The sequence below is a fragment of the Castanea sativa genome, chromosome 4 (assembly GCF_040712315.1).
Source record: "Castanea sativa cultivar Marrone di Chiusa Pesio chromosome 4, ASM4071231v1".
Taxonomy (NCBI): domain Eukaryota; kingdom Viridiplantae; phylum Streptophyta; class Magnoliopsida; order Fagales; family Fagaceae; genus Castanea; species Castanea sativa.
In genome coordinates this window covers 42,486,852-42,558,606 of record NC_134016.1, presented here as the reverse complement: position 1 = coordinate 42,558,606, position 71,755 = coordinate 42,486,852, and the positions used below count along the sequence as shown (strand labels likewise).

The following is a 71,755-nucleotide window of genomic DNA, read 5'->3' as shown; positions in this document are numbered from 1 at the left end:
AGTGGTATTAGAGTGGACACACTCTGATTATGGTTAATCTTTGCTGTGTGATCCATTAATTCCTATTGTTATGGCTGCAACCGGCTTGAAGAGATCTTTGTTTTCAAATACATCTTGTTTTTCTAATCTCTACTTGTTTGAGTGTATCAGAAAATGCAAGTCTAAAAGTTATTTGAATACTATTATGATGACTATTGGAAAAGATCTCAGGTTGATAAAGAAGAAACTAGATTGTCTCAAAATAAAAATGTGCAAAGGAGTTCGTCTGAAAAGAGTGAAGGTTAAAGGTTTAGTTCATAAAAGGCAGATGAGAGAAAACACCATTCCTACTGATTTGTTGTCTAAGCATGAAGTGTGCTTCATGATGAAGTCCGCATTTAAAGTTATGGACACATGTTTATGGTACCTTAACATTGGCTGCTCAAGACACATGACTGGAGACCGATCTCTCTTCAAGGTTTTCGAGTCTAAGAAAGGTGGAAATGCCACTTTTGGTGATGGGAGCAAATCACAGATTTAAGGAAAGGGAATCATCTCTCTACCTGGACTGTCGGACATTGCAAATGTTCTATATGTTAAGGGTCTAAAAGTGAACGTATTGAGCATAAGTTGGATATGTGATCAAGATTTCATGGTACTATTCTTGAAAGGAAAGTGCCTTGTCATGGATGAGTCTGGAAAGAAACTCATAAGTGGTGTTCGCACTCTAGACAATTGTTATGGATTGGTTCTTGATGCTGATATTGTGTGCAATAGCATTCGTTTACCAAATGAAGATCTATGGCCCCAAAGGATGGGACATGCTAGTTACAAACGTCTTTCAATTGTATCTAAGCATGACTCAGTCTTGGGGATACCAAAACTTAGTAGAATGAGTAATATGGTGTGTGGACCATGTCAGCTTGGAAAACAGACAAAAGCTAAACATCCGGGTACCCAGACATCTGCTACATCTAGACCATTAGAGCTTCTACATCTGGATCTTATGGGTCCAACTAGAACCGAGTCTCTTGGTGGTAAGAGATACATCATGGTTGTGGTAGACGACTTCACTAGGTACACTTGGGTTATCCTCCTATGATCTAAGTCTGATGCTCCCGAGCACATTGAAGTCTTGTGTACAAGATTGCAGAATGAAAAGAACCTGAAGATTGATCGAATTCGAAGTGACCATGGTAAAGAATTCAAGAACTCATATATGGAGTCCTTTTGCACAAGATCACGTATATTTCAAGAATTCTATGCTCCTATTACTCCTCAGCAAAATGATGTAATAGAAAGAAAGAACAGGGTTATTCAAGAGATGGCTAGAGCCATGTTGCACAATAAGGATGTGGCTAGAAATTTGTGGGGAAAAGCCGTTAACACTGCATGTCATACGGTCAATAGGGTATACTTTAGACCCAGTTCCAAGAAGACTCCATATGAGTTATGGAAAGGAAGAAAGCCAAATGTGAAGTATTTTAGAATCTTTGGAAGTACTTGTTTCATTCTTAAGGATAGGGAGAATATGGGACAATTTGACTCCCGAAGCAATGAAGAAATATTTTTGGGATACTCCTCTACAAGCAAGGCTTATCGGGTATACAACAAAAGAACCATGAAGGTAATGGAAACTGTGAATGTTGTTATTGATGAATCTTCAGATTCTAGTTCTGAGAAAGGTAGTGAGGAATTCCCCAAAGAAATTTTTCCTCCTGAGCCAAAGGAAGTTCAAGAAATTGTTGAACAAGAGCCCAAATCTCTAAGTACTCCTGATACTTCAAGTGTTGTGGAAGATTTTGCAGATATATCCATTTCACCAGATTTTGAATCCCATGAAGAGAAAGGACCTTTTTCCAGGATTAAATTAAATCATCCCCCTGAAGTTATTGTGGGAAACATGAATCAACTCACATTTAAGAAAGCGTACAGTTGATAAATGTGTTGCTAACTTTGTGTCTTATTCTTGTTATTTGTCACAGGTCGAACCCACGAAAGTGGAGGAAGCTCTTCAGGATGAAAGCTGGGTTGAAGCAATGCATGATGAACTGCTTCAGTTTCAGAGGAATAATGTCTGGACTCTAGTACCTAGATCGGAGGGTGAGCACATCATCGGCACAAAGTGGATATTCCATAATAAGACTGATGAGGAGGGTAATGTGATCCGCAACAAGGCTCGTCTTGTAGCTCAATGATACTCACAAATGGAAGGAGTTGACTATGATGAGACATTTGCCCCAGTTGTCCGTATGGAGTCCATTAGAATTCTCCTAGCCCTAGCATGTCACTTAAAGTTCAAGCTTTATCAAATGGACGTAAAAACTGCTTTCTTGAATGAGCTCCTTAAAGAAGATGTCTATGTGGCTCAACCAAAAGGATTCATTGATCCACACTTTCCAGATCATGTGTTGTACCTCAAGAAGACACTTTAGGATTTAAAGCAAGCGCCTAAAGCTTGATATGATCGACTTACACAATACTTGGTGTCACATGGGTTCTAAGAGGAAAAGCTGATCAGACTCTCTTTATCAAAAGGGAAGATGACTAGTTGGCAGTTGCTCAAGTCTATGTTGATGATATTATCTTTGGGTCGACTAAGGATGAACTTGCTCATAGCTTCTCAAAACTCATGCAAGCTGAGTTCGAGATGAGCATGATTGGAGAGCTAACTCACTTCCTTGGATTGCAGATTCACCACCAAGACTCAGGTATATTCCTATCTCAATCTAAATATGCTAAAAATCTTGTGAAGAAATTTGGTTTGGAATCTGCTAATTCTGTTAGAACCCCTATAAGCCCAAATGTTAAACTCACTGTTAACTTGTTAGGTAAAAGTGTTGACTCTTCTTTCTATAGAAGCATGATAGGTAGTCTTCTTTACCTTATTGCTAGTATACCTGACATTAGTCACAGTGTGGGAGTGTGTGCTAGATATCAGGTTAATCCCAAAGAGTCTCATATAATTGCTTTAAAAAGAATCATAAAGTATGTCAAAACCATTGCCGACTTTGGTGTGTGGTACAGTAAGGACACAAATGATGTCTTAGCTGGGTATTTTGATGCTGATTGGGCTGGGAATGCTGATGAAAAGAGTACATCAGGGGGTTGTTTCTATGTGGGTTATAATCTTGTCTCCTAGATGAGCAAAAAGCATAATTCCATTTCTTTATCCACTGTAGAAGCTGAGTATATCGCTGTTGGTAGTTGTTGCACCCAACTTTTATGGATGCAAAAACTCCTTCATGATTACGGTATTTGTCAAGAACATCTCTCCATCTACTGTGACAATACCAGTGCCATCAACATCTCTAAGAATCCGGTTCAACATTCTCAAACTAAACACATAGAGATTCGACATTACTTCATTGGGGAGCTTGTCGAAGATGGTACTCTTACTCTTGAGTTTATTCACACCGATGATCAAAACACTGATTTGTTTACCAAACCTCTTGATAGCAAACAGTTTGAATTCCTTCGCCAAAACATTGGTGTCATCTCCATGGATTGATCTTTTTTCTCCTCCTTCTTCATGCATTTGCATCTAGTTTTATGCTTTGCATTACTTTGTTTTACATATTTTTGTTTGTTTTTCAGTTTTTTTTTTCATTCATAAATAATAATAAAAATTGAAAAATCAGAAAAATACAAAAACAGTGTGTTTATGTACATTGGTACTTGTGTACCTTCAATGGCCATTGAAACAAAGTTTCCTAAACTTTGTATCTTTTGTAGCTTAGATTAGCATCTTTATGCACAACTAAGCAAGTGAACTTTATGACTCGTGTTCGTAATGAGTAAGGTTAAGTAATCTCTTATACTTAACACTTGTATCACTCTTTTTGACGAGAAAGACTAGAAAATCTTAAGAGAAAGACATAAATAACCATCTCACCACTATTCGATAGCTACTTCTATCAACCTCTTTAAAGCTTGATAGATCCTCGACACAGCTCGACCTGTTGAGAATTACTGAGGTGCTATATAAGGAGCACTCGCAATCTCAGACTCATTCTATTCAATCTCTCTCGATTACTCTCAACCGTTTCACCTCCCAAACACATTTTTCTCTCTCTAAACCTTTTCCTCAAGGTTTCTTCAACCTTAATCAAGGTTTCTTCACTTGGTAAGTGTCTAAATCCCTCATATACATGCATTTCATGGTTTTTACCCTAAGTTTTTGGGATTATCGAAAATTTTGGGGTTTTTCAAAATCAAAGAGGTTTTTGCAAAATTTTTGGGATGAGTTTTGAAGATTTGATCTTAAAAACTTAATGCATTGCATCTCATGTGCATTATAACTATATTTTCATGCATTTAAAGGTGTGCTATATATGTTATCTGATTGTATGTTGGTAGGATTGGATTAGGTTGAGCCCATGATGCTTTCTATTTTGCATGTCACATGTTCATGCATTCCTATGCATACGTTCCTTCTTTTCAATATATTTGAACTGCTTGGGACTTTTCTGATTGTCTCTCTCTCCCTCACTCTCTCTTCTGTTTGCATTAGTCTACTCCTATGGCACCTAAACGTAAATCTCTTCCGTCCCGGAACCCTCTATGTTCCAGGGCATCCACTTCTGCAGATCCTACTCCCTCACACATTCGGTTTCGTGATGAGAAGGCCAAATCGGACTTCTTGAGAACTTTTCCCGACGAGGCATTAATTTGAAAAGCCAAGTCATTCTATCAGATTTCTCCAACACTAACCTTCCCACTGTCATCCACAGTAGGGAATGAGAGTCACTGTATGATGTCCCGGTTACATGTCCATCCGTGCTAATCCAGGAGTTTTACTCTAACATGCATGGATTCGATTATTCAATACCTCAATTTTCCACTCGTGTTTGAGGTACGCGCATCGTGGTCACCTTGGATATTGTATCCAACGTGCTCCATGTCCCTAGGGTAGCACATCCTAACTATCCCGATTGTGATCGTCTTAAGATTGTGTCTAAAGATGAGCTTATATCCTTTTTTTGTGAGCGATCTTCTTATTGAGGTAAGCATCGGTTCACTTACTATTCTAGCTTTGCTAAAGGCCCTCAGTATTTGAACATGGTTATGACTTTTGTTCTTCATCCCTATCTCACTATAACTCTATTACAAATCCCTATGCTCGGTTTTTGCTTTCCCTTCTTGAGCATCTTAGTATAGATTTTTCCTCTCATTTCATTTTTTCTATCATAGATGTGTATAGGGATACGACGACCCATGATAAGCTCATCTTTCTTTTTGCTATCACAAGGATCTTACACCATTTTTCTGTTCCCTTTCCCATGTCCAACCACTTTTCTGTTATGGGTGCTATAGATGCCGCTACAGTTAAACGGAGCAAGGCACAGTTTCGGTTGTGATGGTCTAGGTCAGCAGCTCTTCCCACTCCTTCGGCTCCATCCACATCCGCTTTTTCTTCTTCTACGAGTAGTGTGACTCTCGAGGACATCATGGTGCAACTTTAGCGCATGGATGCTCGCCTTAACACTCTCAGTGATGAGTTATGTCAAGTGAACACCCGTGTTGGTTGTATTGCACGACAGTAGGCGGTGGCTTCGTTGCTTCTCCTTCATCTACTCTAGTGGCTTTTAAGGATATGGACGATGATGGTGATACTAATGCCTCTGATGCTGATAAGGATGATGCTAGCTCTTCTAATGTTGACGAGATGTCTACTTGATACTTTTACCCTTTGTCACTCGTGACAAAAAGGGGGAGTAGTTTTGGCTATGAGAGTAGTCATAGTTAGGAGGAGGGTTAATATAGGAGATTTTTGTTATGGGGAGTGTTTATATTTTTGAGAGATGTAGTGAGGACTTATGTATCTTTTTCTTTTCTTTCTCTTTTAGATACATTGTTCATGTACCTTAGATCTTGTGATCACTTTGTGATAGCAAATCTTTTACTTGTTGATGATATATTTACATTTTAGGTTGTTATTATAGTTCTTTCACCTACTCTTACATGTGTTGTTTCTTTTCTTTCTTTATGCACATGCTTCTTATATATTGTATGCAATCTTTTATTTCCACTTCACACAAAGATGTCTTGATGAGTTTTGTTTAAGTGTTTCAGAAATACAGGTTGTCAAAGTCTTCATTGCCATGAACTCTCTTCTTACAAAGTTTTTCAAGAGTTTGTGTTATGATAGATTTTATTGTACTTAACAAGTGAGTATAAGTTGAGTGATTTATGACTTCTCTCATATGTTCATTTGTTTGTTGCAGTTTTGTCATGGATTGCCAAAGAGAGAGATTGTTAGGATATATGTGATTCAATATTAGGAACATATGTCACTATTTTATATAATTGGCTAATCTTTTAACAAAATGCACTTTATTTGTATTTGGATTGATCTAGGATGTGTTTAATATTTCAAGAAACCTTGTTTCAAGTCCAAGTATTGAAACCATGTAAGTCTGTCTAAGATTTAAGTGTAAAAAATACTGTTCATTAAAGCTTAATAGCTAGCATCTATCAAGCCTTAAAGAGCTGTTCTAGCCCATGGCTTGACAGTAGCTCGACAGATAGGGTATCTGTCTAGGTTTATGAAACTAAAAAATTCTGGTCTATTTTTCATTCAATCTGTGATTGTATATTTGGGCTTTCTTTTCTCACAACCCTAGACATATAAAAGGATTATTTTAAGGGCCCTAAAAGGTGGCACAGCTAAGACACAAGTTGCACAAGTGTTGAGCAAAATTTGTTCAAGTAAAGTTTGTTCAAGCAAATTGTGACCAGAGACCTAGTTTTGCACTAGTTCATCTTTCTTGTGAAGAAGCTGCTGTGTTTGTGCACCGTAAGGCTTTGTGACCAAGGATCTTCTCAATCTTCATCGTGTGATGAACTGAAGAACTTTGTAGCCAACAATCTTCTCTAATTGGTGATTGAAGTTGCGTACGAGGATCCGCGCAATTGGTTAGTCACATACTAGGAGCTGTGCATTACATTGAGAGATTGTCACTACAGAGCAAGTCCATTTGGGTATTGGGGTAAGGGTTCAACTGTAAGTTGGTATAAGGTATTGGGATTCCTTTACTTGTAATCGCTTGTTGTAATAATAATGAATTATCAGGAGTGGTGACCTTAAAATTACCCGGTGGGGTTTTTGCTTCAGAGGTTTTCCCCATTCGTAAATAAATCCCTGTGTCAATTTATTTTTCGCTGCATACTTTAGTTAATTGGTGATTTGTTTGTGCTACCACGCATTTGCATGTTAATTTGATTAATTAATAAACTTGGCTAATTAATCAATTAATTCATCATAAGGGGTCAATACATTCTTGGCCTATCAGGTTTGTGTACCCCAAGATACAACAGGTCAACAAATGTCGTATGGCTAGGCTAGCAGGTAGTTGAATCCAAGGTGCCAATTTACTTCCAAAATTTGACACCTCCTCCCTTCACCTTCCCTTACGTACGTATCTAGCCCAATATCTATTCCAATACATTTTAGCCCAATAATCACCACATTTAAAAATAATAAAATAGTCTCTCTCATTTTTAATGTGAGATTACACATTTTACTAATTCTTTATCTTCTATATAAATTTCCACATATTTACATTTAAGTTTCCAGTTTTATTCATTTTAATTATTTAATATTAAAATGCCATAACATACATAATAATAATAATAATAATAATAATAATAATAATAATAATAATAATAATAATAATAATAATAATAATAATTATTATTATTATTATTATTATTATTATTATTAACTAAAAATTGATAGGAGAAAATGAGAAATGCTCAATCTTGTTTTGAACAAACCAAACTCGTTTTTGATTTTGGAAAAATAAAAATATCTGATTTTTTTATTTTAATTCTCAATTTTGAAAACAAAAAATAAAAGTAGTTACCAAACATGGACTAAGATTTTGTTTTGAGGTGAAGATGTAAAGTTGTGATTTACAACTATGTTTTATGTTAACTTTATTCCATGACAAAAAGTGTTGTAATTTCTTTAATTTTGTTCCTTGTATTTTGTGGGATTTTATTGTATTGGGTTTAGTATTAAGTTGGTGAAGAATCGAGCATGAATTGAAGAACAAGTGGATTTCGCGAGAAGCTCGTGAGAAGCTTGCGAGAATCTAACCCACAAAAGAGCCACGTGAAAAGCACATACTGGAAGCTGAAGAGTCATGCCAGCGTGAAGGATTTCGCGAGTGTCTTGCAGGTAAGGCATTCTCGCGAGATACCCGTAAAACTCTCTGCTTGGAGGATTTTAAGTGTGACTTTCTTACCCTTCACTCATACTATATATACTCTCATTACCCACAAATGTATGAGAGGCCATTCAGAGAAAAAAACCCTGGATAGGTTTTCTACAACACACACACCCATCTTTTAGAAAGAGAGCTACACATCCTTAGTGAGAAATCATTGTAGCCTCTTCTCATTCCCTCTCCCATTGTCATACCTTAAGAGGAGATTTGTATCCAAACACAACCTATATCTATTCAGAGTATAGAGAGTGTTTTAGAGTTTGGGAAGCTTTGGGGATTTGCCAAAAGAAGCCAATGAGGCTTGGCGGATGCAATCGGGCGAATTGTGAGATTCGAAAAGTTAGAGAAGACATGACTCCGAGAAATCCGTTGGCAGCAGTAGCTTGGAGGGCTCAAGTACATTGCGTAGATTAGGCTTGGAGGGTCTTTTGTTATTCGTGTACTCTAAATTATTCTCTAGTGGATCGATTTTGACTTGGAGGGTCACGGAGAGATTTTTCGCTGAGTTCTTCGGTTTCCTCTTCGATAACACGTCTTGATGTTATCTTGTGTTTGCATCTCTCTTCCCTTACTCTTGTGCTTTACTTTTATTGTTTGTTGTTCATGTTTATGCACTAGAGTAGTTATCGGTTTATTGCGCTTCATTTACTCTTGTTCCACACTTTAATTAAGTAAGAGTAAAAACAATTTAGCCGTAATTTTTATTTGGGGGTCTAAACAAGCTCTTATATTTTCACACAAATTGAGCTTTTTGAAGACAAACGAGATAAAGGTATTTTGGTCTCATTGGAAAAAAATTACTTGTTATGAATGTTTCCCTTATCCATATAAACATGATAGATTCTTTTGAGTATAAATTTGAAAAAGCTTGTGCTAAATGCTCTTTAAATGTTAGTCCAATTCTTAAAAAGAAGAGAAGTGTTACATCTACAACATTTTTACAACAAATATTAGATGGTAAGCTATTGCTAATTTTAATTTATAATGCACTGCTAAAATTATTTTTGTCCATCAGTAATGGCCAATAACAATTTGCCACTTAATATTTATTGTGAAAGTGTTATAGACATAACATATTTCTTGAATTAATTAAGATAATATACAACATTTCTCTTGAATTAATCTATCTATCTATCTATATGTGTGTGTGTGTGTGTGTGTGTGTGTGTGTGTGTGTGTATAAAATCGAAACCTCTGAAACTCTCACAATTTTCCACGTCAACACAATATTTAAAAAATAAAAAATAAATCATTATCATTTTTTTTCAAATAAAATTATTTTTGTTTAGTCCAAACTTAACAAGGAGTGAAACTCTAAAACCGAAGCCTCTGAAGCTTTCACACTTTTTCACGTCAGCTCAATATTTAAAAAATAAAAAATAAATCATTATCATTTTTTTAAATAAAATTATTTTTGTTTAGTCAAAACTTAACAAAGAATGAAACTCTATCTCTCTAACAAGTCCAATTTAAACTCAAATTCATCATTCTCATTTTTTTAAACAAAATTATTTTTGTTTAGTTCAAACTTAATGTAAGTGCACAATTGCACCTGGACCCAAAGAAATTTATGGGCTCAGGCCCAATGAGCCTTAAACAATAAAATTTGTAGAGCATGGGCTTGAAATCTAGATTAAAGGTACTGAGAACTTGATAATAGGCCTTGGTGTGCAAACACTTATAAATAACGAATGATAACTAACAAACTGCCCACGTGACTGTAACATAACGGACTCGTTGCACGTGTGACTCGTGTGCCAAAACTCCCCGTTTCATTAATCCTTCTTTCCTCTATTTCTTGCCTTTGTCGTTTTGCCTTTTAGTCTTTCTTCATTCCTATCGTTTTTAGTTCCAGACTCCTCTCCCTTTTTCTTTAACCTTCACCCCCCTTAAATACTTCATTTTCTGATGCTTTATCCACGTATTGCTCAAACCCCCTCCCCCTAGATATTTCTTCCCTTAGTGCCTTTGAATAGTGACCAAAAGTTTCAGCCCTATTGTTCAGGGGTCACTTCCCCATTAATGCGGCCAGGGAGGTAGGTGCAGAGTCTTTAATGTGGAGGTGGCAGCCTTGGCTCATGATACTTTTCTAACATCGGTGTATCTAGTAGGTTCGGGGCTTAATAAAAGACCGATTTGCTGCAATATTTAATGCAGCCTGATTGTCACAAAATAGCATGGCTGGCCTTGTATGTTCACTCCTTAAATCCTTCAATACCTACAACACCCAAGTAATTTCACAGGCTACGCTAGCCATGGCTCGATACTCTGCCTCAGCAAAAGACCTGGAAACAACTCCCTGCTTCTTTGATCTCCAAGAAATCAAAGAATCCCTCAAGTACACTGCATAACCTGTGAGAGATCTTCTTGTGTCTAGGCAGCCAGCCCAGTCTGCATCACAAAATGATTTAATGTGCAATTCTATGTTGCTTGGAAAGAAAATACCTTTTCCAGGTGATCCTTTTAGAAATTGAAGCACCCTGTGAGCTGCCTACAGATGCGGTTCACTTGGTTGTGATACAAATTAACTTAACCTATGCACTGCATAAGTCAAGTCTGGTCTAGTTAAAGTAAGGTATAAAAGTCTTCCAATTAGCCTTCTATACTGGCCTGGTTCTTCTAATAACTTGCCTTCATATTTGGACAATTTTAAGTTTTGTTCCATGGGGAACTTGACTGGTTTACTACCAATGAAACTAGTGTCTCTGAGTATTTCTAGGGCATACTTCCTTTGATTGAGGCTGATTCCTTCTTCAGTCCTAGCTACCTCTAAACCCAGAAAGTATCTCAATGAACCTGTCCTTTTACTCCCCACACTTAACAAGGAGTGAAACTCTATCTCTTTAATAAGTTCAACTTAAACTTAAACTCAACTCATCATTCTCATTTTTTTAAACAAAATTATTTTTGTTTAATCCAAACTTAACAAGGAGTGAATCTCTAAAACCGAAGCCTCTGAGGCTCTCAAACTTTTCCACGTCAACGCAATATTTAAAAAATAAAAAATAAATCATTATCATTTTTTCTAAATAAAATTATTTTTGTTTAGTCCAAACTTAACAAGAAGTGAAGCTCTATCTCTCTAACCTTTAATGCCAGGGGGGTAACCAAGAAACACACAATTTCTGGCCCTAGGTGCAAACTTGTGCCTATTGTGAGCTAAAGTGGAAATGAAACATAGGCAGCCAAAAGTCCTTAAATGATTATAATTTGGAGAGGAATGCAAAAGCATTTCATAGGGACTTTATTATCTAAGGTTTTGGAAGGTATTCTGTTAATGAGATGCACAGCAGTCAAGATGCAGTCACCCCAAAAACATAAAGGAATGTGAGATTAAAACTTTAAAGCCCTTGCAACATTAAGGATGTGCTAATGCTTCCTTTCAGCAATACCATTTTGCTGAGGAGTGTCAACACATGAAAGTTGATGCAAAATGCCATTAGAATGGAAAAACTCTTTCAAGAAAAACTCAGTCCCATTATCACTTCTAATGGTTTGGATTTTACAATTAAACTGAGTTAAAACCATGGATGCAAATTTAGGAAACAAAACCTTAGTTTTAGATTTATGCTTAAGTAAATAAACCCATGTGTACCTAGTAAAATCATCCACAATAGTCAAAAAATAGTTGTAACCATCTATAGTGCTAACAGAAAAAGGACACCATAGGTCACAATGGATCAATTCAAAAGGTTTAGTGGTTACATGAGAACTAGAAGGAAATGAAAGCCTTTTTTGTTTTGAAAAATGGCATACATCACAACAAGCAGCCTTATTTGGAACATCAATATCTACAAAAGACTTCAACAATTGAAGTTTTGACAAAGAAATGTGTCCTAATCTAGAATGCCACAAGTCTGAAGAAGAAATGTGACTGACATTGGTGGCAAGAGCAGCTGATCTTGATGAAGAAGTAGAAGCTTGAAGCAAATACAAGCCATTGCATTGCTTACCCAGACCAATCATGCTCCATTGAGCAAGGTCCTGGATGAAACACTAATTACCAAGAAATACAAGACAGCAAAAGTTATGTTTAGTGAGTTTGCTAACTGAAATGAGATTAAAACTAAAGGATGGAACACATAAAACAGCTGTGAGTATGAGTGTAGCAGAAATTTGCACAATGCCAATGTGTGTTACTACAACCTTTTCTCCATTTGGCAGGTAAACACAAGAATGAACAATGGAGGTAATTGTAGTTAATTGGGATATTGAGTGTACCATGTGATCAGTGGCACCAATATCAAGAATCCAAAAATCAAATTTAAAGTAGTGTCTATCAATGACTTGAGCTAAAAAGATAGAATGAGATAAATTGGGGGCAATCCAAAAGGGATTACCTGAGAAGTTAGAAGAGGATGATGAAGCAGAACCAGCCGTGGGAGATGAAGTAGTTAAAAAAGGAAGGATGGTGCCATTATAAACCAACGTGAGTTCTCATGCAATTGCAGCCGTGCCACATGTAACCACATAGAAAACCTAATCAGTAGCTCTTTCCAAATACCACAAACAATCCTATTCCTTTCCTTTCTCAAATTCAATTCTCCTCCGCAATCTTAATTCCCTCTATATATATATATATATATATATATATATATATATATATATATATATATCACACACATTGTACCCTTTTCTTCAATATCTCTATTCCTCTTCTAACTCTTCCATCACCAAGTAGAACTCAATGTGTCTCTTACATTTGGGTATTTTAGAATTGTTTTCAAATGATTGTACCAATAAAAGTGAATGTGTATAAATTTTGTTTAAGGTTGCTGCTATTGCATATGTTTTTTCTTCACCTCAACATATGAAAGCTTATATATGATATATTAAGAGGATATATATACAATATATTAAGAGGAGATATGGCTTTCATTATTTCAACGTGTCTCTTACTCAACATTTTTTAGCGTGAGCCATATGCTGATAAGGTTCTTTTAAAGTTTAGACTTGTTAAAATTTAAAACTTATTACTTTATGGGTTTGTGTACTTTTTCCTTTTTCTTATATTTTTCATTTGAATAGTCATATATTTTTTGAATTATTTCAATAACTTATTCTTTGATTATATATCTTTTTTGGCATTTTGGAAATTTTAACATCTAAATTTGTGTAGTCACACACACTCGCGCGCACGCGCGCACACACACACACATGTATTATTTATAATTTGTGGGCTCTAAATCATTTAATTCCTTCCAATAGTTATAATCATGGATTATTCTTTTCAATGTAACTCATCTTTCTCTTATATTTATTTATTGTTTAGTCATATATATTTTGTTTTGTTTTAATAATTTCTAAGCAATGAATTATCTTATTTTTAATATTTTTTAGTCTTTCAAAAGTTTTAATATCTAAATTTTTGAGTTATTTTTTTACAGATCTAAAAATGTCTGACAAATTTTTTGTAAGTCATTACACGTTCAAGCATACAAGAGCAAATTGTAACACAAATTAAAGTCATATAAGAGCAAATCATGCAATGATGTAACTTCTTAATCAATTTAAGATACCTCACAAATAGATAAGTTCTCAAACATAACATGGGTTAGCTACTAGTTAAGATAATAAACATTAGGATGGTGGAGCAAGGAAAAAAGTGTAGACTTTGATTTTTTTACCGCCTGTCACTTTATCACCCTTGAAAGTCAAGACCTTGGCCATTAAAGTCAAAAAGACCTTGTTCTCGAAGAAACAGACGTTAACGTGGAACTATATAAAAAAGAAAGAAAAAAAAAAAAGAAGACTTTTTGATGAAATTTGAGTCAAGATATAAATTTTGGAAAAATTGCCTTAAATTTCTATCTTGACTTAGAAAGCTAAATGAGTTTCTATTTTTTTTAAGAAAAATTAGTTTGGCAATATTTTAGATTTATTTGGTGTGAAAGAAAAAACTACTATTTCTTAGAGTAATCATTGTAAAAAAAAGTAACATGCTCTTTGTTAACTAATAAATATGAATTGAAGTCTTATAAATTAATAGTATTATAAAGAATGTGATGGCTTTGGCCTAGGGGTTCTCCCTTATGGGAAGATGAAAAAACTTGTAAAATTGAGAGTGAAAGGAAGAGAGTAAAAAATAATTTTTCACTTAAGAGGTAGCGTAAAGAAAGAGACTACAATGTTTGGATTTTCTTTACAAATTTTTTTTTTTGTTTTTTTTTTTTTGCAAAACACACCAACCAAAGAGAATTTGTAAGGTTTTAAATTGTTGTTGCAAAGTCAAGAAAAAGAAAAGGGTATTGACACAGTGTGAGCATAATAGGAACAAAAAAAGTGTTGGTGAGAGAAAAGAAAACATTAAGACTTTTTTAGTTTCAAGACATACAAGGGAATGAAAAATAAGATTTTCTCTAGGGAGATGCCTTTTGGAGTGCTACAACCACTGAAAGTTGTTGTATTCAAAATAAGTGAATATCTCATATAAGTTCACATAAATTTCTTAAAAGATATATTATTATATTTGGGGTGGTCTCAAGTTAGGCAAAAATTAAGAAGGGCTATTGTAATTGAGGAATGATTTAGAATTGGTCTAATGGTTTTTCTTTTCAAGGAGAAATAGTTTTCCATGTGAATCTCTGTGTTCTTGCATGTAATTAATACTATTTTGATTCTTACATTTTGGGATTACTTTCAATTTAGTTCATACTTTTTCTTAGCATTGAACTTGGTCCATGTCTTTCTCAAAAAAAAAAAAAAAAAAATTGGTCCATGTTATTTTTAACTTGTTGTCAAGTTAGTCCCTACAGTCAACTCATGTGTCAAACAATGTGTATTGTCGACACATTATACTTACGTAGTTAATAAAATAATAAATTTTAAAAAATATATTAAAAAATGCGGCTCATCATTTGAATAAAAAAATTTGAATAACAAAACTAATTAAAAAGAAAAAATCTTAGGGTATGTTTGGTAACTATTTTTTCCTCAGTTTTCTGTTTTAAAAAACAATTTTCTGTTTCCTAAGGCAAAAAACTTGTTTGGGTAACTTATTTTAGGCAAAAATAAAAAACTATTTTTTAATTTTCATATTGTGAAGGAAAAAACTGGTCTTAAGCTGTTTTTATTTTTCAATTTTCCCTCTCCTCTGAAAACACCCTAAAACACACGCTGAAACACAACCAATTAATGAACCAGCGCATTGGTTCAACTCACATAACTGACAAAAAGCTTCGCGCATGCAGATTGGCTCTACGAGCCAGCATAGCATAGCAGCAGCAGCAAAGCAATAATAGTAGCAGAGAAAGCAATACTGTGGACTCATTCATGTATATACACATACATGCTCAGTCCTCTCATCAGCTCTCAAACTTCAAAGCAAAACCCAAACCCATACCCATCCCAATCCTTTATTACTTCACCAGTATCTAACATGTGAATGCCAGACCAAATTCAATTTTGAATTAAAAAAAAAAACACAGTCAAAGAAAGAGAGAGAGAGAAGAGAAACACCAAAAAAAAAAAAAAACTTTGATTTTGACCCATGAAAGCTATCCGTCATTAAAGAATGACAGATTACTAGCTCATGACTTTTTTTTTTCCACACAATGTGAATATCTGAAGTCTAAACCCATTTCTTCTTCTTCTTCTTCTTTTTTTAATAAATAATTTTTTTTTTAAAAACCCATTATTTAAATTTCCCAAAATCATTCAACACGATAAACTAATTAGTATTATGATTTATGAGGATTTTAAGGGTCCGTTTGGATAGAACTTATTGATGAAAATTGAAAATTAAAAACACTGTAACAGAATAATTTTTAAATCTGTGAATAGTGTTGTGGGACCCATTTTTAATTTTTTTTTTAATAAAGTGTTTGTGGGTCCCATAAACAGTGCATAAATAGTGAAATAACGTGCATAAACAGTACCGGTTACTGTTCATGTACATTGAGAAAAAAAAAAAAAAAAAAGAGGTGAAAACGCAAAACGCAACAATTATCATCCGGATCCAGACGGTCACCAAATACTTTGGAGCAAACATGTTTTTGAATTAGAATAAATATAATTTTTAAAAAAATTTAACCAAAGAAAACAAAATTCAACTTTTTCAAAAACAACTACCAAACAAATTTCCTGAATTTTGTTTTTGAAAAATGTGTTTTTCAAAACAACTAACCAAACGTGTTTTTTATTTTGAAAATAGAAAAAATTTGTTTTTTTCTTTTTCCCTTGAAAACCAAAAAACGAAAATAAAAAAATAAAAAAAAATAGTTACCAAACATGCCCTTATTTTCTTATATTCCGCTTTTTTAGCCACTAAACACCGCAGTAAACACAAAGAAAATGGGGATGTATAGAAAAACATTTCTCTTCTATCTCCATGAAAATATCATACGAAATTGAAGTGTGTATCAAAGATTTGGTGTGATTCAATAACTCAACCCGTCACTTTAGCTTCATAAGATCTTCTTCCGCCTTGGTGTGCATTTGGGTTCCAATTGAAACTGGATTTTTGCTTAATTTTATTCTGTTTGCAGGTTTCATGTGGGTCCCATAACTAAGAAGCTTATTTTCTGATAGCTTATTTCTTTACCTGATCATGTATTGTTTTTGGTAAAAAAGTAATGCCGAGATACTGTTTGCTGGGCTTACTCTATGTTTTTCTGTTTATCAATAATGTTAGAAATACAAATTTTTTTACATAAAATTTTATAAACTAATAATGTGGTAAGTAGTTATTGGTAAATGAAAAATAATGTTAACGATAAGTTTAGATAAAAACTAGTAAGAAATTGGTCACATCAACAATTTATAAAAATGTTATAAAATAGTTTGTGGCTGTAGTATTATTATTTGTTTATTGTGGGTTCACTCCACTCTTTTTTTTTTGTTTTGCTAGAATATTTTCATTAACAAAATTAGTTTATTTTATTTAACTTTTATCTACAGCACTTTAATCAAAAATAAAAATAATAAAAATAAATATAAATTGTTTTCAAACGGACACATAAGTGACCCTTGTCTAGGCGAAGCCACATTCATTACATCTAAAGAGCAAGGTAGAGAAATTTGTTGAGGATAGATTTTTATAATGGGTAAAATCTATTACTCACACTATTCGTAACAAACCACCCTTGTAATAATTGACTGCTGTGAGACTCAAGAAAAATGGGAATAGAAAAACGAAAGTTTCTTAAGTAAGCTAAATTAATGTCTTGACTCTTGACTAACAAGGGTAGGTAGGGATTTTCAACGTGAAAAAGGCTGTATAGTGAGTTTTGAGTAGGTAGAGGTGTGAATTCACATGTCCTCACCATTTTTCCAAATTATACTCATAGCAAAGAGATTTGTTTGGCAAGGCAGGTGGGGTGGGGCTCTTACGGCTGGAATTCCCAATTTGATATAATATAAATGACTAGAAATGGACAAAGTTTCTTCAAATTTCTCTATATTTTTCTATTGAATATGAATTTTGAAAATCTAACTGATAGATTGCATTTTCTTATTTATACTTCATGCTTGCAAAATATCAACAATATCAAAAATCAATTGCTATATTATCAAACAAATGTTAAAATTTTATATTTTTATGATCTAAAATTGGGTATAAAAAATAAGTTTATTAATTGAATAGTAATTAATATCTGATTTGAACGAAATTTGATATGCATATTAAGAACCTAAAGAACATGAAATTCAATTGTTAGATTTTCAAATTTATACCCAAAAAAAGAGTTAAATAAGAAGTTTGAAACTTTGTTCGCTATAAATAGCAGGGAGAGTCGGAGAGATTGCCTTGCTGCAACTTCATTTGCCTTCGCTTCCTTTCCTTTCTTTTACTTCTCTTTTTCCCGCTTAAAATTTAAAACCCGCTACCTATCTATTTATTCCTAGCATGCCAAATTGCCCAGCTTATGATTGCCCTTAAATCGAGCTCGTGTTAATTACTAGCATTCAATTGACACCCTCTGAAACAGGACAAAAAAATTCCTGTCCTCCAATAGCCATTTCTGAAATTTTCCTTTCACCAGGACCCAAACATTCCTAGACAAAGAACAACTCCAAAGTGCATGTATCATTGACTCGTCAGTCTGTTCGCAAATCCCACACCTGGCCACATCTACTCTTCAGTTCCGTAGGTTTTGAAGTGTTCCACATCAACTCGGACCTCCCAACCTCCCTTCACCCAGTACCCATTACCCAACTTTCACGCATCAAATACCAGGACTTCAACCTTATCTACGCAGCCTCTTTTTCTAGTAAGCAAAAAGACATACGCACAATCTTACTCGTCATGATCATGTACTTTACGAAGGGGTTTCTCCTTCTACACACATTGCTTGTATTCCTAATTCCCCAGTTTGACACTTTACAAGACATCTTAACCATCAGCAATCCCATCAGAGATGGTGGTGACCCTCTAGTCTCTAACGGAGAAACCTTTGCACTTGGTTTCTTTAGTCCCGGAGAGTCCACCAACCGCTATGTTGGCATTTGGTTTTATAAAGCTCCTGAACAACCCGTGGTATGGGTTGCAAACAGAGACAATCCTATCAATGATAATTCCGGGGTTTTCTCAATTAATCTTCATGGAAACCTAGTGCTCTATGGCGAGGACCAAAAACAACCCATTTGGTCCACAAATATTGTCACAAAATCAAACAACAATACTACTTTTGCTCGGCTCATTCATTCAGGAAATCTAATGTTGTTGATTAATGAAACAAGTGAGGTGCTATGGGAAAGCTTTAACAATCCAACTGATACATTACTTCCAGGCATGAAACTTGGGTTAGATCGAATGAAGGGTCTAAATCGAATTCTAACATCTTGGAAGGCCAAAGATGATCCAGGAATTGGCAATTGCTCCTTCATTCTCAATACCAATAGCTCCTACCCAGAGTTGTTTTTGTATAAAGGTAATATTTTGTGGTGGCGTTCTGGTCATTGGAATGGTATTGGATGGAGTGGAATACCGACATCGTCAAGTAATGATTCGGTCATGAATTTTAATTTATTTGACAACCAGCATGAGACTTCTACAATTTGGGGTTTACGTTACCCAGACGTTTCATTATTGTCAAGATTAGTGGTGAATGGATCTGGATCAATTCAACGCTTTGTGAGTGAAATTTCAGATCAAGAATGGGACATTCTTGGGACAGTTCCATTGGACCGGTGTGACAATTATGGGAGGTGTGGTGCATTTGGTAAGTGTCAAGTTCAAAATGGTACTGAATTTGAATGCACATGTCTACCTGGGTTTGAACCAAGATCACCAAGTGAATGGTCTGCGAGAAATGCGACGAGTGGGTGTGTGAAGAAGCATGGGAGGGCATCCATTTGCAAGAGTGGTGAAGAGTTTGTGAAGGTGGAAAATGTGAAGCTTCCGGATAGTTCATTTGCACGAGTCGATGAGAAGCTGAGTTTGAAGGAGTGTGAGCAAAAATGCTTGGAGAATTGTTCTTGCACGGCGTATGGGGGAGTAGATGTGAAAGAGGAAGTTGGTTGCATGAGATGGTATGGTGAATTGATGGATACAAGAGTATTGGATGGGGGCCAAAATTTGTATGTACGTGTTGATGCATTTGAGCTAGGTACTTGACAATTTACCGAGACAAATTATTTGAGGCAATTTTTTTTTATACCATACATGCACACAACAATATCACTCTTATATTTTTAATATGTGATTTCAAAATTGATGCATGATAAAAATAATATTGGGAGTATGCCTATTTGCAGGTGATGTTATTATAATTACAATTTATCATCTTAATTGTAAAAATAGTTTTCAAAAATTGTGCACCAATCTTGTTGCTTAAATGGAGAAATTTTCTTGCTGTTTCCAGATCATTTCAAGGGATTCTTTGCCAACAAGAGGAGGCAGGCAATTATGATACTGGCTCTGGTTGTTACTTCATTACTAATTTTCCTCTGTGCGCATTGTTTAATAAAGAGGAAAAGAAAAGGTATGTGCAATTGGTTAATAAATCAAGAAGTGCATGTGAATTATAAGAGTGATACTACACTTATTATAGACTAGAAAAAGGCCCGTGTGATACGATTATAAACTGCCATGTGAAAAAATTATATAAAATATTCAAAATATGTTGAAGTAATAGCAAGAAGCAATGTCGTGATAACAGGAAGAGGTTTCTGTTCAATTAAAGTAATAAGAAATTAATGGGATAATTTTTTTATTTTTAATCTCAAAGGTATGAAGAATTTAGGCTATAGCATAATTGTCATAGAAATTAGTTGAATTAACCAATTCATCATGAAAAGAGAAATTTTAAAATTGCACATAAATGTTCATTACATTTTTTCACTTAAAGTAAAGAGTAGGGGGTTTATTTGGAATTCGCTTATTTTATTAAAATCGAAAAAATTTTTGCTAAAAATACTGTAGATAAAGGCAAAAGTTAACTGAAATAGTACAGTGAGACCCATGAATAATACCAAAAAATGTAATTGGACCTATAAATAATAGTAAAAATAAACTGACTTTTTAATCTGGAGGCAATCGCACACATGATATATAAAAGAATTTTAATCCATTCCATATCATTGATGTTTATTATGTAGTATAATAAGTTGTTTGTTTGCTTAATTATAGTTTTTGTTTATTTAGTGCTTTGGAGTTAGCATCAGATATTTATGATATCATTTTAATATTTGGTTGGCTGATAGAAATATCATAGAATTTTTATGATGTCATGTTTATGTTATTAGAGTATGATAATAGTCCATTAAATGAAATATCAATTTTAATATGATATTTACGTATTTTTCCCTGAAATATGCATATATTTTGAAATATTAAAATATTTCTATTAAAATATATTTTATTTCTCAACTTGGGATCATACTGTGAAGTATGCTGAACACATCCAGCGTTTTTAAAGACAAGTATGTTCTACTGCGCCTGTGCTTTAGGCTAGTGTGTCTCCATAAAAAAATCAGTTTGTTTTAACTTTTGAAAGCTTAATGGGCTTCGACTTTATGTAGGCCAATCTTTCACCAAAACTAATTTAAATAAGACTCACACGACCTTAACCTCTTTTTTTTTTTTTTCCCTGTTTTTTTGGAGGCAGAAGAGTGCCAAAGAAGCTAGGTAAAAGGCTAAATAAGAAATTACCCTCGTAAAGTACCATATGAACGAACCTCGTGGTCTCTCACATGAGATTTCTTCATTCTTATATAATTTCTTTTATAAAAAAAAAAAACTAAAAAAAGCTATATATATATATATATTACACTGTATCAGTTTGCTTGTTGAAGCCAATTTGCTAAACCTGCTCGCCGGAATCATAATATTTCACAAATAATGAATTAATAATCTACAAGGAATAAATCTATATTTGGTTGGAATTTTTTTTATTTTTAAAAAAAGGTAAGAAAACAAAATTTGGATGGGTATATAGTCTAGGTGTCTAAATGCAATAGGAAAGTGAGACAACCACTTAAGGCTCTTAAATTTTAACCAATAGAACCCGAAAAATTAGCCATCACTAAAAAGTATAGTAATTTCCATTATCAAAGAAAAACTAGGAAACAAAATCCGCAGAATATAGAACTCATTAATCTCCCACACATATAAGCTGAAAAATCTATCTCTTAATAAAATAAAATCAAAATCAAAACACAAAACATTTAATCTCAAACCTCAAAAAAAAAAAAAATTTGTACGTTACTGGAAAGTGATTTTCGTAAAGTTTCTTCGATGGGCTTCAGATTTTCTTCTTCAGGGAATTGAGTCCGCTTCTTCCGGTTTGGAACTCCTCTAAAACCCTTGTTTCTTGCTTTACTTTCTCATTGTGTTTTAGGGAAAAATTTTAGGTATTTCTAGAGTACATAGAAGTAGTATTATCTCATCTTACATTAATGGTGAACTCCACTATGAATTTAATTAATAAATCCTACTATAAATGTGAGAGAATCAAACATTATTCTCTAAACTCCAAAAATACCCAAAAATAACGTCTTTTAAGGCTTTTATCTTTACATGGAACTTGCTTTATTGTATAGCTATTCTGTCATTGATTGATTTACAAATTGGGGTGGGCCTGTAGGTTGGGGACTTGAGGTAGCGTAGGTGTTATAAAAAATGAAAAAGAAGAAGTGATCACGGGCCCAAGTACTACATACTTGTGTATTAAAAAAAAAAAAAAGTACTACATACTTATCTATTACTTTTAAAAAAATATATATATAAATTTTCTTTTAATTTCTTTGTTTCTTTATATATAGGTTGTCCACCATCCACGTCCATAATTCTATATACTATATATATTTATCTTTTTTGATTTTCTTGGCAAATAATATTTCAATTGTTAAAAAAAATATTTTTTGTGAAAAAAAAATCAAAAATAAATGTACAACTCTATTAAAATGAAATTTATAATTAAAATTAATTTATAGATATGGGGGGTTTGGGCCCAAAGAATCAATACTTGCCCAGTTAACTAAGACCCAAGATCAGCCTTAGTAGCCAAAGCCAGCCCATAAAATGGAAGTGGACCTCAAACCCAGTTAGGGTGAACCTAGCCCGACAATACGTGTATTGGGACTTAGAAATTATCGTTCGAGGGAATCCTATAGTGTTTGGCCCACTACCGACTAATGAAGTGGTGGGAAATCGATGAAGAAATGATTAAACTAAAGTCGGTTGCCGAGAGTTGTTAGTGCCTTTGGGGAGCTCGCTACTAAACGCTATTTGGCTTCTAGAACAAGTTTCAAGAGAATTCTTAGAAGGCATAATGGTTTCTTGGGATTCTGGCGAAAGTGGAAATGCATGAAAATTGATGAAACAATAATAATTAGAACCCCACTAAAGAGAGACTATATAAGGAGAGGGAAGGCAGACAAGTAGAGGTTGGTTGGAAAAAACTGGGAAAAAGAAAGGAAACAGAGAGAGGGAGCGTGAGTAAAGAAGGGAGAAGAACTACAAATTGGACTATCTAGTTTGTGTTTGAAGTCATTCCCGTAGGATTGTTAGGAAACCCACTAATAAATAAATTAAGGGCCCAAATCCTTTGCCCAAGACATCAGTTCTCATAGGTTTAGAAACCACAATGGGCGCCATCTGTGGGGATACTACTCAACTAGAGGCTTCGAGCTAGCTTGATATTGTCCAAATATGGAGGGTCCGCATGCTGATGAAGGCTTAGTTGGAGGAAATCATTCAAGGGCTTCATCAAAGAGTTGTAGGAGGTTAGAAAGGGAGCATAGAAGGGAACAACAACACATGCAAGAAGGGCATCATACCAAACATGATTCTAATGAGGGGTTTTCGTAAGGGGAATGAAACGTGTCTTATATCCTCGAGCAATCTCGTCGTAGTGATCGGGAACGAAAGCAAGTTAAGGACTTGGAGATTGAGTTGAGAGGCCGATGTTGTAGGAGGGACCATGAGGACTCGTCTAATGACCCCAATTACACAGGGGTAGAGTCATCTTGTGGTGGCGATTCACATCGATCGAGGGACAAATCTCACGAAACCATGGGGCGTCGTCATGAATCCCCCCATCATGATAGGCATGGGCATCATAATGCGCGTTGGACACCATGAGCCGGGTGTTGAGGAGAGCTGCCTGTTCACCCTTTTTCGACGAGATAGAGCTTACGAAAATGTTGAGGCATTTCATCCTCCATCCGTTTACCATTTATGACGAACAAACCGATCCAAAGGAGTATGTAAGTCACTACATTCAAATGATGTCACTTTATTCCCAAAGATGGTTTGATGTGCAAGGTGTTCCCGTCCAGCCTTGAGCCAACGACAATGAGGTAGTTTAATGGTTTAAGAAAAGGCCCCATTCGCAAATTTCTAGGAGTTGATGCAGGCATTCGGAGCGCGATTCATAACATGCAACAATGTTCCTCAATAACTATGCGTCCCTTTGAGAAAATGCACCAGCTTATGAGAAGGAGAGGAGTATAAGAGATTGGAAGACGACAGGCTACAAGGCAAAGGCAAAGGCCAAGCCTCTTCACAATACAACAAAGATTATCATCCCAAGAGGTTTCAGCAGAGAACTAGGAGGGAGCCAAGGGTTCCAAGTATGGACTTGACGTAGCAAACTGAGGGAGTTAATGTGACATTTAAGGATTCAGTCTATTAGATCCCCAAGTGCATCAAGAATGAACCTTACTTTCGATGGCCGAGGAAGATGGGTGGGGACCTAACTAGAAGGAATCAGAGCTTGTATTGTACTTACCATAGAGAGAAAGGTCATACTACCGAGCAATGCCGCGTGTTGAAGGACCACTTGGAGCAGCTTGTAAAGACGAGGCATTCAAAGGAATTTCTGGTTAGCCAAGGAGGGATAAGTGCAGGCTAGGGCTTGGGAAGCCGAACTAACAACATACTTTCCCCACCCCTGGGAATTATTAAGGTCATTCATGCAACTTCCATTAGAGTAAGTGTGAGCCGTCGGAGGAGCATATTGAGTGTAGTGACCCCACCTGAGGCAGAGGCCATGGATCGACCTGAGAAGAAGCTTAGGAAGACTTCGTTCCCAATCATTTTTGGTGAAACAAATTCGAAAGGAACGTCCCAGCCACATGATGACGCCTTGGTGGTGACTTCGCGGATTAGTGGATTTTTAGTGAAGAAAGTCATGATAGATCAAGGGAGTGGGGCTGAGATCATGCACTCCAATCTATATAAGGGGCTAAGGTTGAAACCAAAGGATTTGAGTATGACACACCGCTAGTGGGATTTGATGGGAAAGTAGTAATGCCTAAGTGGCAGATAAAACTCTCGATAGTAACCGAAGGAAAGGAAATTGAGGTAAATTTCATAGTGGTTAATGCCTTTTCACCATACATTGCGATTTTGGGACGGCCTTGGATTCATGCTATAGAGGCAGTGCCTTCTGCGTTACACCAGAAGATCAAATTCCTTTATGAAGATGGGGTTGATGTGGTCTAAACCTACCAAAAGATAGCAAGACAGTGCTTGGTGGCCACAATAAATCATGAGATTAAGCAGAAGGAGCAAGTTGAAGCAGAGCAGTTACAGTAATTACAGGGTGCCAAGAGCCTATTAAGGGTAGCCAGTGCGGAGGAATTAGTTCAAGTGCGAATATTGCCTTACACTGACAAGTACTTTCGGATAAGGAAGAGTCTACAAGTAGAAGATTAGGTAGAAGTTCTTCTGTCATTAATACAGAATCTAGATGTGTATGCATGGAATCTATACGAAGTGCCCAGGATGGACCCGACTTTCATTACACATCGGTTGAATGTAGATCCTCTAGTCACGCCAAAAAAACAGAAACCAAGGAGATCGACAAAACCACACATGGAAGCAGTGAAGGAGGAAGTGAAGAAATTAAAGCAGGCGAGGGTCATCAAGGACGTGTTTTTCCCTTAGTGGTTATCTAATATAGTGGTGCTGAAGAAGAAAATTGGGAAATGGAGAGTTTGTGTTGATTTTACTGATCTCAATCAAACATGCTAGAAGGACCCATGCCCTATACCGAAGATAGATCAGTTGGTAGATGCTATAGTTAAACACCAGAGAATAAGGTTTTTAGATACCTTTCAAGGTTATCATCAGATTGCTTTAGCACCTGAGGATCAAGAGAAAACCTCTTTCATTATGCCCAAGGGTAATTACCATTACACAGTGCAGGGTCATACTAAAGAATCAGAAAAGAGGGTACCGACCTATCTAGCGGGGAGAGGTCGAACAAGTGAGTTCTCCATTGAGCCAGTTACCGCTCACTCTCACAAACTCCCCCGCGAAGTTCCTATTGGAGTCAAGGAGACAAGATATCAACCTAACCATGGTATTTTGAATTTGAAGATAATACCCTTTCCTTAGGCTTCCCCGAATAGCATAAAGGAAGTTAATGTCATAATATGTAAGGTTTAGGCCGTACAATCGATTAAGACGCCCCACGCAATTTACTACCCTATAAAAGTTGGGTAGACATTGGTCGAGGCTAAGCCCATAAAAACTGAGAGTTCTAAGTAAAAAAGGGATCCACTGGAAATCTAACCCCACCCTCTAGTATTGACATTAAAGGAAAAAGGACCACACGAGGAAATCTTTGGTCTTTTATATCTCCCTCGTGACAATATGATATATTCACATCACGAGGGATATTAAACCTAGTCTTAAAGGATTCTATGTCTGCATTGTGTTTAAAAGGTACAAAAAACCCATCTTGTCCTATTAAGATAACTATGAAAGAACGAGAATGAAAGAAACATGAGAAAGAAGATTTACTAAGTAACTTCTTGATGATAGGGGTGGCCTCAAGAGATATTTAAGGGCTCAGGAATAAAGAATAATAAGGATTCTGAATTTGAAAGAAACTAAAGAAAGTTATAAATGAGAAGGATGACAGTATTTGCCGGGAAAAAGGTCATTTAATGTAACTACAAACAACTAATCAATACTTACCGTTCTTTCTACTCACGCGTGTCTTAGTAATCGAAGCGTCAGATCATCTCGACCGTTAGATGTACCAAATGTTGCCATGCGTTCATAAAGAGCAAGCTGTCATGTCTGTTGTATTAATAGAGTGACGTTTTTTCTGCCCAAGGTACAACCGTCTTTTTTGAAAAGCTTAGCCAAGTGCCGAGGCAGGAATCCCCGATCCTATTCCCACTTCATGAAAATCATGGGGGGCTATTGTGGGGGGTGCCTAGAGAATCAGTACTGGCCCACTTAATTAAGGCTCAAGATCGGCTTGAGGAGCCAAAGTCAACCCATAAGATGGAAGTAGGCCTCAAACCCGGTTGGAGTGAGCCCAGCCTGACGATACGTGTATTAGGACTTAGAAATTATCGTTTGGTGGAATCCCATAGTGTTCGGCCCACTACCAATTGATGAGGTGGTGGGAAATCGATGAAGAAATGATTAAACTAAAGTCAATTGCCGAGAGTTGTTAGTGCCTTTAGGGAGCTCGCTGTCGAACGGTATTTGGTGTCTAGAACAAGTTTCAAGAGAATCCTCAGAAGGCATGGTGGCTTTTTTGGGATTTTGGCGAAAGTAAAAATGCATGAAAATTAGTGAAAAAATAATGATTAGAACCCCACTAAGGAGAGGCTATATAAGGAGAGGGAAGGCAGACATGTAGAGTTTGGTTGGAAAAAACTGGGAAAAAGAGAGGAAACAGAGAGAAAGAGAGGAAGTGAGAGTAAAGAAGGGAGAAGAACTACCAAAAGGTAAGGGGTGTAGGTCCTAAATATTTCCTTTATAAAAAATCCAAGCATGCCAAATGTTTAAACTCAAGAATCAAAATTCTTGCCAAACGAACAATACCTTAGTGTATTTTCTCAGTTTAGTTAAAAGGGGCTTTTGCAGGGGAATTCATTAGTGGACAAATATGTTAACTTCATTTGTTACTTGTTTTATGACAGGGAAGAGGCAAAGCTTTGACTCTAGTAACTTCGAAGACTTTCCAAGTAGAAGAGAATTCGATGGATCTAAAAGAAATTCAAGTTTTCCAGTATTTGACCTGAGGACCATCATTGCAGCCACAGATAACTTCTCTACTGCTAACGAGCTTGGCAAAGGTGGTTTTGGCTCGGTTTATAAGGTAGTCTCCTAAAAAAAGTCCCAAAAATGGCTTAATCTTATTTCAAGTGTGTTAATGCATCATAAATTCCATCCTAAATGTTTAAAGGCATTCATTGATCATGAATTTGTTAGGTGAAATTGGGCTTGCCCAAATAATTCACTAAGTTGAATTTCTCACAACAATTATGCACTATGACAACATGAAATTTGGGCTTTATTTTTAGGGTTTGTTGCAAAACAGAATGGAAATAGCAGTAAAAAGACTATCAAAATACTCAGGACAAGGAGTGGAAGAGTTCAAAAATGAAGTTGCACTTATTGCTAAACTCCAACATAGGAACCTCGTGAGAATCTTAGGTTGTTGCATTCAAGGAGAAGAGAAGATGTTAGTCTATGAGTACTTGCCTAATAAAAGCTTAGACTCTTTTATTTTTGGTATGTTCTCTTTTCGCATAAAATTCACTCATCATCACTAGAAAGTGGTCTTCCAATTACAAACATATCAATTCCTAATAGTTGAGATATGTACTTGCCTAATAAAAGCTTAGACTCTTTCATTTTTGGTATGTCCTCCTTTTGCATAAAATTTGCTCATCATCACTAGAAAGTGGTCCTCCAGTTACAAACATATCAATTCCTAATAGTTGATATATATATATATATATATATATATATATAAAAAGCATGTAATTAAGCATGAATTCAATCTAATCCAAATCCCTTTATTCAGATGAAACAAAAAAGTTATGTTTAGATTGGGGAAAGCGATTTGAGATTATTTGTGGAATTGCTCGAGGGATATTATATCTTCATCAAGACTCAAGTTTAAGAATTATCCATAGAGATTTAAAGGCCAGCAATATTCTACTCGACAATACTTTGAATCCAAAAATTTCAGATTTTGGTATGGCTAGAATTGTTGGAGGTGACCAAATTGAAGTGAATACAAATCGCGTTGTTGGAACATAGTAAGTGAGCTAGAAAACAAAGATATATTTATATTTTCTATCCAATTACTTGACTACCATTTCATATCTAAAGAAGAGTATAAATTGCAGGTCTTTCTAAAAATATTTCAAGAATATCTTTATTATTCTTTTTTGACACGGGGCTAGTTAAGCCTACAGTTATGGCATAATGATGCAACGGAATGAATTGTGAAACTAGAGTCAATATACGACTCTACTCTGATCTATGGGTTGTCAAGCCATGATCAAGACCAAGAGAAGGAGATAAAAGAGTGCTATAGCAACTCTTGATGAAATTCTAGAGATTTTCAAAGGTATAATATAAAAGATTCTTTATTTTCTAAGGTCCCGCTGCTGAGATGCTCAGTTGACTCCTTAACCTTGATAGGAAGATGGCTTATTCAATAATTCGTGCATAAGGTAAGGAACTTTGGATAAATTAATGCGAATGAGTGTACACCATTTTATTTTTTTTGAGCTAAGTGTACACCATTTTATAATAAAAGTCCACCTACTGCAATCTTGGAGCATAAGAATGATAATAATGATAAAAATAAACATGGAAAGGAAATCAATCTAATCTTTTATTTTTTTTTTTGAGAAACACACAATCAATCTAATCTTAGTTAAGAATTCAAATTCAAATAAGATTCCTAAGTCAACTAAAATGCTAATAAGAGAAATAAGTATAAGGAAATCAAGTGAACTGTTGCTTTCCAAATTTTTAACATTTTAGCTGCCACTAAAGATAGACATTGTCTTTTTAATTTTCGCTGGACCCCAATTTGCCGCAGATTTCTCGGAGAGTCACCATAGAATGTACTAAAATTGAGGCGAAAATGGGCAAATGCCCATTTCGCGCCAAAAAAAAAGGGCAAATGCCCTATTTCCCAAACTAATTAGGAAAATGTCCATCTTTTATAACTCAATTTTCTAAAAATCGAGTTTCAATGTAAAACTTGATTTGTGGACAATCGAGTTATAGGGTGATCAAACTTAAAAAATAAATAAATAAAAATTTGCATGGAACTCAAGTTCATGGAACTCAAGTTCCATAAAAAACGCCAATATAAGCCTCCATGAAACGCAGCTATAGGTAAACTTAAAACAAAAAACAAAAAAAATTGCATGGAACTCAAGTTCAGGGAGCTTGAGTTCCACAGAAAACGCCACTATAAATGTTTAAAACGCCACTATAGGGCTCCCTATGCAACGATCAGACTAAGAAAAAACTTGCATATTTTAAAACGCCACTATAGGGCTCCCTATGGGGCGATTAGGCTTAAAAAAAAACTTGCATGTTTTAAAACACCACTATAGGACTTTAAAACGCCATTATAAGGCTTTAAAAAATTGCATGGAACTCAAGTTCATGGAGCTCGAGTTCCAACAATTTTTTTTTTTTAATTTTCAGTTTGTTAAAACTCGATTGTCCAAAAATCGAGTTTTAAGTTGAAACTCGATTTTTAGAAAATCAAGTTTCAAAAGATGGGAATTTCCCTAATTAGTTTGGGAAATGGGGCATTTGCCCTTTTTTTTGTGCGAAATGGGCATTTGCCCATTTTCGCCCTAAAATTGAAGAAAAATACTATGTTCACAACATTTCACAACAAATTAAGACCAATAACTCCTCCACTAAATACATACTTGATTGACAAATTAGCCTTAAACAAGGAACATTATCTTTTTCTTTTTCTTTTTTTCTTTTTTTTTTGAGAGAGAAGGGACATTATCTTTTAGATATATTGGCTTGCTAATTTTTCTCTTTAACTTCGACTGGAAATTAAGTGTGTGTTTGGCAATGCTTAAAAAGTTAGTTTTTTTTACTATTCAACTTATTTTTACTACTATTCATGAGTCCCATTATAGTTTTTGATACTATTCATGAATCTCAATGTACTATTTCAGTTACCTATTAACTTTATCTACAGTACTTTCAGTAAAAAAAAAATTCAATTTCAATTAAATAAGTTGTTCGCAAACAGACACTAACACCATCTCCTTGATCCTTGTTAACTTCCAAATTTCCCAAATGGCGATTGCAAAATATCATCATGAGATATCTTTACGTCATTTTTCATCTTGAGTTACTTCTAATATTATATGCTTTGTTAGTGCCCAAAGGGCCATCTTTGATTTTTTTTTTCTTTAAATAATGTGCAAGGTTTAAAGGGTTTCCTTTTCATTGTTCTATGACAGTGGTTATATGTCACCAGAGTATGCAATGCAAGGAGTATTTTCAATAAAGTCTGATGTATATAGCTTCGGAGTGTTACTACTAGAGATAATTGCTGGTAAAAAGAATGGTACTTGTTACCATGATGGTCTCTCCCCATATTTGATTGAACATGTAAGTACATGTGTAAACAATGACTACAAAATTAGACTTATATTATTTAGCCTAATATGATGAATATGTTGTTTACAGGTTTGGGACCTATGGAGAGAAGGAAAAGCCACGGAAATTGTGGATGCATCACTAGGTGGGACATACCCTGCTAATGAAGTTTTGAGATGCATTCAAATTGGGCTTTTAGGTGTTCAAGAACATGCAAGAGATCGACCAACCATGTTAACAATTGTTTTCATGTTGGGTAATGACACACCTCTTCCTTCTCCAAAACAACCAGCATTTATTTCGACAAGTACTAACAATAATAGAGACATGTTAACTTCTATAAATGAAGTATCAATTTCTGAAATTGATGGTCGCTAAAACCCCCAGACTATATGGAGCAATGTGCTAGTGTTTTTTCCATTGATGTAGGTTGACTTCTTTAAGATTTCTCTACACTATTATTTTTTCTTGTATGAATATAATATGTTCTAGCCTCATCACATGCGATGAGGCTCCTTTTTTTGTTTAATGTCATAATTTTCCATTCATAACCAAATTTTCTATAACACCTTTAATATAGTTCACACATCACAAAAGGTTATAGAGTTTTCAATTCACAATATATGTAGTTGAGAAAGTACGATACAAAATAAAATTAAATTGAGACAAACCTATATAAATTATGTTCAAAGGCTTACCAATTTTGACAGGAAAATATCTAACCATTGTGAAGAATTCAGTATATGAAATAGTGAGTATGAAAAAAAAATTGGGTCGATTAGAAATAGGATGAAAGAATGAAGAAGAAACTGAATGAATATTATGGATTTGGAGTTTGTGGGATCTAAATGTTGTTTTTAATTTTTGTCGATTTACAGTATTAACCTCATTTCTTATATTTAAGGAATAATGATAAGTTAATTAAGGATATTTTTGAAAAAAAAAAATTTAAAAGCAAGAACTAACTTTCTGAATCCTCTTAATTGAAAGTTAAAAAAGTAATCACTAACTTTCTATATTTTTTTAATATATAAAGATAATGTAAAATTATTACCAACAAAAAGAAAATAGAAAAAGAGAAAGAAGATAATTTATATTACTACACAAAATGGTATAGTCTAGAACTTGTGATGAAATCACTACCATCTTTTTTAGCTACTTTCTTTTATAGGACTTCTTTAGCTACATTTTTTATAGGACTTTTTCAGCTACTTAATTTGCTATCAAGTACTTTTTGAAAATTAATACACCAACAATTATATGCGTATGTTTTGTGTGGATAGCTTCATTGGTTTTCCAAAAAAGATGTTCAAATTTACTATATTGTTGTTCGAATTTATTTGCTAATGTTGTTTAGGTGTTTTTTTTAAAGTTAAACATTTGCCGGTTTCAGAATAAATGAATAAAAAAAAAAGTTACCTAGTAGCCATAAGGGAGCATATCAATAGGCTTTGCAGTTTGCAATTGCACAATCCAAAAAAGACGGTTATTCTATCATGATTATAATCAAACTATCAAATTCAAATTCAAATTAACCTGCAGTATATAATACAACTAGTCGGAAACCTGTGCAACGCACGAGAACCAACCTGTTTATAATAGATTAAAATAATTTTATAAAATCTTAAATTGATTATGAAACTATACTATTGCATGAATTGCTCCTATCCTTTTGAGTTACAAATTGATAATTGCAAAAAATCTAGCTAACAGATTTAGATATTGCTAAAAAATTCAGATGTTAAAATTTCCGAAAGGAAAAAAAATTAGAAAATTCACTCGCACTGTCTAGAAATTATTGAAACAAAACAAAATATATATGACTACCAAATAGAGAAATATAAGAGAGAGAAAGATAACCTCAAGAGAATAATCCATAGTTATAACTATTAAAATTTGCCAAACATTCTCAGTTATTGCAAAAAATTGAACCCAAAAATTCAGATGGTCAAACTTCCAAAAGGCAATAATATTAAAAATCAAAAGATTCAGAACCTACAAATTATAAAAACAAAACAGAACAAAAATATAGTCATCATTGCGAGACAATTTTAGTAAGGAAGGAAAGCTTTTTCTAAGTTTTTTTATCCAATTCTTCCTAATTGATGAAAAATTTGGTTCAAACATTTTCGAACACTTTGAAGGTGCAAATAATATAGGCTTCCAATATAATCTTTAATTAATAAACAAAGAAACATGACACCATAAGAGAAAACATAAGATAACATATAGTGCATAGACCTTACTCCACAGTTGTGAAAAAATATCCACACAAAAGGAATTGAAAACTTGTACAACAAATGCAATAAGCTACTTCTGATGTGAGACAGCCTAACATACGTCTCCGTAATGTAAAGCTTAAGGACATATAATCTAAAATAACATAGAATATAGCATCTTTGAACCACACAAAGAGTTAGCAAACTTACTGCAATACTTGTAGTTATACTATATAATGTAAAGCACTACTCCATCGCCAATAAAAGTCATGTAAAATCTCATGGGGCCTGGAAGAATAGACAGTCGCAAGATCATCTCCACCAGACTCAACTAAGAATGTTTAAAGGATAAACAAAAGCGAAAAAAACTTATTTACAAAAAAGAGAAAAAGCAAGAGCAAGCGTACCAAAGAAATTGAAGCTTAGGGTTTTCTCTCTTAGTGAAGACGGACAGAGGAGGCTGCTTTAGGGTTTTCAAAGATTTTGGCACGCCCAAAAGGAAAATCAAAGGGAATTCCTGTATCAAAAATCCTATCAAACATTCTGTCGAAAGTGACCAGACAGATTAGCCTCAGACAGAGCAAGCGTACCATGATCTTTGTTGTTATTGATATTATTAAGGTGAGAAGAGATGAAATTGAGCGCGGTGATTGATGAGTAGAAAGATTTGCAAATGTACCTAAATCTTAAGAGTGATTTGACTGGTAGCCTAGTCAAGATGTTGAGTACAATGTCATGCGGGACACAGTTCTGTTGAAGGATCGGAGGTTCTCTTTTGGAACATTTTTCAAGCGGAAGAGAAGAAGAGAGTGTCAAGTAGTAAGGATTTTAAGTTCTTTATAAAGAGTTGTGCCCTGAAAGTGTTTGATCTGCTAAGGAATTTAAGATATTTGTAACCTCAAAGACGACTCCTTGTAATCATCAAAAAGAGATTCATGGTATGAACAAACTTCTACTATGATTGCAATTTGCACATATCAAAGATTAGTTTAAAAAGAAGGAAATTTTGGCAAGACTTTGATTTGGATATGGGCATAAAAACCTTTTTTTAAGAAGTTTAAACTTAAAACAGCAATTTTATTGTATGGCTATGCAGAGTTTGAGTAAAATTTAAGAACTTGGGACCATCTTCAATCTACACAGTTTGAGTGAATTTTTTTTTTTTTTAAAAGGGTTTTTCTCTCTTCATGGAGACGAACAAAGAGATTTTTTTTTTTTTTTTTTTTTTAATAATGCTGATGTAGAAAATTGTGGAGCTTAACAAAAAAGTCAAAGACTTCGGTTATATATAGACTAGTCGCTACCCGTGCTATGCACGAGAACCTACTTATTTGTGAAGTAGACTAAAATAATTTTATAAAATCTTAAATTGATTAAGAAACCATGATTTGCTCTTGTATGACTTCAATTTGTGTTACAATTTGATGAAGAAGTCATTACTTAAACATGCAATGATTTACAAAAAATTTGTCAAATAGTTTCAAATACTGCAAAAAAATAACTCGAAAATTCAAATATTAAAAGTTCTGAAAGACCAAAAAATATTAAAAAATCAGATAATTCACTGCTTAGAAATTATTGAAATAAAAGAAAAAATATATCACTAAACTATAAAGAAATATACGAGAAAGATGAGTTACATTTAAAAGAATAATTTCAATTATTGTAAACTTTTTTATCTTGTAAAAAAATGCTAAAGAGAGTTTTGTAGTTCATATACGAAAATTACTTTTTAAGAAATACATGAAAAATCATAAAATAAATTTTTTTTAAAACAAAGTATAGGAGAAGAAAAAAACATAAGAAGATCCCATACCTCTACTCGGTTTTTAAAAAAAAAAATTGGGGTTTGCATTGCATTTATAGTGTTTATGATTAAACTCGCAAATTTGGAAATAAATTATCAACATTTGAGTTTGAGTATAAGTTGAACTTGTTAGAAAGATAAAACTTCACTCCTTGTTAAGTTTGAATTAAAAAAAAAAAAATTGTTTAAAAAAAGTGATAATAATGAGTTTGAGTTTAAGTTGAACTTGTTAGAGAGATAGAGTTTCACTTTTTGTTAAGTTTGGACTAAACAAAAATAATTTTATTTAAATAAAATGATAATTTTATTTAAATATTGTGCTGACGTGGAAAATTATGAAAGTTTCATAAGCTTCAAATTAAACAAAAATAATTTTATTTGCTATGCAATTGATTAGTAAATAAAATTTAAATATAATTATTTTATTTGAAAGTACATTTATTTGAAAATGAATAAAAGTAAGTAAAAATATAACTATATGCAAACTGTTGAAGGAAGATAACAATATTTTGAATTTGTACCACTTCTTGAATCAAAACAATACAAAAATCTTTGCATAGAAAGCAGCAACAATTTTAAATAAAAATGTGCAATATATGCACTCTACAGCAAGTGGAAAAGAAATATAACTAAGCAATAATACAAATTTTTCCATTTAGATCCAACAGGAAAAAACAATCCCTTGAAGATGCAAAGCCTTGGCATATGATATGATATCTATAAAATGAATTTGCTTGCAGCTTCATGTAGAGCTGAAACACCAACATAGAGATTAGATATAGCCCCAATCTTCCATGGGTCAAATAATTTGGTTAAACATTAGACACAATCACTTATTTAAGAAATTAGTACAAAAGATCATATCAAGTTGGACCATTTTATTAGATGAAAATTTTTCCAGCAAAGCCAAAGCTTATCTACAAAAAATCAGTGAATTCCAGATGGAATCAAAGGCAACACAAATAATGGTAATGTTTATTGCAATGGTAAATATCTCTATTGCACTTACAGTTCATAAAGGCAATGTTTATTTCCATACCTACTATTTGTTCGGTATGTGTGTAAAGTTGACTTAATATGTATCCTTCTCAGTTGCATTACACACAGTATGTACAATTTTGAAGCTAGTCACATGGTTTAGTGAACCAAACAAAATCTAACACAAATAAATATCTAAAACATAACCAAATCTAACCTTTATACCTTTATCTAATCCAAATGCCCAAATCATAATCTATCCCAAGAAAATTCCCAAACCTAGATCATATTTGTTAAAGAAAATTTATACTATTTTAACAATATTTGATGCACAAAATTTTAAATTTAAAAAATTTAAAAAAACAAAAAAAACAAAACAAATACCAGAAAAAATATATGACCTTTAGTTTGGTTTCAATAGTGACATAATGAAAGCCAATCAATAGATTAACTAAACCCTATGACAAAGAAAGACAACTCAAATTAGTAATTTTATTTGGTAGAACAAAATAGTAATAATTAATGTTAAGATATGGTTGTTACTTAATGTCACCAATCACAACAATATAAAGAGAAGTATATCGGTTGCTAATCCAAGTATACTCAGCTATCCATTAGAAACTGTTAGTAGAAATGGACACATCTATCATCAAAAGCTTAGGCAACACACTATTGACATAAAACTAACCGTCAAGCATTAGTTTTATAACCAACACAAGGTATGCAATAAACTAATAATTTAAAAAAAAATGGTGTTCAAAGTGGGATATAAGCAAATAAAAGTAGCATTAAATAGAGACACAACTACTAAAATTGTTTTCACATCAATATCTAGAAATTCCTAAGGAAATAATATTCTCAAAAGTAACCGCATACCACTTTGACTCCAAGCAAAATTATGAAAAGAGCAGGGTAAAAGTTCTAAAACTTTAAACCTCCTACTCATATCAAACAAATGCTCAGATAAATGACCACTACAATTTTAAATCTTATCCATCATAAATAACCTAAAATTTACACATGCAAAACTGCAAAAATGTTGCTTTATTATTAGGCGGAAAAAATTAGAGTAAAAGATTATTTGCATAGATATGACAGTGTCTCAAACCCAAGATTAAACTTTAACCTTAATTATTTCAACAGCATAGCAATTATGCTTAAAAGTAAGTTTGCATCTGACAAAATTCAAGTAGCTAAATACATGCTGATCAAAATGAGCTATGTCCATTGAAGCAAAATTACTTAAAAAGGGAAACAGAAAAAGGTCAGTCATATTGCATACCAAATCTCCATTATCGTTGACAGCAACATCTGCCTATTTCAGTGCAGTCAACTCAAAGGCTCCCTTAAAGGTCCAAGTAGGAGTATTGGCAATTACCCCACAGCGTTAACCCATTGACCATTACTATCTCTAGATCGTGCTGCAAGCTACAGTGCTTTATCAATAATATATGCTATCAGTATAACACCTCACTGTAGTAAAATATGTGTGTTTCAAGACTTCATCAATTAAATCAAGATAGTAATCAACATCAACCAAAAGAAGAAAAAAAAAAGTCAATCACAGTAACAACAAAAATCTCAAGATTTTCTAAAACAAAACCCAATAACTATTTAGCATCAAATCAACTGTGCCTAAAATTTTTATTGAACCCCATAAACAAAACTATCTGCAACAAACAGCCCATATATATCACTGAAAATTCTGAAACCACAATCTACATCAATGTAAATTAATTTTTCAGCCAAATAAATTAATCACCAAGCTGACTCTTAGGCCTTTCAAAAACACACAAACAAAAATAAACCATTAAATCAATACTATCTCCACTACAAAACCCTTCCATATTCACAATATTTTCTTACAAAACCTATAGAATTGGATTTTCTATAAGTGTTTCCTTGACTTCAACAACAACAACAACAACAACAAAAATAAAAAAAATAAAGAAAAAGGGCTAAGAATTGAAATCCATAAATTGATAGAAAACCTAATTGAAGACATATAATTAAAACTCAACCTCAAGGCTCTATTCTATGCCCAGATCAGTGTAAATAAGCTAAAATTTACATTACAAAAACTGATTTACAGATAAATTGTATTTTTGTATGACGTAATGTAATTTTTACGTCAAGGCAAAGTTAAATGATGATTCCAAAGAGCAACAACAAAAAGCATAGCGATGCGAAGGTCTATTGGCATATTAGAGACTTGTAGTAGAATTTAACTTGCCTTTTACCTAACATTATAAAGAGAAAATGTGACTTAATATGAAAAGAAAACAAAAACTTGGAAAGAGAAAACTTTTTGATAAATTAGTAGTAAAATGACTACAACACGAATCCACCCAAAAATTACGCCCATGACAAACTAAACACGTTACAATTGAACAAATACAGCATAACCTCCTTTTATCATACTCTGCCACTAAACACCCTTGCATTTTTCTAAATCCAAATATGTTGCAATGAAGTGCTATATTAATAAAACTGAACTGCCTCGGGTGAAATCCTAACTCCATTGTCACATGCTTATATGCAAATTGGGTCATGATCTATCAATTGCAGAAAAACCATGTAAACCAACTAACTTGCCACCTCCTCATTACAGTTAAGCTGCAACCAACTGAGGTTTGAGGACTAATTTACACGAGTTTTGACATTTGACATGATTTATACCGATTTATATAGAAAATTTCAACATTAGAATATAGCGTAAAACCAAAAATGAACAATCCTAACATAAATTTAAAGGGGTGGGAATGAGCACATCAAAATAGTCCAAACAATTAACTTCCCAGTATTCAAACCCAAGTCAGCACATCCCCCCTAATCTGCATAAAACAGAATGTAACAACATCTAAGATATTAAACATAAATACAAAACTTAGAGGGAAATCATCAGATAGTTTATGACTGTTCATCTATACCATTATCCCAACACATGTATAGGCTTTAAAGTTATGTAGATGCAAAAATGCCAAGTAATACCAGCTGCTCTTAGAGGCATTTTGTCAAACACCTTGCAGATATAACCAAGAAATAGAACTTGGTTAATCTACTGGTGTTGAAAATAAAGGGAACCATAATTTCCAGTATCTAAGACATATTTAGAATAATGGAATTCACAAATCAAAAACATATTGATACATAAAGTAAAAATTTAAGGAACCAACATCAAACCACCTAAACTGCCACTGGAAATTTTTTTAAAAAACAAATCAGGTAGTAAAAAAGATAACAACAAAACTATACTTGGGTTAGATATTGGAGTGTAGTAGAAGAGGGCAGAGAGTAGAGCAAACATTTTCTTACAACCACACCCACATTTTCTTACTACATCACCTTTGCCTTGTTTTTCCTCATTAATTGACAGTTTTTTCCTGTATCAATATTCATAAGCCAAAAATATAATAATAATAAATTGAAGTTTATATGATATCCCAAAGGATTAATAGAGAAACTAAAACAATTCCTTAACACAAATCAAACAAAACAAAGAATCAAACAAAACACAACAAAAAATCTATTTGGGTTTCTCATAAATGACCCTAGAAACCAATGCTTATTACCAATCTTCAACCAACAATAATTCGCACAATTGATATTCGAATAAGAAATACATACCCACTTGAAAAAGACAGCCCTTGGCTTCTGCTTAGGGGATTTTGTGGGAAGTTTTTTGGGACTATGAAATCAATCAAAAAGGAAAAAAATAGAAGCAAAAGATCCTTAAACTTACTACCTGATCTTGAAATCAGTGGTAAAACAAAACTAAATAAATTCAGAGAAAAGAGGAGGAGGAGAAGAAACGAACCTAATAGCAAGCAATCTGGTAGAGAAGGAAGCAATTGAATCGTAAGATTTTCCTATGTATTGTGGGTCTTTATTAGGTTTTCAGTCTGGAGGTAACAGAGACCACTTTTTTTTTGATAGGTAAGAAAGAAAATATTATTAAAAAAGGAATAGCAGCAAAAATACACAGGGTTCACAATAGTGGACAAAGAGTAACAGAGACGACAACTTGTAGTTGGAAACTTGTGTTATACTTTGAAACCCTATGATTGATTGCCACCTCCTAGTCTAGACGGAAATCAATTTTCTTAGAAAAATTTCAGCATAACCAATCAATGTGGCAAATTATGCAGAGGAAAATCATTAAGGAATTATTACCTTCGCTTGTTTAAAATAGAATCAACCAAAGATGTCTTTCTAGGATCAACATGAGTCACAATCTCTATGTTCCTTACGTCTCCTCATAATTGGTTCTTCTCTAATAGGCCACAACACATAAACCTTTATCAAAATGAAATCTAGGCTAGATACCTAAATCAAAACTAAGCAGTCCATAACAACCAAACCTAAATCATATTTAATGCCAATATATTTGTTTATAAGAAAATACCTTTACTATTGTTGTACATGGTATTACGGTGGTGGGATGCCGCCTTAAGGTGATTGCTGGCCTAACAATGTTGGCAGCCCTCAAACTTATCTCTCTTTCTTTTCGATGTGCCTTACAAATGTTTTTCTTGCTTTTGGGCTTTGCTTGCAAATAGGGTAAAACTTGTATGGAAAAATTGTTGTTGCAGGAAATAAAGTACAGAGAGCGAGGGAGGGAGGGGGAATGTAGAGAAGAAAGAAGTTTGAGCAATCAAAATCAAGCAAGCCAAATTGAAAATTACAATTTCAAACATAACCCCACTATGAAATTCTACCAGAATTCAAATATCACTTTCGTTTAAATAAAAGTGATAAAACTAACCCCAAAAAGTAATAAAAATTAAAATTATTTCACTATTCATAGCTCCACGGCAATTTAGAGCACTATTTATGATTCTACAGCACTATTTCAACTAATTTTTACCTTTATTTACGATAATTTCAGCAATAATTTTTCAGTTTCAGCAAAATAAGCGGCATTTAAACACACCCTTAGGCATCGTTTGGGAGGAGGGAATGGAATGGAATGGAAAAGAATAATTTTATAATATTCTTCTCATCCCTTGTTTGGGAGTTTTAATGAAGGGAATGGAAAGCTCATTCCTTTGTTTGGAAATTTAAGTGGGAGAGAATGAAATGGGTAGAAGGGAACACTCATTCCTCTCTATTATCTTAAAATCTCAAATTTTCATTCCCCCCGAAATTGAGAGGAATGAGAAGGAATGAAATTAGATTTAATGATTTTTTTACTAAAACTCCCAAATTACCCCTATATATTCAACCATTTATTTTAAAATAGGGATCTAATAGTAATATTGTCATAAAATGGTTCCATTCCATTCCCTCTATGTTGCTCCCAAACAAAATTATTTACATTCCATTCATTTTGATTCCTTTCCATTTCTTTATTTTGAAACATCCAATCAAGGTTACTTAATTTCATTCCATTCCATTCTTTTTGATACCTTTCCATTTCTTTATTTTGAAACATCCAATCAAGGTTACTTAATTTCATTTCATTCCATTCTTTTCCCTTACTTATATACATTCCATTCCATTCTATTCCTTTCCATTCCCTTATGATTATTCTATTCCATTCCATTCTCTTCCCTTATGAACTCCCAAACGGAGCCTTAGTTTAATAAAAGTAATAAAACTAGCCCAAAAAGTATAATTGTGGAAAATTCTTTTTAACAAATAAATTCAAGCAATCAAAATCAAGCAAATCCATCTGAAAATTACAATTTCAAACACAATTACACAAACCCACTATGAAGACATACGCTTTTATCAAACCATTTGATTAACAAAATTGCATACAAAAGTAAAGCCAATAAAAAACACCACTAAAGGAAAACCTAAGAAAAACCGAGAGAGAATGGTCTGATATGGAGGCTGGGTCGGAGATTGAAAACATTGGTACCCATGGTCATGCCCTTGCAAGCTTTCTGCAAAATAACTTGGGTCTGCATTTGAGAGAAGGGTAGAGGGTAGAGGTTCTATGCTTGACGGTGGATTAAAAGGGAAAAACAAATGAAGACAATTTCATCGGCAACGGTTCCGCTGCGTGACGGCGGTAGGCTAGTGGAGACAATCCTATGTCCTATCTCACTTCACAGAGTTTCTTCTCGCAGAGGAAAAATGGGCAGAGGCAAAATTGAAGTGAAGTTGAGAATATATAAAGAGACAGTTAAAGAGAACTTACCCACTGAAATGGTGTGTTTTTTTTTTTAATAGGGATTAAAATTTTGGTGAAGGTGTGTGATGGCGAGGCTAAAAATATAAAATATTTGATTTGGGCTATTTGTTGGTTGTTTTTCAAAAAATAAAAAAGGCTTATTTGTTGATTTGTCACGATTTTAAAGAAGTGTTTTTTCTCTTTTTTTAATTTCTGTAACTACTGTTTAAGAGTAAAACTTTTCACATAAACCACTAAACGAAAAGGCACAATATTTCGGTACTTTAAAATGTAAATGTGGCATGTATTTGTGTAGCCACATGGTGCTAGTTAACAAAAAATCAAACGTAATAAAAAAGGCTTATTTGTTGATTTGTCATGATTTTAAAGAAATGTTTTTCTTTTTTTAATTTATGTAACTACTGTTTAAGAGTAATACTTTCCACATAAACCACTAAACAAAAAGGCACAATATTTCGGTGTTTTAAAATGTAAATGTGGCATTAATTTGTGTAGTCACATGGCGCAATGAGACGCGATCAACAAAAAGTCAAATATTTTGACTGTTAGTTATTACTAGTCGTTAACCCATGCAATTCACGGGAATAGTTACTGGATGAGTTTCAAGAAGAAAAAAAACATTATTGTTTTATTTATTAATTTTTTGTGAGAAGGAATATGAAACATAATGCTGCGTTTCTAGTTTAGTTTGTGTTATATACTAGGTTGTAATATATATACCAAAATATGCCTTTTGAAATGTCATAACCATTCAAATTAGATATACAAAAAATGCCTATTAAACAAAAATGTGCTTATTGAATGAAAATGTGCATGTTGAATGAAAATGTGCATGTTGAACGAAAATGTGTCTATTAACCGTAAATGTGCCTATTGAATGCAAATGTGCATATTGACTGAAAATTTGCATATTGAATGAAAAGGTGCATGTTGAAGGATCATAATTTTTTGGATATAAATAGTAGTTTATATTCATTTGGTAACTTCTTCTCAACTTCTTCGCTTTCATCTTTCATCTTTAACTTCGTCTCTTTCATCTTTCTTAAAAAAGCAAGAAACCTATGAGTATTTTCCAAAATTGCTATCTGTAAGTCGGTTTTTTGGGGGTTAAATAGTGGAAAGGTCAAAGAATCAAGTCACACCCATGATAGAAACTATAATATTAAGCGATTTCTTCATTTAGTAACTTCTTCTCCTTCATCTTTTTTAGAACACAAGAAACTTGTGGATCTTCTAAAAAATTGCTATTTGTAAATACCAATAATGACAAGGTATTGGGCAGGTACTTACTGTGTAAATGCTCAAAGAGTGTCCCATTTGGAGCATATTCAAAAACCATGATTCTGGTGAAAGGCTCCTCGTCCTCCCAATATCCAAGAACGTTGACAAAATTCTTGTGGTTAACTTTCGATAATGTGTCGATCAGAAACCATAACAACAGAAACAATTAAGGACACTCGGACTGCATAAAACCCACACATGGTTCAATGCAATTTGTTTGTCAAATACCTTCTTCCTGTACTGTGTTTCTAAACTCTTTGACCAATTCTTGGCGGATATTGCTTTTCTAAAAAAGTTAATTAAAAAAAGGTGTCCAGAAATTTTTTTTTAAAAAAATCCCTTATTAGGTCTAAACACCCTCCCAGCAGAATCAAAGAAGCAAACCTACCCCCAAAATCCCACCCTAACCCGACTGTGAGTATTAGTATTTTTCAAGAAATCAATACCATATTTGCTTCATGGTTTTCGTGGGCTAATACGTATCATATTCAAAGTTTGAGTTCTCTTGACCGATAAAGTTTAATTGCTACAAATAATTTTGCTCTTTGTTGAAACTCATGTCTTTATGCAGTGATCTTTTTTAGGATCTGCCATCTGATTGCACCATTCATGTTTTCTTTACAATGACAGTTTTTTGTTTTAATATATACATCTTATATGAAATGATGTGTAGATACTGAAACTTAACAGGCAAAATGAAAAGGCACAATTGTTCTTTTTTTAAAACGTATACATGGCATAAATTTATGTAGTCACGTGGTACAATGAGGAGTGGTCAATAAAAAGTCAAATATTTCGACTATTAGTTATTACTAGTGTTTAACCCACGTAATGCACAGAATCATTTTACATATTAATGATCTTTGCATCCAACATAAACTTAGTTCTCATACTACCACTACATTCATTCAAACCTATTTAAGCATATAGTATCCAATATCCCCTAAAATTTTTAAACATTAGTCTCTTCAAATCCCTTCATATATGTACTTCCATTCTCTGAGTGACCACTTGGAGGAACATATGAAATGAGCAACCAACACGTTTATTACTTTCATTGCGTTCAAATGTGTTCGAATGAAGGGAATTATCTAGAATACTTCTCTATTTTGCATGCAAAATGCAATATCTTCAAAACCATCCAATATCTTCAAAGCAATTATCTGAAAAGACTAATTATTCCCCTCCCCCTTACTTAATTTTAAAAACATTCAAACTAGGTGGAAGATAACCATTCCCCTCTACTCTCCTTCCCTCTACTCCCCTCTACTCTCCTCTCTCTCAAAACTTCCAAACATAGCATAAAGCTTGACTTACTTTGAGCATCCTATCAAGCTTTTGTAGTGCAAGAAGATTGACATAAAAATCTAAACTTGGTGTACTTGTCATCAACTAACAGACATCATAACTTACATAGTAATAGGGCGAAACAAATAATAACAATTTATTATAGTGGAAATCATTTAGAAAATAGTGCAAATATATCCAATTGAATTGGTATGCCATCATTGTCTAAACATTTGGGGACTAAATCTTCAAAGTCAAGTCAGTACATTAAGGAGGCTATTCATTAAGGGTTTGTTGTAATGGGACATTTGTCCTTGATCTCTGGGGGGCCTATTTCTAATAAGCCACCTGAAAATTAAGCTAATCTAAAATATCACTATAAGAAGCAGTTATAGCACCAAATTTGTCAGGAGTTTGGTGAAACCTAATACAAAAAATGAACACAATAATTTCATAATGGTAAGAGAAACGATGTAAAACAAAGGGGAAAAAGAAGAAGTGAGGGCGAGAAAAAGGCTATAAAACTAAAACAGTGCAAGAAGAAGAAACAAAGAAGGGTGCAAGACTGAAAGTGGTGGCGATAACATCTTCTTGACTTTTTCCTTTTTTAGTGGTAAGTTTTTTTGGTTTTTTCTTTACCGGCCCAAATCAGTTTTACCGCCCAAAACACCCAATTTTCTCCAGTAAGGCCAGTACAGTCCGGTATAGGCCAAAATTTGAAGCGGAATGAAAAGTGTTTCTGTACCAGTTCACCGACCGTAGGATAAATACCAGCCAATACAGTACAATATTGACTTCTTTGCAATTTATACTTTTATAATCACTAAACTTATATACGAGAATTAACTATAATAAAATTGTCTCTCCCCAAGACATACACTTATATTTTTTCCTTCCACACAATGTAAACCATGTGGAAAATTAAGAAAACTAAAGGTCTGTTTGGAATTCATTTATTTTGCTAAAATAGATAACTTTTTACTGAAAGTACTGTGGATAAATATAAAAGTTAGCTGAAATAGTACAGTAAGACCCATAAATAGTACTAAAAAGTGCAGTGCGGCCCATGAATAGTAACAAAAATAAGCTGAATAGTAAAATCAGTTAGCAAAAATAATTTTTGTCAAACACACACTAAGAGTTTGTTTAGGATTCGTTTATTTTGCTGAAACTGAAAACTTTTTGCTGAAACTATTGTAGATAAAGGTAAAAGTTAGTTGAAATAGTACAGTGATACCCATGAATAGTACCAAAAAGTGCAATGGGCACATGAATAGTAGCAAAAATAAGCTGAATAGTAAAATAAATTGGCAAAAATAATTTTTGTTAAACACACTAAATGTGTAAAAGATCTTAGTCAATCAAAAATATTATATTGTAATTCATACTTACCTATAAATACATACAACAATAGTGATGATAAAATAGTCTTACTTACTTGAATGAAGTGATCATCTTAACTTCATGGCAAGTATTATAAATATATCACTTGTTACCACAAAAAAATAAGTTGCTACTTTTGCGTAATGGTATAATGTGTGTATGTTTGGCTCCAAATTAAAAAGCCAACTTATTTTATTATTCAGCTTATTTTTGCACTATTCATAAATTCCATTGCACTTTTAGTACTATTCATGGATCCCACTGTACTATCTCAGCAGTGGCGGCTTGATGCATTTGGGGGCCTAAGGCGAAAATTGATTATCTTGTTTTATATATAAAATTACTATTAATCAACATGAACCACGTAGAATTTTAAAAAAAAAAAAGTTTATGAACACAAAAAAATTTGACAAAACTTTTTATATTTGTTGATGTGGCAGATTGATAGTAGTGAATAAAAGAGTAATGTCAATGGTGAATCTAGTTGAAAACTAGTAAAAGTTTGCTAACATGACTATTGTGAAAAATGTTGTGAATTTTTTTGTGAATTGTTTTTTTTCTTTTCTTTTTTTCTTTTAGAAGTGTTATATTCAGAATATTTTTTATGACAAATCTTAGGTGTTAAATTGTTTCTTGTTTTCTAGTTGAACCTACCACTAAAATTATTTTTTTGCTGTCAATAACAACCTTTAACAATCTGCTATTAAGAGTTTTTGTCAAAATGTTGCAGACATAACATTTCTTTCTCTTTTTTATTTGTTTTTCATTTTATAAGAAAATATTATTTCATTTTATTGGTTAATATTTTGGCTTAATTAATACTATTGGTTAAAATTTAGGGGTCTTGTTTTTCACTTGGGGCCTTAGGCGGCTGCTTCAATAGCTTATACCATTGAGTTAGCCTTGTATCTCAGTTAACTTTTACCTTTATTTACCGTACTTTCAGTAAAAAAATTTCAATTTCAGCAAAATAAGCAAATCACAAAGACCTTATGTGTGCGTTTGGCTCCAAGCTAATTTATTTTACTATTCAGCTCATTTTTGTTTCTATTCATGGGCCCCTACACTTTTGGTTACTATTTATGGGTCTCACTGAACTATTTCAGTTAAATTTAAATTTTATTTATAGTATTTTCAATAAAAAAAATTTCAATTTTAGCAATATAAACAGATTCTAAACAAACCCTATATTGACATGCCAAATAACAAACACCAATGTAGGAAGAATTTCTTAAGACACGTCCTTTGATTGTTTTGATTTGGCAAGCAATTAATGCGCATATGGGACTCAAACCAATGACATCACCCACCAGGCCACCACTCCCATCAAGAGTCCAACTCCCAATCATTCACAGGTCTTGAAAAATTCTATTGCCAATATTTAAAGCAGCCCTCATACACCTCCTGTGTACACGAGTTGAGATGTATCTCTCTTTCTCTTTCTTTTTCTTTTTTTCTTTTTTTCTTTTTCTTTTTAATATTTTTCTTTTTCTTTCTCTTTTTAATACAGTGGGATTTTAAGAAAGCAAACCAATTATACTTATAACTCATCAAAAAAAAAAAAAAAAAAGCAAACCAATCATAAATCTCAAATCATTAGCTACAAACTCATTTCCAAAATGATGATGGCCTAACAGTTGTTTCCTGACTATAATTTTTTTATTTGAGAGAATAAACGGCAGAATTTTATTCAAAAAAAGTAATAAGTTTATAAAAAAGTAATAAGTTTATGCAAAAGCAAGGCAGTATCATAGATCAACCATGCTAAAACTGTACTAGCTACAGTGCTTTCTCTTCACCTATCAAAAAACAGCAACTATATGCAAACTTACATCAATGAATGCCAAAGAAAAAACAAGACTATCTTACAATTACTCAAGACAAGTTTCCATAATTAGCTTCCAAATGTTCTGAAGCATGGGCTGCAGCAAACATGACTAGAAAAGGAGGATCAGGACGTGGAGTACCGTAGTAAGCCTTATTCCGCTTATTCCAAATCATCCAGCTAGTTGTGAAAAATATTGCAATCTCTGGGTCATTTTTGCTTTGCATTATTTGATCAGCCACATCCACAAACGAAAGATTTGTGCAATGAGACATGATCTCCCTCAAGCATTTGGACTTCCAAACCTTGTCAGAATAAGTACAGCTTAGCAAGATATGGTCTATTGACTCCACCCCATCATCATAACATTCACATCCAACATCAAACAAAATTTTTCTTCTAGTTAGATTTGCTTTAGTAGGCAGTATATCTCTACAAGCTCTCCAAATGAAAGTTTTAATTTTATTACATACCTTGACCGCCCAAATCGCTTTCCAAATTTTATTGCTCTGTGAGTGATTGGATGATTGGCCATGAGAAGATCTCAGTTGTTGAGTTTGGATCATCTTATATGCACTTTTTACCAAATATTCACTGATGTTTGTGTATGCCCAAATTTGGATGTCTTGCACCGCTCTATTGCTCAATGGGATGGATTTAATAACTTCAGCTTCATGTGGGAGGAATACATGATCAATCATGGATACTCACCATGATCTTGTAGTTGGGTCAATGAGATTATCCACTGTGGTCATTGTTGACATTGTGGAGCACGGGGTTACCACCTTGAATGATAGTGGGGTTGGAAGCCATCGGTCTTACCAAATTTGAATTTTATTTCCGATTCCTACCCGCCATCTCAATCCACTGTCCAAGACAGATCTGGCTGCCACTATACTTTTCCATGCAAAACTCCCTGAATTTGGTGATGGAGCATCTAAGAAAGATATATTGGGAAAGTACTTTGATTTGTAAACTTGATAGAACAATGAGTGTGTGTTTTTCAAAAGCCTCCATCCTTGTTTGGCTAACGTGGCTAAGTTGAAGGAATGGAGATCCTAAAACCCAATTCCTCCCATCGACTTGGGCATACAAAGTTTAAACCAACTCAATTAGTGTACTTTCCTTTCTTGTATCTTTTGACCCCACCAAAATCTGCTCATCATCCCTTCAAGATCTTTAAGCAAACCTTTCGGTAGCAAAAAACATCCCATGACATATGTGGGGATAGCTTACACCCTTAATCAAAGAAAATTTCAACATTGAAATTTGAAAACTCTAGTATGCAAGCAATCATGAGCCCCAAAGGATGCTTAACAACTACCACAACAATTAAAATGTCATAGTATATACACAACAATGAAAATGTCATAGTATATACACAAAGCATCTAGGCATAATTAGACCTACTCATAGCCTAAGACAACTGATCAACCAAATTCCAAGTTTCCAACACCAAAAAGACATTGTCATATCATATGCAACAATACTGGAAGTCTAGAACTATCAAGTGCATAAGTTTCATAACAACATGGCATGATGAGAAAACAGTTAAATATTCCAGAAGATACCGAATAATCCAGCTTCTCTTATATGTAGGTAGAAATGATCATACTTGACTATTTAACAGAGCAAGCTCAAAATCAAAGAACAGTATGTATTCCTTTTGAAAGATACTGTAGAGTCCACAATCACCTCTTTATCGTTCTTGCTTTTCATTTATTAATCAATCACTCCTTTCACCAATGGATTAAGACCCTCTTGACGGACTTTGATTCCTGGCATAGACAAAGACTAACATGTGTTAGCAATCGAGTCCGCTAAATGAACTTTTTTTATTTTTGACAAATATGTTCAATAATAAAGGCATCCTAATAATTTGGACTAGCTTAGAGAGAGATAATCAATTAGTAGTATCCATCTAGAATAATGCTAATACCATGAAGAAATTCTTAACTTTTTAACAATTTGCCCACTTGGCAAGTTATAAGTTGTGAAATAAAAGTGGTAGGTCCATAACTTCACCACTCACAATATCGCTACGTAAGCAAGTTGTGAGGTTTTTTTTTTTTTTTTTTATAGGAAACAAGTTGTGAGTTTTGCTGTGGTATTGCATCCATTATTCAATTTATTTTTTGCTCTCTCACAAATAAAAAATAAAAAATTATATTAATGTATCCAACTCACCTTAAAAATATCCAATATTTACGTATTCTCTTAATGACAAATTTAACTAGCCATTAAGGATAAAATTGCATGGTAAATTTAGTGGCGGAGAATGAAACATAATGGAAACATGATTCATCTCATTTTAATTAACCAACATTATTTAATAAGAGCATTCAAATTAGTCAATGTATAATAGAAAAAATATAATTTACACAATTTAGATTAAAAATGACCCATATCAATCCGTTTATAATTGTGTATATTTACGAGTTTGCTACAATAACCGTATAAATTTACACTGACAATATTTATTATGGCTTTAGTTGTTTATTCTTTCTTTATGTATCTCAAGGATAAAAGAAGAGAGTGGAGGTTAGTTGTTGTATGTGAAGAAAGAGAAACAATTTTAAAAATAAATAAAAAATGATATTTTAATTAGATACAATGTAAAATAGATAATTTGACATGAGATGTTAAATGTGAGTATGTAAAATAGAAAAAATAAGTTTTTATACTAAAATAAACAAAAAATATTTGCATAAATTGATGCGAATTTTCTAACTCCTCTTTCTCCAATTATTTTTTTTAACCAAAAGAAAAAATCATTTACTAAGAGATGTTAGTAAAAAGCTATGCAATTAAAGAACCTTTAATTGTGCATCAACAGTTCTTAATCACAAATACTCTTTAGTTTAAATAATCTCACCTAAAAATGAAGATATAAAGGGAGTAAGTGAAATTGTGAGGCTTGCAGACATGCTTGAAACTCAAACCAAGTGTTTCAAAAGAGCACAAGTATTAAAGTGAAGATTTCCTAGCAAGCTAAATTCACTACACGAACAAAAGCTTCAATCAAGCTTCAATCCAAAAAGAAATGTTCAGCCAAATTTACATAAGAGAGCCATAAGTTTCAATTTCCAAAGAAACTTGGTCACTGAGCCAAATGAACAAGGTCAAATACAGAGTCAGCCATTCATACATGATGGCTATTTAGTAGAAGGTTATGGAATTTCTTATTTAGTAGTATTTGTTTTCTGGGGAGTCAAATCAAGAAACACATTCCACACCCCCCCCCCCCCTCCTCTTCTCTTTCTTTTCTTTTTCAATAAAGCAAAAAAACCAATATTATGACTGAAGATTAAAACGAAATAATACACATGAAGTTGTCATAAATTATACAATCATAAGCATTGATGCTGGAAAGCTTTCTCGGGGTTCTTCCCATCAATTTCTGAGTGGTGAGGGAAATCATATGGCATTTCTGCTGCCGAAAGCCATGCTTCGTTAAACACTCTTACAACTTCTTGGTGTACCACTGCATTGCCCTCTGATGTCAGATGCAACCCATCACTGTAAAGGGGGGAAAAGAATTCAAAAATATTCTCCATTGTTACTTACAAACTCTTCAACAGTTTTCTCAAAAGGGTTTCTATTTTTAAATTATAGTACATCACCCCTGTCTAATTTGGATGTCCCTAAATATAACACATCCACACAAAAGGTACATGAATCAGAGGTTTACCAAACCCCCACCCCCTTTTTTATTTTTCTTTCTTCTTATGAACCCAATCAGATTATTGTCCCCGTCTCTAAAAGAGTCATAAATCAATAGGAATACTTCTTCCCAAGGAAAATCTGGTAGGACCCAGTTTTTCCATTGGAGGTGAAATTCTAGAAGTAGAAAGTCAAATGAATATCATTTATGCCAAACAGATCAGGAACTTGTTGAAGGATTCAATTATAACAAACCTTAAGAGTTTCCTCTGCCACCCCTCTGTTTCCTGCATTTTTGACCAAAGATCAACAGAGCGAAGACCCAATTCCTTAGCCAGTTCAATGCACTGCTCTGCATAAAGTCTTGTCACTTCATTTGTCCTTTCTGGTAGTTTCACTGCTTTCTCTCCATATACAGATCTGCATAATCCATTTACAAGCTTTTACCTCCACAGTGAAGTGATGAACAAACAATAATTTCAAAAGAAAAAATTATATTATGCATTCAAACATTCTCTGAGGCAGCTAGAGTATTCAAGTTTCAAGCATTTCCATGTGTTAAGACCAGACTACCTCCAGACATTTTGATTTACTCAGGAGATTTTCTTTTTCTAGGATTTCGAATTGCATTGATTTAGAAGAGGTGAAGATGTCAAATATTGAGTAGTACTACTACCACAGTAAGAAGGAAGAAAAGAGAGGTTTTGGTTTGTGTGTGTGTGTGTGTGTGTGTGGTGGTTGGGGCGGGGGGGGGGGGGTTACATTGACAGAGGTGTTGACATTGGAATTTGGAAATGATGAGGGCAGTGGTGATGAAGGTTAAATTGTTAATATTGATGTCAATGGTGGTGGCTACATCATGTTCGTGCAGGGGAATGCAATAATGAAGGCACTAATTGTGGCATCAGGTGGTTGTTTTGTCATGGTAAAATTGTTAGGGTGTTCAAAGGGGTAGTGCAAGGGTGGAACTACAGATGCAGGAAAGGGTAGGTGGAGATAGGCTAAAGAGAGAACATTGAACTAATGATGTGATGATTATGGAGGTTGTGATTGTGATGGTTGTGACAATTCCAATGGTGGAGTCAGTAATGGCAGCTCTGATACCAGCAGTAAGTGGCACTGCGTGTGAGTAGAGCTGATAGAGATGTGAAGAGCAAGAAATTACAATGGCATTGCTAGACGTAGAAAGGTAGCAACAACTTGACAATATGTGTGCCAGTATGTGTTGAAGATGCCAGCCAGATTAGCTGAAAAGTCCCTTAGAAGAGTTGTACCCAGGACCTAAGATCAATCCCACCTACACAGGGATTAAATCTGTCTCCCCTTGTGTAGCCCATAGAACCAATTCCAATAAACCAGGGAAAAAAAGTCTATTTAATTTGATATGAGAAGGAGCATACTGTGCATATTCTTTTCGGCCAGCCTCATCAACTGGTGGTGGAGTAATAAGCACAACTAGCATGGTAGGGCAGCATTCCTGCAACCAAATCCCAAAACAAAATGAGAACCAGATTTAATAATTAGCCACTTATTCTGTAGTTGCCTCTTACTAGGAAATGAATGGAGCATGAGATCCGCTAATGAACACCAAGGTGAAATAAAAAGTGACCTATATGCAATGTAGTGCTTTGATTTTGCCAATAGTTTTAGGCCAAATCTATGCTTTAAGATAAGGTCAATGTTAAGCAGAGACAGAACAGTCAAGAAAATTTTACTCCAAAAAAGATAACGAAGTTACTAAAATTTAACATCTTTGAAAGGATTTGGTGTCTAATAAACACCACTTACTGCATCCACGGACTTATGTAATAGACAATAAATTAGGTGGATGCAGAAGGCCTACTTCCTAAAGTCACACAAAGAGCTCAGACAACAAACTGACATAGGACAGCATATTGATGGCAAAGTTTGGAGAGAACTTGTGGCTTTTGAAGTTCTAAACAGATTGGAAGGGAATCTAGGGTTTAGGACTAATGTTTGCAAAGATTGAAACTTGGTGGGTTTAAAGTAGCTGAAAGTAGGAAAGGAACCCAAAATGTTTATAAAGTGGAAACCAAGATACTAAACAGGTTGTTAGAGGAACAACAATTGAACCTTCAAATGAAAAACAATTTTTCTGAGATTCTCCTTGTACTCTTCAAGAGGAACATATTGTCGTTCACTGGTTCTCCCCAGAATAGCTGCATCATTAGCCCCAAAGAAAACTGTTGCAGCAGCAGCAGGTTTTGTAGAGTCCTGCAGAGGATCAATATTAATAACTTACTTGAGCTGAACAGCATCATAATCACTTTTTATTAAGCAAGCAGAGATTCAACAAAAGACACCAAGTGCCCCCAAGTACACAAGAAGGTTACAACAATGAACCTCTTGTGACTAAAACAAACAAAAAAAGATAGACTAAGAAGAACCAATAACCCATCCATTCAAAGTGGTCAGAATCTTGCTAATAGATCACTCCATCCATTCAAATGTTCAGCTATTATATTACATTCATAAGCACCAATGTATCCAAGTCATTTGACTATTGTTATTAGTGAACCTCCCACACTTCAGTAGCAATCCAAGCCACTCGAGAAGGAAAAACAATGCACCAAAAAATAGATGATCTAGGTCTAGGGATTCTTCAGTTTCTTCTCTCTTCATATCATTTGCATATAATACACCAATTCACTGGGAAGACTTTTCTCTAAACCAAGTTATCAATGGTCAGAATTTCCTAATAAGTTGGAAGTCCATGCCAAAAAGCCACTTTAGGAGGAGATGCACAAAGCGCCCTTTAAGCCAACCGCTCTCTCTCTCTCTCTCTCAGCCATTACCACCATTGATTCTTAAACTCACTCAATTTGATCTACACGTACTACAATCAACATCTCTCTCTCTCTCTCTTAGCTGTAAGCCTATAACCACCATTGGTCCATTGCTACTTAAACTTAACAAAATTTTGATCTTTATGTACTATAATCAACGGGAGAATATAAATAAACAAAAACCCATCTCCAGATCAACAAGTATGAATGAAAAAAATTAACATATGCCAATATATCTAAAAACCCATTTGAAGCTTCAATGCAGTAATTACAACCTTAATGCACAAAGCACAATCTGAAGCTAGAGAATCAACAATGACCCAAAAAACGAGAGGAACAAAAAGAAAAAAACTTACTAGAGGGAAAAGATGATGCAGCAAGAACAAAGCCCATCTGGTATTGTATCCACCATAACCACGATTTACTACATCAGCCTATAACACATTACAAACAGACAAGAATAAGATTATAGTTAAAAACTCAATCTTTTGCCACAAAAAACAGAACAATCAATGTAGGATCTACTTTGCGAGTGTATGTGTCAGCAAGAGCAGCACCCCATCCACCTGATCTAAACGACTGTTCTGTTAACGAATCTCCGAATAGCACGATCCGAGGCCTCATCTCTCTCTCTCTCTCTCTCTCTCTCTCTCTCTATCTATGTATGTATTTAAAGCCAAACACAGAGTATAGTTTGGTGGACCCAGAGTCTACTAGGTACACACTTTTGTACCGGAAGGCGGCAAGTTGTGAGCCTTGGATAAAAAATAGTGAATAGATTTAAAATGAATTAAATATTAAAAGTTTAGATTTGTTTATTTAATTTTATTTACTATATTTGTCGACCATATAAGATTGCGGAACACCCTTTCCAAATAACGTTACTGTGCTAATGATTTCGTTAGTTGGCCGGTTTTGAAAGAATGTGGGAAACTAACATCTCGAGTTTTAGAAACTCGAGATTTAATTAAAACTCGAGTTTTTAAAACTCGAGTTGTTGTGTTTGTTCTTCCATTATGTGGACAAAGTTTCCACCTGGAGGAATTTAGCCACGTAGAAATCGAGTTTATAAGACTCGAAATCTGCATTAAAAATCGAGCTTTTAAAACTCGAGTTATTGGGTTTGTCACTTCCATTACGTGGACAAATTTTCCAGTGGAGGAATTTAGCCACATAGAAATCGAGTTTATAAGACTCGAAATCTGCACAATATTCCCCCACTTTACCTTTCAAACGCCTAACTGAAACACTCACGCTCTCTCAACTCTCAGTCTCTCAAACGCTCTCTCAATCTGTCAAACACTTTCAAACACCGAAACCAGTCACCCTCACCCTCTAACGCTCTCCTCTTTCAGAACCCTCTCTCTCTCGCTTCTCAGCTGCTGCTACACCGACTGCCGGTCCGCCATAACACCGCCGGTAAGCCTCTCTCTCTTCTCTAATTCCACGGGTGCTTATACCTTTTGGTCCTGTTACTCTGTTTTGATTGTAAATAAGAGAGAGGAGGGCTATGAAGAGTTGGGTTTGTTGTTTATGATATAGCCTTTCACAAAAATGGGTTTGGTGTCATTTGTTTGAACATGGCTTTTTCTGAAATGGGTTCTTCTAGATTAATTCACAGAGGCATGAATTTAGGAATTTAATTTTGTTTTGTTTTGTTTATATGATGTTATTGATATAGCAAGACCATTTTTTTTTTTTTTTTTTGGTTTTAGAAATGGGTTCTTTTAGATTTCATTAATAGATGCGACAATTTCTGATTCTTCATGCCAATACATATGAGTTAGTTGTTAACAAAGTTGAGTTCTTAGGAAAATTTGTTGAATATGGTTGTGATCTTTTAAAGCAAATTGATTGGTGCATTAGCTCATTATAATCTAACTTGGTAATATCTAGCTATGTTAGTGGTGGCACGATGAGGGCGATAGTTTTGGTCTATTTCTTGTTGTTATATAACTAGTATGAATGCTTTCGTTTTTGCATAATGGTTTTCTAATCGTTTGGGACCATTTGATGAATTTGTTTTAGCTTATAACTTGATGTCTCTCTGAATGCGTCTAATTATTGTTTTGCTGAATTTTGATTCAGCTTGATATCAGCTCTTTTACTCTTAAATTATTAGAATGTCTTAACTCTTAGGCTTCTCTACTAGGGGATCTTTTTCTAAACTTCCAACTGAGTCTTTGTAATTAGTACTGTTTATAGAGTCTTGGTAGTTTGCTGGATTTTTCATTCTTCTGATATGCTTCCATCTATTTAACTCAGCTGCACAACTTATTAATATTTTACCAAGCAGCTGAGTTATTTGGTATTGTTTTAATATAATTTTTTGGATTGGAAGTAGCTATTAAAGTCCTCGAGTCTGAGTGTGTAAATTCAAATATGTAGAGAGAGTTTAGGCAGGATGTCTTTTTAATGAGGTGTGTTGAACCGTGTTATTTTCCAAAATTTTGACTTGAGATATATGTTCTTCATATCTTGTTTGTTGAGGTTATGTAACTAGGCTTAATATAATTGTTTGTGGGCTTTAGAGTTATTTATGAAGACTTAATTCTGTGGAATATTGTTGCACTCTTTGCAGTATGGAGCCTGGGATCGATGAGGAGCCAGAGATTGTGCACCCTGGTCCAGAAGATCCTTCATTGTTGATGCGACAACGAAATCATCGATCAGAGGACATTTGGAATGGCGAGGTGAAATATCTAGTTTTAACAACTGCTTTAATTTTTACGTTGTCTTTGACTTTTAGCAAGTTCTTTGAAAGTTGTATATCTAATTCTAACGACCGCTATAATTTTTATCCATTTTACAGGACTCGGGCTCACTTACATGCCGTGGTCGCGCTAAGGAGATGGCAAAGATAACGATGCAAGATAATCGGGTGATTGATATTATCAAGTTGGTGGGGTTAGAAGGATTGTTTAGGGTCCCTTCCAGAGAGATAGATCATTGCCTAATATCGGCCCTAGTTGAGCGATGGCAGCCGGAGACTCATACGTTCCATCTTCCACATGGTGAGATGTCAATCACCCTAGAATATGTGGAGGTCATTTTTGGACTTCCTATAGACGGTGAGGTCTTGGTTGGGCCGACTACTGTGGTGGATGGGAATTGGAGGCAACTGTGCGTGGAGTTGCTTGGTTTTGGCGTTCCGGAGAATGACAACAAAACTTTGGTGGGACAAAGAATTCTCATTAGTCGCCTTGTTGAGCGCATTGCAGCGCCACTGCCTCATGATGCAACAGAGGAGCAAGTACATCAGTATGCCCGGTGCTATATTTTAGCGCTACTAGGGGATAAGATTTTCATGGACAAGTCGGGAGATAGGGTGCATCTGATGTTCTTGGAGTTCTTGCGGAACCTTCATGATCCGCCAAAGTATAGTTGGGGTAGTGGTTGTCTGGCATGGTTGTATAGGGAGTTATGCCGGGCAAGTGATAAAGAGGCATCGCAGATTGGTGGGGCGTTGCAATTGGTCCAGTATTGGGCATGGGCAAGGTTGCCATTCTTGTGCCCGAGGATAGAGCCTCCACCTGGATGCGATTATGGCCCATGGCCAAAAGCTCCACTTGCATTTAAGTAAGTATTTTCCTGATATTTAGTGTGTTATGCAATGTACTATTCTTAGTAACTAAGTGGTAATATCTTATGTTATTGGATCGTAACTGTAGGTGGGTGCAGGTGCCAAGCCCGAAGAGTAGGCCATCTGGCACGGCGTTGATCCATTATCGTGAGCAATTAGTTAGAATGCAGCCGGACTAGGTAATAATATACAAAATTTCTGTGAAAGTTATGTTAATTTTCCTTAAGAATATGTTGAAATCATTGCTTTAACATATCTTCTATTTTAATTTTTGTTTTTCCCTTTATCTATGTATTCTCCTTTGTTTCACATTTTAAGATGTTATGATAATTGTTTTTTGTTTCTATTGTAGATTATATGGCAGCCATATGAGGCAGACTTCGGCCACCTTCCTGACTTCTGCGTTGCAGGGAGGGATACGTGGACGGCAAGGGTGCCACTTGTGTGTTTTTGCATAGTAGAGACACACCACCTAGATCGTGTCCTTCGACAGTTTGGGTTGGCGCAAGAGCGGCCCGACCATGTTGTGTACGATGATAGACTACATAGAATAGACTTGCGTGGGAAGGTGGAAAAGAATTGGAGGGAGGAGCATGGACCGTATATCCTTACATGGGATACGAGACAACAACGACTTTGCCATGCACCTCCTCAGAGTGGTGAGATGCCTCGCAATCATGATTATTACCGCTGGTACCGTTCGGTCACTCGAAAGTATGTCGACCGCAACAGCACTAAATTAGATATAATGGTAATGTGTTCTAATTAGATTTTATTGCCTACTTTGTTTTTTCTTTAGTACATGTAAGAACATAGAATCAATTGATTTCTTTTTTCAGCAAATCTGGTTTGATCTGACTGAGCTCCAATTAAAAAGACTTTCTATTACATATAGTATTCTAATAACACTTTTTGTTCTTAGTTGAGTATTTGAGTAGATCAAATCTGATTGTACTGGTTCTTTCTCCGTTTTAGATTGAAAGCCATTTAGCATTGTTGGAGATGCTTCCTGTAGGCAGCCGAGCACACAACCATGTCTGACGTGTCCTAAATAATGTGGCTGGGCTTGGTGGTGGTCTTGCAGCAAATGGGCAGGCAAACAATGGGCATGAGACTGAATCAACAGCTACTGCAATCCCAAGCACAAACGCAGCACCCCGAAGTACATCGACCCGTGGTCAAGGTGCTACTGCAAGCCCAAGCACACGTGCAGCTAGGGGCCGTGGTCGGCCTGCTACAACAAGCCCAAGCACAAGTGCAGCTAGGGGCCGTGGTCGGCGTGCAACAACCCCTCGAGTTGTAACTAGTCCCGAGGTAACTGCACCCATCCCACACGTATCTCCTCCACCTGAGGTTCCTCCACCCATCCCAGATGCATCTCCTCAGCCCGAGGTCCCTTCACCCACCCCACCTTCGCAGCCCAGTTTTGATCTTGGTTTTGATTTTCATATGACCCCTCCTACGCACCCTGAGACACCCTCATACCCACGCACCAGCTCCAATGCACCCACTTTGCCCATGCCAATGATCCCCACTCCTAGCTATGCAGAGCATCATTACCCACCTACCTCATCCTCATCCTCATCCGACCCTTTAGGACCTCCGGTTGGGATTGACATTGATGTACCGGAGGAGCATCCCCCTCAGCAGCCCTCACCCCCACGAGGTAGACCACAACGTACTAGAAGAGCACCCACTTGTGGGACTGGTGGACACAAAATAGGACACAAAGGCAGCTCTATGGTATGATAACATTACCAACAATGTAATGATATATCTTGTGGTTCACTTTATTCTTATCATTACACCGAATATTGATTGTATGCATCTAATGTCTTTGCAGCACGATGATGAGCCTAAGGATGATGCCCCACAGCCTCCTCCCCCCGCGCCCAAACATTACATAAGGGTTAAAAAACGCAAAATTGGTGAATCTTGAAAAAGAAGCAATACCTGAAATGTGGTAAATAATTTTATTAGAAATTATTGGAATTTTAAGGTGGGCAATATTTTGCAATAACATTATGCATGTACTTGTGTTATATTGAGAACTTGTTACTAAACTAGGTGGAATTACCGAATTAGTTGATAGGAGGTTCATAATGAACCTTATTCATATGTCATTAAACCATTCAGTTGAGTTGAGCTAGCATGACATTAAACCATTCAGTTTCTCTGGTGAGCCCTATGTTTAAATTGTTGTTTAAATATGCCTACAGACCTTGGTTACATCCTGACATTTGTGGCTTTGATTAAACATTATAGATGTAAGCACATAATTGTGATATTTGGTTTACTACAATATACTATTATGTTTTATTTTCTTTATGCCCTGATTGATTTACCAAAGGCATCTTAGCTTAAGCTAGGATTGGATTAGGTTCCTCTTGCTTCTTTGGATGCTGTAAATCCCTTGGTTTGAAATGAAAATCTGGCTTCTCAATTCAGGGTTATGCTTCTATAAAGGAGTTTTTTTGTTATTTATGATGACTATCAAAATCTAGGGAATGATTGTTTTGCTATTCTTGCAGCCAAAAATATCGAGAATGTGGTTATTATAGGTTCAGGTCCTGCAGGATACACAGCAGCAATATATTCAGCTCGGGCTAATTTGAAGCCTCTAGTGTTTGAGGGATATCAAGTGGGTGGTGTTCCTGGGGGACAGTTGATGACTACCACTGAAGTCGAGAATTTTCCTGGGTTTCCAGATGGAATAACTGGTCCAGATTTGATGGACAGGTATAGTAAACATATATGATATCAATTTCTCTTTGGACTGTTGTCATGTTTTGTTATTAATTTTTGGCATAGGAAGATGCAATTTCAAATAGAATCTTGACATTTGGTATTGTTTAGGATGAGACGGCAAGCAGAGCGTTGGGGAGCAGAGTTGTTCCAAGAAGATGTGGAATCTATTGATGTAAAAAGCCGTCCTTTTACTGTGCAAAGTAGTGAACGTAAGGTGATATATTATCTTTTCAGCAGGTTGTTTTATATATCTGTTGAATTAATTGCATACTTCATTACTGAACTTCCAAATTGTTTAATAAAGAACAACTTGATTTGAACTGTTTCTTTGAATCTGCTCATCAGAGATGACCTTTTATGAATGTGATTCTAGTAAGTTCTTTGTAAACCATGCTGAGTGATTCGTGCATCAACTGAGCACTTATATTGTCTTGGTCATAATTGTCATTAAATCGGTGGGGCATGAGTAGAACATGATTTGTCAATGTGGTATATTCTAGAAAAGGATATACATTTGGAACATGACGGAGTAATATTCACTTCTAAGACAATTATATACAATATATTTCTTTATGAATATATAGTCTCCTTGAACATTTATGGGTTCTTTTGCCAATGGCCTTTGGGTTATTTAGCACCTCCACCACTTATAGCCATGGTGAGGTGCTGGTCGAGGTTGGGGGTTTGGGTCCCCGTGGCTGCATGAGTAAAATTACTAAGCCAAAAAGAAAAAAGAAAAAAAAATCTATGGGCACTTCCTTCTCCTTCTCCTTTGGGTGTCATAATAATATCCCATTTGATGGAAGGATAACATTAATCATGAATTGGAAGTTTTGGGGGGGGGGGGGGGGGACTTTAGGAACCAAATTGCTAGAGAATCAAAGTTAGAGGTATAATAAGTAATGAAGCCTACTTTTTATTTAAAAAATCAGGCATGACTGTTGGGATACAAAATAGATATTATCACATGTAGGGGAGAGAGAGAGAAGCAAGAAGAGCAAAATTTCTTGTTCCCTATATTGCATGCATTTTATATTATATATATATATATATATATATATATATATATATATATATATATATATATATATAATTTGACAATCTGTCATAGCCATTGTTAAAAATGGCTACACATCCCCTTCCATTTATGTCCTTATTAATTAGTCTATATGTTATGTCGTGTATAGGCTGTCAATCCTCATTCCTTCGTTATTTAAAGAAATCTGGTTGGTTCATTTTTTGTAAAGGTTCATTTTTTTGCTCATGTTTATATCTCAGGTTAAGTGCCACAGTGTCATTTTTGCCACAGGAGCTACTGCTAAAAGGCTCGGGTTACCCCGTGAAGATGAATTTTGGAGTAGGGGAATTAGTGCTTGTGCGATTTGCGATGGAACATCACCATTGTTTAAGGGCCAAGTTCTTGCTGTTGTTGGTGGAGGAGACACAGCTACTGAGGAAGCAATATACCTAACTAAATATGCTCGTCATGTTCATTTACTTGTACGTAGAGACCAACTAAAGGCTTCCAAAGCAATGCAAGATAGGTGAGTTCTGGTGGCCCTTCCTTCAATGTTGTTGTTTTGAAGTTATCATTTACTTGTACAGTTACTGAAGTTCTTGTTTGTGCTACTCAGTCTCATTGTCAGTTTGTGTCTCATACCATATATAAAATGTAGTGAAACTTCTCATTATCTGAAAGATTGTCTTTGTCCTATTACTAGCTTCTTAGTTATTTATCTATTAATTTATAGTTTCTTTTGATGTATCAGATCTGTATCTATCTTTGTTCCTTTATCCGTTTTTTTTCCCTGCCACATGCTCCTTAGTAATTTCATGGGACCTTCCAGTTGAGTCTATCTGTCTTAATCTTTGTTCCTTCATCCTTTATCCATTTTTTTTAATACATAACTCTGTCTTAATTATTATTTTTCCTTTTGTGAGCAAATAGATTGATGGTGAAGTCATAGGTTCAATCTAGTATAGATGCATGAGTTGGCCTATCAGGGGCGGGGGGAAGAATAGGGCACACAAATTCCCCACATCCTCACCTAGCACAGATTGAGACTCATAGATGCCACTAAGGATATTGATGGAAGCATTTGGTCCAGGGACAAAGATGAGAAGCATAGGCTGCTTGATCTGGATGGTACATGGGCTTGGAACTGTTGAAAAAATGATTAAAAAAATCCTATCGGCTTGAGCTTTTGGGACAGGAGTCAGTTTATCATGGATTGGAAAACTGTTGTTAACATGACTCTGGGGACCAAGCTTCATGAAGCAGAGGTCAATAGTTTGAATTTCCTCTTCCCCCTCCTCTTGGGACCAGAACTTACATATCAAAAAGACTAAAAAAAAGAAGTTATTTAACACTCCTCTGCATGTCTGCCACTCTGCCCCAATTACATTCGCCTCATGCTTTGGTTTAATCAATAAGTACCTCAAGTTTAAATTTTTTTTAATCCCACCCTATGACATCTTAGGTCTTATAAGAAGAGAATATAATATTAGGACCTTGATATAGTATTTCACAAGTGTTCCAACAAGTACATGGTACTTGTTTGCTAAAAGGTTTTAGAGAGGATACCTAAAATAAAGTGCTTATGCCATATTTGGTACATGGAAACAGTTTCTTCTGTAGTGGTTACTGATATTGTAGGACTTTGTGACCTAGGCTTGGGGATCCAATGAATACAATTATACAACACCTAGACACTCACACAAATTTAATATGCATGCTTTAGCGGTGTTATGGGCCACACTCCCGTCAATTTAGTTATTCCTGTTTTGTCCAGCAATGTGAAACTTAAATGCCTGTTTGCTAGTTACCAAATTATGATTTTATAATTATATTATCTAAGAGCAAGCATCTTCAAGAGGAGACTTTAATGGGATCACATCTGCTTGGAACTTGGATTTAAAATAAAGAAATAAAAATTAATTTCTTTGAGCACTTATTAGGTAGTTTATATGTTTTGAACATATCCAGTGGCTTTTGATTCTTTTGAGGTGATACATCTTTATCTATCTATCTGTTTTTTTTTTTTTTTTGATAAGATTTTATCTATCTATCCCTAAAGTTTTAGGATAGTACATTTGCTTGAATCATCAATTTCTTTCCTGTTCTTGCCTAATTCACATACTAACTTATGAAAGTCTACATTTGAGTTTGGAAATAACATTTTTCTTAATTTAAAAAAAAAAAACTTTCTGGTCCTATTTACTGGTTAGTATTATGGTCATCACTCTACTTTTTCTTTGGTCTTTTGCTTGTACAAACCACAGAATCATATGTTTATTACTTATTTTGTAAATAGTTCTACTCTTCTATTCATTTGTTTATATTTATTTTTGCACTTCTTTTGTCAATTTACTCAATGATGTTTCTTGTTCGCCCTCTTTAAATATGATGCCTGGTTCTCTTTGAATATCACTTGCAGGTGTTTCGCGTGTATTATGATAGCTGCCAACGATATGTGCTTATATTTATTTTTGCACTTTGTTCCTTTACTCAATGACGTTTTAAGACCAATATTTGTTGTGTTTTTGGTTGGCATTCATTTAAACATGATGCCTATTTGTTTCTTTGGATACCACTTGCAGGTGCTTCGTGTGTATTATGATAAGCGCCAACAACGACTTAATAGATTTCAGAGTAAAGGGGATGAGTCCCAACTGGTAAGAAGGAAACGCAATTCATCTTCTTGGAGAGGGGAAATATCTCCAGTAGCGAGGTCAACAAAGCGCGCCAGAGTTGACACAGAAACTAGACAGTTGGACAAGCAAAGATTTGATGGATTGCCTGATACTGTTAACCAATGTATGGGAGAAAAAGATCTTTTGGTCACTTATCCAGGAGAGCATAACATTCATTTGCAAACAATTCAGGAGGATGAGCATCTCAAAAGTGAGGAGGAGCCAGGACATGATTTAGTGGCAGTCCTCAGGCTTTGATGTTAGCTCTCTCTTTCTAGCTTTTGGACCTTAGCCTTAGGTCCATGGTGTTGCATTCTTGAAGTCACATTTTTATGCTCCTCTTTGAAATTTGTCTTTTGTTAACTTCAGTTTTGTTTTTGTAATCTTCAATCAATTTGCTTTTTGTTTTTTTTTGGGAGATTAGGATGAACAATTACATGGGATTAATGAGATATGAAATATGCAGGACACCTGACTTGTCAGCAATGCATCATGACACATCCAGTGATCTTAAAGTGGTGGATACTAAATTGAAGAATATTTTAGAGGTATATATAACTCTTCATTGTTGTATGGAGTTTCAATTAGTTGTCAAACCTTGAGCTGTTACAAGTTTTTGTATTCTGATTTATTTACTTATATTTATATTTCAGATATCTAATACCTCCCTCGAAATGAGAAAAGTGGTCGTTCAGCTCGACATGTAGGTTAGCAGGCACAGCAGTTTCCAGGAAAGCCGGTGCTTCTACGTTGTCTCAACTGATGGTCGTAAAGAAGACTTTTCCTACCGCAAATGCTGGTATATTTCTCTTGAAACAATTCACATCTAGGATTAGGAAGATTTATTAGCAACTCAATCTTAGCAGCATAATTCTCTCTACAACTGAAATCGTTTTTGATGCTAGCAAAGGCATTAGCTAACCTGGCGAGCAATCACTCCATGGATTCCAACTTCGATTCCCCCTATTCATTAGAGGCCAGGTCCAAGGTAATGTCATTTTTCAGATATAACCACCTTATACAAATACATCTCTGCAAAGAGAAAGTCAAGTATATGTTTATGATGATAATAACTCTTGTGCAGGGTTTTGACGTTCCTATTTGGAGGAAAATTCTTGGCATGAAGCTTACAGGCACGACATTACTGTAGTTTCTACTTTCTACAACCATTAAAATTAATATTAAAAAGAAAAACAAATCATTTTTCCCTTGAGGCCATGGCTTATCGGAGTCTTCTGTTGGGCAGGTGGAAAGCTTGATGATATCACCGTGATTGTTGGCCTAGCTGTTAGCTCGTGAAAATTTGGCTCTTAGAGTAGGTCAAAGAATTATGGTCTAGACACGAGGTAGCTCTCAAATATTTTAAATGGTTCTTGTTCTTGGGAGTAGATATGTTTTTAGTTTACTTCCAGCTCATCCACAACAAAATCAAAATTGAAGCGTGCTCCCATCTCAGTTGCTCATTTTTCATACAAGAGCGGTTCTTATTTACCCTGTAGTTAGCTGATTTGGTAGTTTGTAACCTATACAGTGGGTTTTGGGAAATCACAGGCTATTTATTCTTGTTGTTTTTGAAGCAAAATAGATGGAAGTGTTGCATTCTCATCAAAACTTGTCCAAGGTAATTTCTACTTTCTTCTTCCTTATTTTCATTTATTTGTTGTCTTTCCCGTTTGATTAGTCTGCTGCTTATCTTAGTGAGATCAATTGTGATGTATGATTGATAAAACAGGCTGGTATGCACATATATGCAAGAGCATCAGCTAAAGGGAAGCGTGTTCAGGTAAGCATCATTTCTACTTTGGCAGAGGGCATTCCATTCCTCTTATGAGTAAAGTGGTTTCTTTTATATGCATGCAACAGCTAAAGTTGAATTGAACTCGCTATTTTTTTTAACTATTATCTTCAGTCCAATATGGGGGCAAAAAATAATGCAATTGTCATGCCTGATGCAAATGAGGATGCTACTTTCAATGCTCTAGTTGCTTCTGGTTTTGGTGCTGCTGGACAAAGATGCATGGCACTCAGCACAGCTGTTTTTGTTGGAGGCTTAAAGTCATGGTAAAATGCTTTGTTTCCTGGTGCATTCTATTTCTTCATATTTATGCCTTTAATATTAGTCTATCTTTTATACTCCTATCCTGGAAATCAGAGGTTCCAAGTCATGTTTGTTATACTGAAGGTAGTGAATATAGAAGTTTCCTAAATCGAGTTTTGACCTTCAGTAAGTGCATGTACCTGTAAGAAATTGAAACGCTTCATCTACTCTCATCTTCTTAACTTATCCAACCATTTCTCTACTTTTATCTTTAAACCATCCTTGATCTTTAACTTATCCTTAAATAATTCATTTTAACCTTTTCAGTGAGAATAAACTAGTGGAACGCGCCAAAGCTCTTAAAGTAAATGCTGGAACAGAACCTAATGCAGATCTAGGTCCAGTAATTAGCAAACAGGTACGTACACAATTTCTGTACTATTTTTTTCATTTCAGACTTGGATGAAGATCATATTAGGTACCTGAGCTTCTTGTTGGATTTATTTGTTTTTATTTTAGAGATCTCAGTTACTTAAAAGGAAATTGGGACAAAGGTGGTAGAAAGATTTTGTTAGGCTATGATTTGACTAAGGTCCCATTAGATTTTGATAAACTTGAATAAGACATCAAAGTGAAGGACCATTAAATTAGTTAAATGCAGGACAATGCCCTGTTTAGTATGTCACTTATTAAATTAAAAAAATGCTAGTATGTGGCAGACAAATGGATTATATGAACATTTATGTATCAATTTCTCTCGTGTATGTGAACATGATTTTTGTTGGGTGGTGAGGAAAGTTCTTTTTTGACACTAAACTTCATAAAGTTTTTGGTTTTTTGCTTGATTTGCAGTCTTCCATCACTCACGATCCTAGGGATCGGGTCTTTTTCCTTGTTCAATTTGTGATGTATTTGACAGTGGGCAGTTAGAGGGGCTGAGCCTCATGAAGTTGGGGAGTTTGAAAATGTGGTTTTTTGCCCCCTCAACATGGAGTGTGTGCTGTCATTTATCATTTATCTTTCTGCCCATGATTTTTCTCCATTTACAACACAATCTGAGAAAGATCTCAAGGTGGATGCTGCAAAGGCATGCAAATTTATCTGTGGATATTTTATCAATCATGCAATTTCAACAATAATGTAGAACTAGAAAATTGCATTTAAGCTGTAATAATGTTTAAGTTTGTCTTGAATTTGGCAGGGAATGAGTGAGGATGTGAGCATTAACAAGTTCTTTGATGAGGCCATGATGGTTGAGCTGGCTCAGCAATCAGCTGATCTTCATCATGCAATGATGTGATAAGAGTCAGCTACAGAAGGAGGCGGTTCTAGCATCTTTAATATTGCTATTCTTACAGAGATATTGAGTTACCATTGACTGTTGCATCTATGACTATGATCTAACAATCTTGGTTGCAAACAAGCTGTGTGCTTTTGTGTTGTTGTTTTCTGCTTGATTTTTCTTTTTCTTTTAGCAGAGTGACTGCAATTTGCGAGTATCATCTTATCTAAAGGAAGAATTGCTTAGAATATATACTAACGACAAAAGTTGTAGAGAGCGACTTTGGTTTGGAAAAGTCTTGCTTGTACAATGCCAATTTTATGACAATACAATTGTTGCTTTGATATTAGAGGCCTTGAGCCATATTTTGGTCTCTGTGACCCTTGTAAAAATCCCTTTGTAAAACCAACTTCAAGGCACTACCTGCTGGGTCCTCTCCATCAAGTGAATCTATTCATCCATCCCATTCAAAGCCGGAGGTTGCAAATGCTACAATGCAAACTAAGGAGGCTTTAGACTCTGCATTGCAAACTATTGAAACTCCGGATGTTGCATCATTAACTAATCATCCTGGTAATCAACTTCCAAAAGACATAGCAAGGTTTCTTCTTCGAATGGATGGGTGAAGAAAGCGCAAGACTAGGTGGGATGTTAGGCTTGAAGATATGTAATGTAGCTGCCTCTTTTGTACTCCATCGACTAGGTTTTTGTAGAACCAGAAAACCACTTCTGTGCACTTCCTAATCTTGAATTGTAGTTTATACTAGATAACAATAGAATTCTATTTTACTAAATGGCACATTAAGAAATGAGTTTTTTTTTTTTTTGGTTCACTTTATTTTTGATAGTGTTTTCTTCCCACCAATGCCAAATGAACGAAGTTGTATGACTTTAGTCACATAATCTAAGCAATAAAGGCCCTTCATAAACCACATGCTCACCTCCCTAAATGAAGTGTTGGGAAGGTGTTCAAACTCAATGTAGCTAGCTACGAAGTCAAAAAAATGAGAAAAAAGCAAAGCAAGCCAAGTACACATTTAATGTGAAGTTTGAAAAAGTTGTAAACAGTTTTAAAAGGGGAAACAAAAATGAAGTTTTAAAACTGATGTCCAACTCATGTACACAAAGCAAACCATGTGAGCAATCTGAATGAGCATGATGGGAGTGTCTATAGGTAATTTCTCATTGCACACAGTTGCACATGGGCATTGTTTTGCTATTGGAGTACGTGATTTTGACTATTCCCTTCCCAACGGACGTGGGATTAAACTGTTTGAATTAGATGTGTATATTATGTGATTTAGGCCATAATTTTCATTCTATACGAACAAAGAACAACAAGGAAAAAATGAGCAACTGATTTCATACAAACTTAGCCACAAGTTGTGTGCAATTGTTTAATTGGATTTGCAACAAGTGAATATATGGTGACATGATTTGTCAGACATTAACAACAACATTTAAAAATTGCACACAACGTATAAACTTTAACAACAACGTCGAATGTTCGTAGGTAGAAATTTTTGGAAATCATCATTGCTTGAATCTGAGAAGTCTGAAATATCACTTTCATCATCTAATGCAGTAATTTCATTAATAGACTTCATGGCTCGCTTTTGCGCCTTCCCCTTTAGATGCTTCCTAGCTTTTTGGACTGCATGAAAACGGTCTAGCCGCCTTTGCATTTGATTGTTCTCTTGTTCAAGGCGAGCAAGTATGTTAGCAGGTTCATCTCTAGGTAACTCGGCTGAGCGTGCCTTAGGAACTCGTAACCCGTGCCATCGACAATACACCTCTAACTCACACCTCTTCTCGTATAGGGTTGACCATGGTGGTTCTGCTACGGTGAACTCCATTGCGGTGGTATCTGTACTTAGTTTTGTAGGTTTGCCGACCATGATGTGGCCAACGCTTCCAAGACTCTTGTACGTGTATATTGGCATATTAACGAAATCTCTCTTCTTTCCAACCCATTTCCCTCCATAGTGGTCTGTGTATGTTTGTAGTTGTTGATCTGCTGGAACTTGTGATAATTCATTTGTTGAAGTAGATTGAAATTTGTTTCTACGTGTACGAGATGATGTTGAGGCGTTGCGACTCATAGCTTACTCAACCTACAAAGTTAGTGGTGTAGGAATAAGAAAAGAATTGTGGTACATTTATAACCTCATTCCACTGTGTATTCAATAATAAAATTTAACATATTCAGGCTTGTCATGTCAATACAGGCTGGAAAACCACGATACGAATTTTTTGTTCAAATGTTCCCAATGTCACAGTGAGATTCTCTTATTCTGGGCAGTAGTTGCAGTGTACTGCCATGACTATTCAGCTGAACAGTATTCATGTGAAGAGTATTTAGCATGCTTGTGTTTCATCTGACATGAACTTGATAAGACAATACCGAGTTGTGTTAAATGCATCATAAACTTTTCAAGGGTCTTCTGCATCCTTGAAAACAGTGCATTGCAAAAGGATGCAGATCTGTGTATTGACGTTAGTGTGAATGATATGACTAGATAAGGTTCAACAGTGTCGAGCTATTGAGCAGCACATGTAGCACTGCGAACATCAGTGTAGCAATGGTGGACAGCTGACCCCCAAACTCGAGAATTTGTTTTAATAAATTTAGATTTAGAATAAGGGCTCTCAACCTAAACCTGTTGTCTCCAATTATATATGTAAGTACACAAAGATGGATCGAAACTGACCAAAATGGAACAAAGTGGACTGAATGGACCAAATTAGACCAAATTAGACCAAATGGACCGATTTTATTTTCCACTACAACTCGAGTATTAAAGAATCGAGATTGCCAAGGAACTCGAGTCTCTAAAACTCGATTTTCACTGTGCAAATTTTTTTTTTCGCAGAAGAAGCATGCTCTGTTTCAGGCAGAGAGTAATGCTCTGTTTCAGTGAATATAGCCCAGTGGAACTCGAGTCTCTAAAACTCGATTTTCACTGGGCAAATTTTTTTTCCCAGCAGAAGCATGCTCTGTTTCAGTGAATATATCCCAGTGGAACTCGAGTCTCTAAAACTCGATTTTCACTGGGCAAATTTTTTTTCTCCCAGCAGAAAATGCTCTGTTTCAGGCATAGTTTTACAATGTAAATGCACTCAAATCACAACAAAAGTCATTCTCAATATATCACCATTCTAAACATGTCCAACCACGCTTAATTTGCAATTCTAACCATACTACTCAAATCACAATCTTCATAGAGGTACATTGGATAGAGAATTACAAGTACATTCAACAACAATCAAAAATTTCACATAGAGCCAATACAACGTAGTCACTTTTCCTAAGATCAGCGGTCCGCATGACAAAAATGTCGTCCATGGAAGGATGCCTGAAAAACGTAGAGTATTTACGTTAGGAGACAAGATAGTAAACATTAGGTAAACATCGAATGAACAACAATTGTTTAACCGATGCATAACTTTTTGCCAACCTACCTAGTGTGGAACATGGCCGCTTGTGGAAGCACCACGGGACTGCGGACATTTTCTGCGGTTATGCCCGGAAGCATGACACAGTCCACATGTCTGCTTGGGTTGACTCTCTATCAAATCTGCGTCCTCCCTCTGCCATTCCGGTTCTTGATCCTTATTCCTCACTCCATCCATCTTATTCCTTATTCGTGACTTCACCGGTCGACCTTTGGCCCGCAACAATGCCGGATTAGGCAACCACTTTGGCCCCATGGGATCCCTCCATAATGACTGTGACTTAGGAACTACAAATGCATGCTCATAAGTGTTAATGGCATGGTTCAAACCATAACATGGGTGAATATATGTGGTCGAATCAATATGTAAATAGTCACATACTCTAATTGCATGTGAACACGGGATCCCTATATTTTGCCATTTCCCACAACTGCATGTTTTTTCCCGTAACCGAACTTCGTAACTGTGGTTTCCCCCTCCTGCACTACACATGTTAAGTTGGGTAACTACTTGAAATATCAGCTCTTCATTGCTAAATGGCTTGAGATAGTG

At 34.9% G+C, this 71,755-nt stretch overlaps 5 protein-coding genes and 2 long non-coding RNA genes across 9 annotated transcripts; 4 read left to right on the top strand and 3 right to left on the bottom strand.

Annotated features, from left to right (window-relative positions):
* The first annotated feature begins 17,996 nt into the window (after positions 1–17,996).
* Positions 17,997–28,181, top strand: LOC142632943 (G-type lectin S-receptor-like serine/threonine-protein kinase RKS1). Its single transcript, XM_075807253.1, has 4 exons — positions 17,997–19,759; positions 20,015–20,134; positions 27,546–27,724; positions 27,930–28,181. The coding sequence occupies exons 1-4, from the start codon at positions 18,457–18,459 to the stop codon at positions 28,179–28,181; spliced, it is 1,854 nt and encodes a 617-aa protein (XP_075663368.1). The 5' UTR covers positions 17,997–18,456.
* A 2,698-nt stretch (positions 28,182–30,879) lies between these two features.
* LOC142632942 (cysteine-rich receptor-like protein kinase 44) lies at positions 30,880–31,389 on the top strand. The gene is made up of 2 exons (XM_075807252.1): positions 30,880–31,023; positions 31,102–31,389. Exons 1-2 carry the CDS (start codon positions 30,880–30,882, stop codon positions 31,387–31,389), a joined length of 432 nt encoding a protein of 143 aa, XP_075663367.1.
* A 4,145-nt stretch (positions 31,390–35,534) lies between these two features.
* On the bottom strand, positions 35,535–40,711 carry LOC142630679 (uncharacterized). Of its 2 annotated transcripts, none has more exons than XR_012843398.1 (4): positions 40,421–40,711; positions 40,189–40,288; positions 37,298–39,398; positions 35,535–35,789 (listed from the first exon to the last, which is right to left on the bottom strand). It is a non-coding gene; the product is annotated as an uncharacterized LOC142630679 (long non-coding RNA). The 2 variants fall into 2 exon arrangements; XR_012843399.1 differs by having other exon boundaries at positions 37,298–37,451.
* Positions 40,712–47,983: 7,272 nt separating this feature from the next.
* Positions 47,984–48,634, bottom strand: LOC142632940 (uncharacterized). Its single transcript, XM_075807251.1, has one exon. It carries the CDS (start codon positions 48,632–48,634, stop codon positions 47,984–47,986), a length of 651 nt encoding a protein of 216 aa, XP_075663366.1.
* A 2,335-nt stretch (positions 48,635–50,969) lies between these two features.
* Positions 50,970–55,162, bottom strand: LOC142631980 (GDSL esterase/lipase At5g62930). The gene is made up of 6 exons (XM_075806388.1): positions 54,929–55,162; positions 54,760–54,837; positions 53,691–53,831; positions 52,997–53,073; positions 51,852–52,016; positions 50,970–51,452 (listed from the first exon to the last, which is right to left on the bottom strand). The coding sequence occupies exons 1-6, from the start codon at positions 55,025–55,027 to the stop codon at positions 51,284–51,286; spliced, it is 729 nt and encodes a 242-aa protein (XP_075662503.1). The 5' UTR covers positions 55,028–55,162; the 3' UTR covers positions 50,970–51,283.
* Positions 55,163–64,827: 9,665 nt separating this feature from the next.
* LOC142632050 (uncharacterized) lies at positions 64,828–65,684 on the top strand. The gene is made up of 4 exons (XR_012843719.1): positions 64,828–64,975; positions 65,081–65,226; positions 65,333–65,415; positions 65,512–65,684. It is a non-coding gene; the product is annotated as an uncharacterized LOC142632050 (long non-coding RNA).
* Positions 65,685–65,872: 188 nt separating this feature from the next.
* On the top strand, positions 65,873–68,541 carry LOC142633169 (methylmalonate-semialdehyde dehydrogenase [acylating], mitochondrial-like). Of its 2 annotated transcripts, none has more exons than XM_075807446.1 (5): positions 65,873–66,048; positions 66,160–66,210; positions 66,388–66,488; positions 66,793–66,883; positions 67,667–68,541. In XM_075807446.1, the coding sequence occupies exons 1-5, from the start codon at positions 66,013–66,015 to the stop codon at positions 67,763–67,765; spliced, it is 378 nt and encodes a 125-aa protein (XP_075663561.1). In that variant the 5' UTR covers positions 65,873–66,012; the 3' UTR covers positions 67,766–68,541. The 2 variants fall into 2 exon arrangements, with proteins under 2 accessions (XP_075663561.1, XP_075663559.1); XM_075807444.1 differs by having other exon boundaries at positions 66,337–66,488.
* Positions 68,542–71,755: the final 3,214 nt, after the last annotated feature.

What these genes read in the sequence shown, in the direction of transcription:
- LOC142631980 (XM_075806388.1), bottom strand. Translation starts at nt 55,027, where the DNA reads ATGAGGCCTCGGATCGTGCTATTCGGAGATTCGTTAACAGAACAGTCG. An exon ending in CTGACACATACACTCGCAAA is followed by an intron (nt 54,838 to 54,928) that starts GTAGATCCTACA and finishes AATGTGTTATAG; the next exon opens with GCTGATGTAGTAAATCGTGG. An exon ending in GGCCGAAAAGAATATGCACA is followed by an intron (nt 52,017 to 52,996) that starts GTATGCTCCTTC and finishes TGGATTATGCAG; the next exon opens with ATCTGTATATGGAGAGAAAG.
- LOC142633169 (XM_075807444.1), top strand. Translation starts at nt 66,013, where the DNA reads ATGGAAGTGTTGCATTCTCATCAAAACTTGTCCAAG. An exon ending in CTCATCAAAACTTGTCCAAG is followed by an intron (nt 66,049 to 66,159) that starts GTAATTTCTACT and finishes TTGATAAAACAG; the next exon opens with GCTGGTATGCACATATATGC. An exon ending in CTAAAGGGAAGCGTGTTCAG is followed by an intron (nt 66,211 to 66,336) that starts GTAAGCATCATT and finishes TATTATCTTCAG; the next exon opens with TCCAATATGGGGGCAAAAAA.
- LOC142632940 (XM_075807251.1), bottom strand. Translation starts at nt 48,634, where the DNA reads ATGATTGATCATGTATTCCTCCCACATGAAGCTGAAGTTATTAAATCC.
- LOC142632943 (XM_075807253.1), top strand. Translation starts at nt 18,457, where the DNA reads ATGATCATGTACTTTACGAAGGGGTTTCTCCTTCTACACACATTGCTT. An exon ending in TGTTGATGCATTTGAGCTAG is followed by an intron (nt 19,760 to 20,014) that starts GTACTTGACAAT and finishes TGCTGTTTCCAG; the next exon opens with ATCATTTCAAGGGATTCTTT. An exon ending in AATAAAGAGGAAAAGAAAAG is followed by an intron (nt 20,135 to 27,545) that starts GTATGTGCAATT and finishes GTTTTATGACAG; the next exon opens with GGAAGAGGCAAAGCTTTGAC.
- LOC142632942 (XM_075807252.1), top strand. Translation starts at nt 30,880, where the DNA reads ATGTCACCAGAGTATGCAATGCAAGGAGTATTTTCAATAAAGTCTGAT. An exon ending in CCCCATATTTGATTGAACAT is followed by an intron (nt 31,024 to 31,101) that starts GTAAGTACATGT and finishes TGTTGTTTACAG; the next exon opens with GTTTGGGACCTATGGAGAGA.